At 39.3% G+C, this 72,089-nt stretch overlaps 1 protein-coding gene across 1 annotated transcript; it reads right to left on the bottom strand.

The window, feature by feature from the left end:
- Nucleotides 1-26,059: 26,059 nt before the first annotated feature.
- Eda2r (ectodysplasin A2 receptor) lies at nucleotides 26,060-59,562 on the bottom strand. The gene is made up of 7 exons (XM_048336251.1): nucleotides 59,339-59,562; nucleotides 44,157-44,253; nucleotides 36,685-36,863; nucleotides 36,050-36,135; nucleotides 33,009-33,173; nucleotides 28,516-28,900; nucleotides 26,060-26,477 (listed from the first exon to the last, which is right to left on the bottom strand). Exons 2-6 carry the CDS (start codon nucleotides 44,241-44,243, stop codon nucleotides 28,524-28,526), a joined length of 894 nt encoding a protein of 297 aa, XP_048192208.1. The 5' UTR covers nucleotides 44,244-44,253; nucleotides 59,339-59,562; the 3' UTR covers nucleotides 26,060-26,477; nucleotides 28,516-28,523.
- Between the last annotated feature and the right edge of the window lie 12,527 nt (nucleotides 59,563-72,089).

Below are 72,089 nucleotides of genomic sequence, written 5' to 3'. Positions count from 1 at the left end.
AAAATCCTACAATTCATGGAGACTAAACAACACACTGCTGAACCATCAGTGGGTCATTGAAGAAATTAAAACAGAAATTGGAATGTTTGTGGAATTCAACCAAGATGAGGACACCAAGTACCAGCTCCTTTGGGACACAGCAAAGGCAGTACTCAGAGGAAAATTTATACCTCTGAGTGCATACATCAACAAACTGGAGAAATAGCAACTAAATAATTTAAGGAAGCACATTAATTTCCTTGAAAGAGAACAAAAAGCCAAACACCAAGTCAATAGACGGAAGCAAATAATTAAAATCAAATCAGAATTAAATCAATTAGAGTTGAAAAAAAAACATCAAAAGAATCAACAAAACAAAGAGTTGGTTCTTTGAAAAAATCAACAAGATAGACAGACCCCTGGCAAACCTGACCAAAGAACGAAGGCAGCACACTCAAATAAAAAAGATAAGAGATAAAACAGGTAACATCACCACAGAAATAACCCAAATTCAGAAAATAATAACAAACTATTTTGCAAACCTTTATGCCAACAAATTCCAGAACTTGGAAGAAATGGATGATTTCCTAGGAAAAATGGATATCCCCAAACTCAACCATGAAGATTTAAACTTTATAAACAGACCCATATCCAGTATTGAAATAGAAACAGCAATAAATGATCTCCCATCCAAGCAAAGCCCAGGTCCAGACGGATTCACTGCAGAATTCTACAAGGCCTTCAAAACAGAACTCACACCAATATTTCTCAAACTCTTCAATGAAATTGAAAGAGAACATTCACTACCAGACACATTCTATGAAGCCAGTATAACCCTCATCCCAAAACTAGGCATGGGCTCATCACGGAAAGAGAACTATAGACTGATTTCTCTGATGAACATAGATGCAAAAATTCTCAATAAAATTCTGGCCAATCAACGTCAACAGGTCATCAAAAAAATCATACACCACGATTAAACTGGAGTCATCCCAGGGAAGCAAAGTTGGTTTAATACACACAAGTCAATAAATGTAATCCACCACATCAACGGGAGTTGAACGAAGGAGTAGGAGAAACAGTTGGGCTCCTCGGTACAGGACGGAACTTCCATAACAATGACCCAGAAAGACTACAAATCAAAGAAAGTTTGGACAAATGGGACTGCATCAAAATGCAGAGCTTCTGCACGGCAAAGGACTTAGCTCGCAAGATAAAAAAAAAAAAGCCCACAGAATGGGAGAAGATCTTTACCTGCCATTCAACAGACAAAGGCCTCATATCTAAAATATATGCAGAACTAAAACAATTACTTTCCTCCAAAACAAAACCGCAAAGAACCAATACCCCGCCACATCAAGTGGGCTAAAGAATTACAAAGAGACTTCTCTGACGAGGAAATGATAATGGCCAAGAAACATATGAAAAGGTGCTCTACATCACTGGCCATAAAAGAAATGCAAATCAAAACAACATTGAGATTCCATCTCACCCCAGTAAGAATGTCATATATCAAGAAAACTAACAATAACAAATGTTGGAGGGGATGTGGCCAAAAGGGAACCCTACTTCATTGTTCGTGGGAATGTAAACTGGTTCAGCCACTCTGGCTAGCAGTATGGAGATTCCTCAGAAGGCTAAATATAGAGCTCCCCTATGACCCAGCAGCCCCACTTTTGGGTATCTATCCATAAAAACACAAACAAAATCACAGTAAAGCCACCAGCACAACAATGTTCATCGCAGCACAATTTGTCATAGGGAGAATCTGGAACCAACCCAGATGCCCCTCCGTAGATGAATGGATCAGGAAAATGTGGTACATATACACAATGGAATTTTATGCCTCTATCAGTAAGAATGACATTGTCCCATCCGTAAGGAAATGGAAGGACTTGGAAAAAATTATACTAAGTGAAGTGAGCCAGACCCAAAGAAATATGGACTCTATGGTCTCCCTTATTGGGAATAATTAGCACGGGTTTAGGCAAGTCACAGCAGAGGATCACAAGAGCCCAATAGCTATACCCTTATGATCACATAAAATGATACTAAGTGAAATGAACTCCATGTTATGGAAACGATTGTTATATCACAGTTGTAACTTCTTTCAACGTCCCATGTGTATCTGCAGCTTCTACTATTGATGATGTTCTTGTATCACCTTCCTGTGGTTGTATCTACACTATCTCTGTAATCTTATGTGAGTATATTGGAAACCATCTATACTGGTATTAGAACTAGGAAATTGAATGGGAATACCAAAATCGAGAGACACAGGGTAAAAAAAGACAAACAACTGCCAAAGCAATACATGCAAAACTGTTTGGTTTAAGTGAACTGAACACCTCATGGGGGGAAAGGGAATGGGGGAGGAGGGAGCATGGAATGAGGGACAAGGTAACAAACAGCACAAGAAATATATCCACTGCCTAACGTATGAAACTATAACCTCTCTGTACATCAGTTTGGTAATATAAATTTGAAAAATAAAATAAAATTTCTATGTTTTTCTCAGTTCTGCGGCATGATCTATGAAATTCATAATATACCATTAATCTCATTTCAATTTTGAAAATCAGCCTTGATGTCCAAGTCTTCCTCAAAACATGTCTCAATAATTACCTTGTTTTGAAGTTACCTCTGTATCAAATGCTGATCTATATTTTAGGAGATAGGAGTTCTATGCTGGACCCATTAACTGCACACGGGGAGCCCTGAGGCAAGCCATATTTCTATTATTTCCTACATTTAACTTATCCCTTCAATGGATGTAATGAAAACTTTCCCTGGGTACCATCTGAACTGCTTGGAGGCTAATGTGGTCATCATTAGATGAGATGTCACTGATTCAGTAATTCAACACATGTCTACTGGGGAGCTATTCTGAGCCAGGTATTGATCTAAGTAATGGGGATGTGACAGTGGAAAAAGATCAAATTAGACCACTGACCTCAGCGGGGTACTAGTGGCTCATGCCTGTAATCCCAGGTACTCACAAGGCTAAGGATAATAGTTCAAAGCCAGCCTCTGCAGGAAAGTCTGTGGGACAATTATCTCCTGTAAACTACTAAAATATCTGGAAGTTATGCTGTGGTTCAACTGGTATAGCACTAGCCCTGAGCAAACAATATTCAGGGACTGTGAGTAGGCCAAGTTCAAGCCCTAGAACTATGTGTGTGTGTGCGCACACACACACAGACACAAAGACAAACAAATAAACAGCGACTCTGACCTCATAATGCTTATAGTTACTGATGGGGGACAGGAGTGTAGGAGGTAGAAAACAGACATATCACATGTAAGCTATCGATAAGTATTTTGAAGAAAATGCAGAATGGGATAGAATAGTATTTTAGGTAAGATGATCAACAATGCCCTCTCTATGAAGGTGACATTTAAGCAGAAACCAGAAAGAATTCAGTCTTATAATGATCTCTGGTGGAAAACAATTATGTTATGCAGAGATAATGGTAATTATAAGACCCTGAAATGGTAGCATTACAGAGATGTTCAATAAACAGATGAAGGAAACCAGAGTGGTTATTGCCCAGTGGTGCATGGTAGGACAAAATTGGAAGGAGATGTTGGCAAGAGTTCAAGGAACCAAACATTGCAAGATGTAAAGGGTTAACATTTGATTCTAATAGAGTTAGGAGCTACTTGGGTTTTCTAAAAAGAGGAGTGATATGATCTTGTTTTTAAGTGACAACTGTAACAGCCATATCAGGAACAGATTAAAGACATCACGGAAGGAAGAAAAGAGCCTAGTTATCATGCTATTTCTGTAGTCGAGGTGAGAAATAATAATGATTTTGTCCAGGGACACAATGATATAATTGTAGCAGAGTACTTTGGTTCAGGATATATTTTGGTGAAATAGCTGACAGGATATGGCCAAATTCAATACGACTGGATTAAATTTGCGGATGGAATAGATGTATTGTATAAGAGAGACATTAGATCTTTTGGTCTATAGCTGGATCAATGATGGAGCTATGGGAAGAAATTCCTTGCCTCATTAGAAGCCAAATACAAATTAGAATCAGGAAGTCAAACACAAATTAAAATAAGGGAGCATTTGGGACTTGGGAATTAACCAAGAGAAAATTGACCAATATGAGCTAGGAGATGAGTGTTCTCTTCATCACAATTCTGTTTTTCAGACCTCTGTTATGGGGGAGAGATGCTACTGCCTTCTGATCCCTGACTGCCTGCTCCCTAGCTAGTGTGGGCTGAGAAGTTACCAAGCCTGGAGTCTCACCTAGGCATTGTTGGAAAGTCAATGTGATCTTGAGAATAGCTCAATTACATATAGATAAAATGTATAAGATCCAAGACCTTTGAGTTAGGTAGTGTGCCGGGCCTCACTCTACCCCCCCATCTGCGTGTGGGTGGGGTTCCTGGGCTTTTCTGTCTCTTCCGTGTGGGATCCATACTCGCTCTCTCACACCTCCTGGCCAGTAGAAGTTAATCGCGGAAGCGGGGTCCCGATGCAGCCTCGGTTCGTGTGTGGTTGCGAGACCCCATGCCCGCTAGCCCAAGGAAAGATACGGGAGCGTGGTGGTCTCAGAGACAGCCTCTGGGGCATTCTGATTTATTCAAATGAGGAGACAACAGATATGCCCCCAAAGGCGGGCACAGGAGAGGGAATACAGGTTGGCCACAAGGGCTGTCCATCAAGTGATGTCAGGGGACTTCCTTTGTGGGTGGAGACCCAGCACGCCAAGGGCTGGGTTCTGGGGTCCCGGCCATCAGACATGTGCTCAACCCCCAGGGGTGGGGGCTTCTCTTCCTGTTGAAGGCGGAAGGGGAGGGGACAGGCTACAGTCAGCTGTGGCCTCTTAAAGGCACACCTGTCCCCAACATCTGCTCTTTTTTTTTGTAAATTAGCAGGGGATGTTGTAAACATATGGCATATGTAGGCATAAGGCAAATGCTGACATAAGACATATATATATATATATATATATATATATATATATATATATATATATATATATATATGGCCTCTTATACAAAGGGAAGGGGTAGGTAAAGTGGCCATCAGTTTGGCTCTGTCCAGAGAATATGGAGTCCTTAGCTGGTTTCTGCACCAAGTGCAGGATAAGTACAGACATCATCCCTCTTTTGGCAGTGAGGTAGAAGCAAGGTTAAGTTCTGGCATCTCTGGTAGTCCACCACTAGTAACTTAAACACATGTGATTAGTAAAACATTCTTTTTATATAAACATTGAAGCGAAGGTGCTAAACATTTACGCTTACTTTTTTTAAACATTTTTATCATGAAACATTGACGTTGGGTGTCAAACCCTCAGCTCCTATTTCCCTCTAACGGGACCCCCCTAAACCCAACAGCAGGGGAGAGGAGTGTAAGAAACACGGTGCAAAATTTCTTTAGTTTTTGTACAAAACTTCAAGCGACATTGCGACAGCGAAATATTGTGCCTCGAGAAATGCTCAAAGAAGAGTTTAGAAAGCAAACAAACAGGGAAGGGAAGCTGGCTGCCTTTTTACCGCTATCACTGTTGTTTGCAAGCAGGCTTTCTGTATTCTCTTGGAAGAGCAGAAGAAACCCAGTATGTTCCTTGTTTTCCTGAAGAGAACAAGAAGAGACATTTCTCCAGAACAAATGCTCTGGGTTTAGTTTGCCAATCTGTAAAAGCATATACATGGCTCTTTCCCACTGTTTTGGGAAGATTTAAAATTTATTAAGATATTTTCTTAAGATATTTAATATAAGCATAGCTATCCTTACTAATCATGGGGGCTACTCCCCCCCTCACTCTCCTTCTTTTTTATTTTTTCATTTTTATTTTTTCTTATGACATGGCAGGGCACCAGGCTGGGCTGGGAATATGGGCGAAGGTCTTTCTTCTGGAGCTACTTCTGCTGAAAGGGGACGAGGTGGTCAAGGGCCCCTGGTCAGCCTGGCACCGTCCAATGTTGCTGGCAAAAGTTCTTATCATTACCACGAGAATGGAATGGCCATCCGGGCCAATGGGTGTCCTGGTCTCCTCTGGCCACCCTGTAGCTTGGCACAGCAGTATGGAAGAACGATGGCCTTGAACCGCAAGTTTCCAGGTGGTGACTTTAGGGAGATGTTTCTCTGTTAAAAGAGACTTTTGAAAAGATCAAGCAAAGTATTGACAAGTTCTCACAGCTGGTTGGCATGAATGACAAAATATATCCTGGGCATAAGCCAGAAAGGTAGACTGGTTAACGACATTTAAATCCCCCATCATATTCTGGTTGGTTTCTGAGTATTCCCTGGCCTTGTAGGCAGATGCCCTTTTGGCTTAAGCAGGGTGATAATTTTAAGAGATTTTCCTAGTTATAAAATCCCAAGATAACTGCATGGCTTTTAACAGCTATGGTGCTTTTGATCTGGCAAAATGTTGGCACTTTGATTGTTTAAATTTCCATTTAGGAATGTACTTTCAGGCCTTTGTCTTAGCCTTGTTCGCATCCGAAAGACTCTGAACTCAAATGACAATTTTTTTTCTTAATGTAGGAATCACAATTACAAATTCAGAGGCACTTATTCATTTAGCTTTTTATTAAATTAGTGAGAACCATTAGCTTATTTGCCATATTCGTATACATACAGGGTTAACGAGAGTTTACTTTTTTCCCCACAGGTAATTAAACATACTTTAAATGCTTGCCTGATTATATGCATCTTAAGATAGGAGTCTCACATGGAAATTCAGTATCTGAGTCATTAGGCTAATATCCAAGATAACTTAATTGTGTTTACCATGATTTAAACACAAGGGATTTTGGCGTCAGCATTTTGCTTTTTTGTAATATCTCCAAATTACAAGAATATCACAGGATCAAATCACTTCAGGCAAGCAAACTTTTTAACCATCCAGAAAAACTCTTTTGATTTTTAGTATCTCTGAGCTGATAATTATAGGAAATCCAACCAAATTACTTACTGCTGTATCAGATCTATTTGTTCACCTTTTTAAATATCTCCACTTACTCCATTTTTGTCAGAAATCTGAGGCTTTTTCCTGTTCTCTCACTCAGCCTGTAGCTGCAAGTTTAACAGAGAGAAACCATGCAGGGAAGCACAGCTGGGGGGTTTCTCACAGATGCAGGCGCTAACCCCGCCCAGCTGCAGTCGCTGGAGGTCTGCCAGTCTCTTGAGTCCCCACCCATCCGCGGCGGGGGGAAAATTTGGAATCTCTTTCATCTGTTAACCAAGTTTAGGATTTAGCCAGCAAAATCAGAATTAACGAATCTCCGACTAGTGAACATTGACAAAAACTGAGAACCCCTTTTGTCTCCTTTAAAGCAGATTATCCAGCCTTCCCAGGTCTCAGAGGTGGGGGGAGGGAGCCAGCATAAAGCAGTTTCCGCCCCAAAGCGCCATACGCCCACCAGCAAGGGTGTGGGCGGGAAGAAGATCATCCCAACTTAGCAAACACTGATAACAGAAATCGAAGATCCTGTCTCTTTTCAGCAGCCACATAATCCAATCCAGTGGGTTTGGGGCTGGCTTTGGGGGTGGAGAGAGCGTGCACAGCTCTGCGCTAAGCGCCACCTACAGCTGCTGGGGGCACCAGCCACTCCGGCGCTTGTGAACCTCCGCTGTGCCACGTTACTGCTGCTCTCACTACCCGGGTGCGGGCGCCAAGCCTCCAGCTCTGTGCTCCGGTGGCACTCACGCGCTTCTGTCATGCCGTGCTCGGCAGCCCAAAGATTTGACGCTCTTGGCGGCCCCCAGAAGCGGGAAGAAAAGTGGGGCCGGTATAAGGGCAAGCCACTCCAGGCGCCGCGCGAGCCTCTATGCTCTCCATGTCTCAACATTGCTGGGGCCGCGATCTCTTGCGGCGGACGCGAATTTGCACCATTTGTCCCGGGCCCCAAGCATGCAGCTGCCACTGCCGCTTGGAACACAGATCGATTTTGCCCCACCTTCTTTCTATCAGTGAGGACCACACGCCCAGAGAATTCATTTTCTCCAATTTTCCCCAGGGCTACCAACAGCCACGGACTTACTTCCATGGGCTTTTTGCCCCCATGTTCGGGTCGCCATTTGTCAGGCCTCGCTCTACGCCCCCATCTGCGTGGGGGGGGGGTCCTGGGCTTTTCTTAGTCTCTTCCGTGTGGGATCCATACTCGCTCTCTCACACCTCCTGGCCAGTAGGGGTTAATCGCAGAAGCAGGGTCCCGATGCAGCCTCGGTTCGTGTGTGGTTGCGAGACCCCATGCCCGCCAGCCCAAGGAAAGATACGGGCACGTGGTGGTCTCAGAGACAGCCTCTGGGGCATTCTGATTTATTCAAATGAGGAGACAACAGATTTACCCCCAAAGGCAGGCACAGGAGAGGGAATACAGGTTGGCCACAGGGGCTGTCCATCAAGTGATGTCAGGGGACTTCCTTTGTGGGTGGGGACCCAGCCCCCCAAGGGTTGGGTTCTGGGGTCCCAACCATCAGACATGTGCTTGACCCCCAGGGGTGGGGGCTTCTCTTCCTGTTGAAGGCGGAAGGGGAGGGGACAGGCTAAAGCCAGCTGTGGCCTTTTAAAGGCACAGCTGTCCCCAACAATAGTGAGAAGTTTTTGCATAGTAGAAATATAAAAGGAGACCTGTTGGGGCACTTAACAGAAACCTGAAAGCAGATCTAGCTGCCTAAAGAACAGCATGAACCTTGTGCCATGTGTTTCTCTTGACAAATGGTAAAGTGCTAGTGGAAAGTATAATGACCTTAAAATTGCAAGGGGCTGAAATCCAATCTGCCTCTCCAATGTTACTTCTCTTCTCAGTCTCTTCATCTGTAAAATTGCAGTGATACTAATCTCAGCATTGTAAGTCTCCGAGGAATGTAAAACACAGCACAGTGCCTGTCTCATGACAGATCCTCCTTAAATGGCAGTCTGTTCCCTTTTTTCTTGCTCTTTAACTTCCAACACAATGTTTCCTACCTAGTAGAGACAGCAAAGAAAGTGAGCTATTCAAAATAGATATATACATACCCAGGTATGTGCATAGCTTACTACATTATAGGTGAACATTTCTAGAGATTTTTTTGTAAAACTGTTAAATCTTTCTCACTGACAAAAACCACACAACTCTAGACATTAGGTAATACAAAGGCATAATGTTGCAGTAAATAAGCAATTTAGGCCTAGGACAATCTCAGGACTCATACATTCAGGTCTTTATATCTATGTGATGATTTTACCACGTTAACGAGAAGATCTTTTAATTCAAGAAGCAACTAATTTAGTTTAATCGTATTTGAGTAGCCCTGGGAAACAGTGCAATCTTGCTGGGTTTCATTGCCAGTTTGTCTGTCTGGCTAAAGAGGGAAAAGGGACGTGTGAGGTCACTTTGGGGAAAAGTTGCCAGCTAGAATTGATTTTTTATGAGATTTTTATCATTATATTTTTTGGTTAGAATGAGTAGGGGATAGACTTGTAGATTATCAGACCTAGAAATTATAATAGAATGTTTCAGGCTCAAATGCTACATTTCCCACCTACTATCTGAATGAAACAAGGAACCTGGCAAAGTTACTCCATGGAAATGGAGATCACCTCTCAGATTCCCAGTCTAGGGTAGGTCTATTTGACTTCTGAGGTGATGTAAGCTCCCCTTCTGCCTTCAGTGAGAAAGAAATGTATGAAGACTTTTAGACATTAATGTTATTTTAAGCCATTCTTGATAGTATAGTCATTTTGAACTAGGTGCCTGTGATTCTTATCACCAATTAACCAGCAAAAGGCTGGAGATGGAGGTGTGGCTCAAATGGTAGAGCATCAGCCTTGGTTGATAAGCTAAGGGAGAGTGTGAGGGCCTGAGTTCAAGTCTCAGTACTGGCACACAAACAAAGTTCTTTTGGCCATCAATTCAGTACATTTTTCAGTCAGCAATGATTCAGCAGCAGCCCTTAAATTATTCTGCAAAGGAACTCATGAAGCTCTAAGTTCAGCTTCTCCTACAACAACAAAAACTCCTCCTTTAAGTATAAGACAATTATGACCCCCACAGTGCGTTGCTCAAGTTCATGCTACTATGGGGAAAAGTTAAAAGTAGAACCAAAGGCATCTGTCTTCACATTCAGTGTTCTTGCCTATTCTATTTGAAAAAGATCTGTCCAACATAAAGTATATATGAATAAATGTTTCTATGGGTGAGTGATTACTCATGTGCCTGTAAATTGCTCTCTGAATACAGAAAAGAAGCAAAATATCTTGGAACTGGGACCACTGTAGGGATGTATCTCCTTTTGGAGTTCAACTAAAATGATTGTCAGAATGGCTCTTAATCAACTCCAATTCTTTGGTGTTCATTTTGTGCCAGTCACCATGCTAGGAATTTTCACATATACTGGCATTTCATTCAATAAGTCTAACAAGTTTGGATGGAACAAAGGCCATTATTTTTGTTTTACACTTAAAGAAATAGAGGCCATAGACTGCAAAAGAGGTGACTAGGTTTCTATAGTCAATTTATGTTCCACTGCTCTGTGAAATACTTAATGAGAAAGCCTAGCAGGAACACCACAAGAAAAAATACCCCTATGCTTCTTTAAAGCAGACTCCCTAGGATTGCTGCCTAGCTGAGATTAATATTCACCTGACCAGCAGCATAGCAGAGACTACTCTGAATTCACAGTAGGAAAAAACAGAAGGAGCAGTATGTTTTTGTGTCTAATATTTGCTCTAGCTGGCACTCGTGGCTTATGTCTGAAATTTTAGGTACTCAGGAGGCTGAGATCTGAGAATTACAGTTCAAAGCTAGCCTAGGCAGGAAAGTCCATGAAATTCTTATCTCCAAGTAACTACCAATAAAAGCTAGAAGGGAAGCTGTGGCTCAGGTGGTAGATTGTTATCCTTGAGCAAAAAGGTAAATAAGAGTGAGAGGTTCTGAGTTCAAGTCCTACTGCATACGCACGTGCACACATGCACACACACACACACACACACACACACACACACACACACACACACACACACACACACCACTCATTTGCTCTACAAAGATACTATGAATGGGCCAAGCTCAAGACATGGTTGTAACCTTAGACAGACAGAAGAACTTTTACCCCAAGGAAGCTAGTGGGTGTAAAAGTCATGAGGATCTCATACTATGCCACAAACAGTGTTTCTGGTGTATAGAGGTGCCCCAGAAAAATAGAGGTTGTGGTGGAATGTAGGGTGGGAGAGGAAGCCCTAGAATAAAATAGGTAGGGCTCAGAAAAAAATAAGACAAAGTTGAGTCTACTTAGGAGATATGAGGTAGTTGCCTAAGATACAAAGCAGTCCTTAAATCTCCTTTGGAGATGATATCAGTAGAAGCAAAGAAAAATACAGGGCAGCAATACAAATCTGCCACTTTCCTCATCTGAACAGTATGGCTACCCATACCTCTCTCACCATGTTTCTGGGAGGCTTCCATGCAATTGTGTAGAGTAGTTCATGGTAACAAGCAAAGTGCTATCTGAGTGTGAAAGATGGTTTACTTGTAAGCCAGATAAATTAGAGGGAGTGTGTTTCCATTTCAATAAGCTTAGAAGGGAGCTGCTTTAAATGGTTTCTCTTCTAATGCATTTGAAATGATGCAAATTACAGTAATTTTGTTGATTTCCAGAAGAAATCTATTGTGTAAGCAAGGGCTTTTTCTAAAGAAATGTCCTTTGGAAGATCAGGAGCAGACTGAGCAAGGAAGAAGAGTGGAAGGCTCATTCACAGTGGGGTTCAATAGGAAAACATGGTAATTCTGGCTGGAGCTTCTGACTGCACTTGGGGAATATAAGGTAGGTGGCATGAACAGTGATCAAGGCACTAAGCCAGGCATTTGGACACCATTACTTCAGTGTCAACTTCTGCCATGTTTGCAACAAACCTCTTCGAAAATGAGCCTCAGAGAAGTGGTATTATTTCCTCTAAGCAACACTAAATGGCAAATTAGATACCCAGGGACCAAACTCAGGTCTTTCTAAAAGAAATGCTTTGGCTGTGACTCATGCTGACCTAGTAGGGTGTCTGCTGGGTGGGGACGGAGAGAAGCTATGAAAGCCCCATTCACACCAGAGAATGTGGAGTATTGCCAGGGAAGCTACCAAATCCTAGATGTGCAGCAGCTATATCAAACATTCAGAGAGAAGTCAAAGGGAAATACGTGGAAGGGATTTTCTCTCTTCCTCCAAGTAGTAAAATGTTGATAGCAGTAGGCTGTAATAACTTATAGGGAATAGTTTATTATATACAAAAACTACTAGCAAAATTATATAAAGTGTTACTTTCAAAAGCACTATATAAATCAAAATGGAATCTTATGTTCATTTATACAATAGGAAGTTATGAAAAAAGAAGCAGATGATAACAAGAGAAGCAAATACCAAATAAAATCACACACTTACACCTTAACATTTCAATAAAATTATTTACTTTTAAATGAAAATCGTCTTAAAATGCCAATTAAAAAACAGATTAGAGACTAAGAATGTAGTTGAATGGGAAAGTACTTACCTGGCATGCATAAGGCCTTGTGATCAAGCCTCAGCACTACAGACAAATTAGATTCGTAGAGTAAATTTAGAACCCCGATCTAATAATATGATGTCTATGAGAAACTCACTTTATGTTAATACAGGGGCTTGAATTCAAGGAGAAACTTCAAATAATGTGAACTCTGTTGGTTAAACCCACACATAATCCGACTATGGTATTTTGAGTTAATAGTAATTATAATATGGCGCTAGAGGCATGGCTCCTCATAGTACCTGCCTAGGAAACCCTCAGTTCAAATGCGAGAGAGAGAGAGAGAGAGAGAGAGAGAGAGAGAGAGAGAGAGAGAGAGAGAGAGAGAGAGAGAGAGAGAGAGAGAGAGAGAGAGAGAGAGAGGAGACAGAGACAGAGACAGACAGACAGACAGACAGACACAGACACAGACACACAGAGACACAGAGACGCAGAGGCACAGAGACAGACACAGAGAGAGAGACAGACACAGAGAGAGACAGAGACAGAGGAGTGGAAGGGGAGAGAGTGAAGGGAGTGTGGATGAGGGGAGAGAATTGAGGGAACGCTCGAATTAATTTTAAACATTTTAAAAATACCCGGATGCTCATGGCTCACACCTGTAACTCTAGCTATGTAGGAGGCTGAGATCTGAGAATTATGGTTCAAATATAACTGCACAGGAAAGTCCGTGAGAATCTTATCTCCAATAAACTACCCAGAAAAATCCACAAGTGATGCTGTGGTTGAAGTGGTACAGTGCTAGCCTTGATAAGACCCTCAGGGACAGAGCACAGGCCCTGAGTTCAAGACTCAGGACAAGATTAAAGAAAAAAGTTTAACATTATGTCAGTTTAGCAATATCACAGTATATAAGATTAAATGTACAAAATAAATTGCTTTTCTATATATTGTAAATGAACATTTGCAAAAAAATTAATAATCTCATGACATGAATAGTATCTTCAAATGAAATAAAATGCTTAAATATGAATATAATTATATATATGTGATTTAAATGATGAAAACTATAAAATTCTGATGAAAGGTATTTTAAAAACTAATAAACAATGAAGTATTATTTAGCCATAAAGAAGAGTAAAATTGGGCTGGGGATATGGCCTAGTAGCAAGAGTGTCTGCCTCATATACATGAGGCCCTGGGTTCGATTCCCCAGCACCACATATACAGAAAATGGCTAGAAGTGACGCTGTGGCTCAAGTGGCAGAGTGCTAGCCTTGAGTAAAAAGAAGCCAGGGACAGTGCTCAGGCCCTGAGTCCAAGCCCAAGACTGGCCAAAAAAAAAAAAAAAAAGAAGAGTAAAATTATATCATTTGCAGAGAAAATGAATGCCTTGAGCAGCAAATTTTAGGAACAACAACCTGGCCATGGGTTGAAGCCCCACACCTGACCAAAAAAAAGGAAGAAGAGAGAAAGACAGAAGGAAAGAAAGAGAGAGAGAGAGAGAGAGAGAAAAGTGAGAAAAATGTAATGGAAAATAAAGAACATAATGGGATGAAACATGTAATGAAGTGAAACATGATTAAAGTAAATTATAAATTGAAAATAAGAGATGTAATTTTTTTTGCCAGTCCTGGGGCTTGAACGCAGGGCCTGAGCACTGTCCCTGGCTACTTTTTGCTCAAGGCTACCACTCTAACACTTGAGCCACAGCACGACTTCCGGCTTTTTTTTTTTATGTGGTGCTGAGGAATCAAACCCAGGGCTTCACGTATGTGAGGCAAGCACTCTACCATTAGGCCGTGTTCCCAGCCCAAGATATTATTTTTGAAAATTGCTGTGAGGCACATATGGCTGAGGAATGGAATAAAATATGAAACATCATGATACTAATTATGAAGTGGGGTATAAAATAAAATGGAAAATTTTTGGAAATAAAATGTAGATTAAATAATAAGTAGATTAAAATGTATAGGATGAAATGGAAAAGGGATACAGCATGTAGAACCAAGAACAATACCATGCAAATGAAAAAGAGTGGGGAATGGAATTAAATTCAATGGAAATACAAGAGAATATGAACCATAATGAAATTAAAAATAAAACTAAATTTATTATGAATTCAAATTTAGATTCTTATATTTGATTGAAAAATAGAATATGTTCTGGCATAGAAGACAGAATAGATAAGACTAGGAGGTGATAGAACACATTTAGATTATGGAAAACAATATATTGATGTAGTTTGAAACATCAATTGAGGATTGGAATAGAATGGAATATGACATGGAAATAGAATAGAACAGGACAGTAAAGTGCATGAAATATGGACAATAACTTATAATAGAACATCTGAGGAATGAAATATAATACACAATGAAGCTATGAGATAAAATCCATTTCATGGAACTGACAGATTATGCATGCAAATTGAATGTGAATAAAATACAAAAAGTAAATTGTTAAAAACTAAATTGTAGGGCTGGGGATATAGCCTAGTGGCAAGAGTGCCTGCCTCGGATACACGAGGCCCTAGGTTCGATTCCCCAGCACCACATATACAGAAAACGGCAAGAAGTGGCGCTGTGGCTCAAGTGGCGGAGTGCTAGCCTTGAGCGGGAAGAAGCCAGGGACAGTGCTCAGGCCCTGAGTCCAAGGCCCAGGACTGGCCAAAAAAAAAAAAAAAAAAAACTAAATTGTCATGAAACAAAATTTCATTAGAAAGGAAAATGGAAGAACTATTCAATTGAGTATGAAGTGTGGAAGTGAGTAAACAATGGCATAGGAAATAAAGTGCAATGAAAGGAAATGAAGTGAAAAAACAGAATAGAAAATGCAATAAGCTAAAGATAAAATAAGATAAACTTTGAAATGAGAAATGATCTACTAATTGGAATGAAAGGTTAAATGAAAAGGAATATGTAATAGAAAAATTGTATTAGATATTAAATGTAACTGAGTGTGAATTGAATGTATTAAGCTCTGAATGGAAATAAAGTGGAACTTGGAAGGCAATATGATATGGAAATGCAATAACATATGACACTAGATGAATACAGGGAGATTGACACTCTGAAATGATGGTGTGAGGAGCAATGTAGACCTTCTTCTCAGTGAAACATAATCCTTTTTTTTTTGCCAGTTTTAGGGCTTGAACTCAGACCTGAGCACTGTCCCTGGCTTCTTTTTGCTCAAGGCTAGCACTCTACCACTTGAGCCACAGCACCACTTCTGGCATTTTCTGTATATATGGTGCTGAGGAATTGAACCCAGGGCTTTATGCATGCTAGGCAAGCACTCTACTACTAGGACACATTCCCAGCCCTGAAACATAGTCTTGAGTATTTCCTTTATCTTTTATTATAATAGCTTAATTACACGTAAATTGTATCTTGCATTTATGTACTTGCTTTATATCTTTTTCTAATAGTTTATTGGAGAGAAGAGTATCACGGACTTTCCTCTCCTAGCTGGTTTCAAACTGGGCTTTCCTCTCCCGGTTGGTGTCAAACTGCGATCCTCAAAGTAGCTAGGATTACAGGCGTGAGCCACCAGTGTCCAGCTTACTTCCAGGTTTCTGCTGGTTAATTGGAGGTAAGTCTCATTGACTTCTTGGCTTGGGCTGGCTTTGAACGATGATCTTCAGATCTCAGTCTCCTGAGTACCTAGAATTACAGGCATGAGCCACTGGCACCCAACAAAATTTTTATGACGGCTGCTTTAAGCTTCTTTCATATACAAAGATCTGTGCTTTCTCATTGATATCAGTTAGTTATTTCTTCTAACTTAGATTGAAAATTTCCTGGACACATAGTTTTTCATTCTTTCCTGGACATTTTGTGTATCATATAGTAAGACCTTACATTTGTAAAATATTGTTCATCAAGCATCCTTTGATACCATACCAATGGGAGAAATGGAGTCACCCTGTCATTACTTTTGGTCAAAGTCTCTCAGCCTCTTTCATTGACAGGACAGGGAGTAAGAGGAGTTCACTGTATCATTTGGTGCATTTGGAATCCCAGCTTCCCACTAGACTTCCACTTATATCCTAAGGGGGAATGCTTTTAGAACAAGGCAGTGATAAAAATCCACAACTTGCATTTAGTCTTCTCAGATAGCAACCTAGCAGGAAGGAAAGGGAGGTTTCATTACAACCAGGCAAGTATGGAAGACTTGGCTCCCCACACTAATTTACTGATAAAGATGGTGTGAAATTATGCTCTTTTCTGTGTTTGGCTAGACTAATGCAGTTATTCTTTACAAGTTTCCTGTGTTGTTAGTTTGTACCTTTTTGTCTTTTAGTCAGAGAGAACAGGCTTTTCTTGGGGATTTTTCAGTCTGTGCTCATTGGCATTTCTGTTTCTCATTGGTTTCCTACCAAATCTGAGATATATGAGGGGAAATCGAAATCCCAGGGAGCTCATATTCTTTATCAGATTCCACAGTGCCTACCTATTTGTCTTCTGTCCACTTTCCAAGAGGTTCTCATATGTGCACACACATACACACATACTCATGTAGATATTATTTCTTATATATTAGAAGGGGAAATAGGGAAGTGTGTCTGCTCCTTTTTGATCTGGAACCTGAAGACATTTTTAGTGACATAAGTATGGATGTCAATGATTTGATAGCATATAGACTCTTCCTATGAAGCTAACATATTCAAACTCATTTGAGTTTGAGCATAAGTTCAAAGTTAATCATGTAATTGAGATGGTTTGTAAACAAGAACTAAATACATTTTCTGAAGTATAGAGGTTTAAATATTAAAAGGCAAAGAGTTAAGTTTAAAAGAAGGGAAAACATCCCTCATAGGGAATAATTAGTACAGGTTTAGGCTAGTCACAGCAGATGATCACAAGATCCCAATAGCTATTCCCATATGAACACATAAGATGATGCTAAGTGAAATGAACTCCATGTTATGGAAACGAGTGTTATATCACTGCTGTATTACTTTCAACATGCCACGTAAAACTGTAGCTTCTTTTCTTGATGATCCTCTTGTATCCCCTTTCTTTGGTTGTCCCCGTAATATCACTGTATCCGTAAAACTGTAGCTTCTTTTCTTGATGATCCTCTTGTATCCCCTTTCTGTGGTTGTCCCCGTACTATCACTGTATCTCATCTGAGTACCCTGGATACTGTATATACTGGTATTAGAACTAGGGAAGTGAAAGGGAATATCAAAATTGAAAGACAAAGGATAAAAAGACAAACGACTCCAAAAGCAATCCTTGCAAAACCATTTGGTGTAAACCAACTGAACAACTCATGGGAGGAAAGGGGGAGGGGGAGGGGGAGGGGGAATGCGGGAGGACGTAACAAATACTATAAGAAATGTACCCATGGCCTAACCTATGAAACTGTAACCCCTCTGTACATTACTTTGACAATAAATAATTATCATTAAAAATAAAACAATAAAAGGGAAACCATTTGATAATGGTAATGAGTAATATGAAATGAATCTGTGGGAACAGATAGCATGAGGGAGAATGATGGAAGGAGTGCTCTTGTCAAGAGGCACTAGACACTTAAGACACGCCATATTATAACCCACTTGTACAATGTTTTGAGGTTCAGAAAATATTTTTAAAAACAGGAATCCAGAACTCTGATGGAGGTTTCTTATCTAGCTTTTGTCTACAGAGGAGTACCAAGAAACAGGAAGTTCTCATGACAAGGAAACTCATTTAAAGATGAGTCCTTGCTTTTCTTCATAATAATTTGCTTTTTAATCTCATATGTCCAGGTTGCTTCCCACAATATTAAAGTCAAAACTCTGGTGTTGAGCTATAGGCTTCAATAATTTTAAAACTCTTTAGGATTTTCCAGTATAAGACCTGAATCATTGCTGCAGGATTGGTTTTTGTTTTTGTTTTTGTTTTGTGAGAGTAGGAAGGTGAACTTATTGTAACATATGCCATCCAAAATGGTGTGAAGATGCAATCAGTGAGTGATGAATCAATAAGAGGAACCTAAGACCTAAGCATAACACAAACCAGCTATTCTAGTCTTTAGAAAATATTGACTAAATATATAGTTTCCTCCCTTTATCTGTACTTTCATTTCCCATGATTTCAGTAACTTGCAGTCAAATGTGGTCTGAAAATAGTAAATGGAAAATTCCAGAAATAAATAATTTATAACTTTTGAATTGCATGCTATTTTGAATACTTTGACAAAATCTCAAGTCATTTCACTGGCGATGTGAACTATCCCTTTGTCCAGCATATACATGCTACATACACTACCCATTCATTAGTCACTTAGTAACCTTATCCATTATCAGATTGACTCCTGGGATAACATACACTTGTGTTCAATAACTGTTATTTTACTCAACAATGGCCCCAAAGCACAACCATGCTAAAGCTGGCAATTTGGATATGCCAAAGATAAACTATGAAGTATTTCCTTTAAGTGAAAATCTTTGACTTAACAAAGAAAAAAAATTATATGTTGAAGTCACTAAGAGGAATGCTATAAAGATTGATGCTTGAAATTGTGCAGAAGGCAAAAGAAATGCATGCTAGTTTTGCTATCACAGTGAAAACTACAAATTTTTCCCATAATTGGTAAGTATATTATATATTTGTACATATAAACATATATATGCACACATATATTCACATACACCCATCCATATATAATCATATATATATATATATATATATGTGGTTCTGTATGTATATAGGTTTAGTGTTATCTATAGGTTCAGGCATCTACCAAGGAGCTCATAAAGTATCCTCTGTTAATAAGTGGAGGTACTGAAAAATCATCATGAGATCTAGTTTTAAGATAGCATACAGCAGAGCAAAAAGAGTACTGTGGTACTGTGATATTTCTTCTTGGCCCTCCTTACAAGAAAATCATCTTCTTAGCTGTGGCTTGAGAATGTGAAAATCATTCCAAGGAAAATTATATAAGATTTCATTAAAATGTCAATGTTAAAAAGATTTGCTTTCAGAAGGGAATGGAAACTATCAACAGAGTTCAGATATTAAAAAAGAATCAGGTGAGTTTGAGGTCTGCCTGGGCTACATAGTAAGACAGATAGATAGATAGATAGATAGATAGATAGATAGATAGATAGATAGATAGACAGACAGATAGATGGATAGATGTGCCATATGGAGTGTGTGTGTGTGTGTGTGTGTGTGTGTGTATTCCTGCCTTCACCTTTAGTATCTTCTCTGCCACACAATTGGGTTGATGGCAGTTCAATGTTAGGATGTGGTGCTTGGAAACTCCTACAGAGACAATTTAGCCTTCCCTACTTGGTACTATGGAGGTCTCAATGGCTAAACCTTATCTTTCCTGAGGTTTGTCTTAGCTAGGCAGCTATGGCTATGTGGAGACATCTTTGCTGGAGTTCTAACATAACATAGGGATAGCATTAAGTTTCTTTGAGCTTCGATATATTCCCTCACAAAATGACAATCACATAAAGCACTTCCTACCTGAGGACATCATGAGACTTGAATAAGATAACATATAGCAGTGGAAAAGAATATGAGAGGTAATCACTAAATGTTAATTTTTCACTCTCTTTCATATCACTGTGCTATTCCTTAGAAAGGAACTATTAAGGAAGAGAACTTGCTAACACTATAAATCACAAGTTAAGAAAGGCTCTGTTTGTCCTGACAGTTATGCATCTGGACAACTGCACTCAGTAGCAGACAGCCAGTCTGAACCTCCAAGTCTCCTGTGCACATGGTATCTGAGGCCTTAAAAAGTTAACTGCTAGGTACACAGAAACTTGTTAATTAGGCAATGCACATAGTGTCCCACAAATATCAACATATTCCTAGTTCCCAGGATTAATAATCACCTAAAAATCCACTAATATTCCAGTGACTTGTCTGTTGCTGTCATCCATGTATTCATAGACACCAGGTTTTTCCTTGTTAGGTTAAGGTTTAGGGTTAGAGGATTCACTGCCCTATGACTAACACAGGAACACACAGATATGAATTGCAAAGCAACAAAGGAGCTGTTTATGTACCAACCCTTTCTCTGCCCCCGTACCATCCATAAGAGGATTCAGTTGCCTTCATCACACCAGTATGTCTAATTTTAACAAGTGAGAATGCAATGCCTGATTGGACTTTTACAAAGGCCTTTTCTTACTGGGACCTGGTGGTTCACACGAATACTGCTAGTTATTCAGGAGGCTGATATCTGAGGATATAGATTCAAAGCCAACTCAAGGCAGGAAAAGTTTCTGATTCTTATCTCCAGTTAATCAGCAAAAAGATCAAAGTGAAGCTGTGGCTCAAGTGGTAATGTGCCAGCACTGAGCAAAAAGGCTAAAGGAGTGCCCAGAGTTCAAGCTCCAGTACTGACTCTCAGACTTAATAACATCTAATCTCTTTGCTCACACTTAATCCCAGGTAACTACCAATTTACTTTCTGTGTCTATTAGCTCACTATTTACAAACATCTAACACAAACTGAATTTTTAATACATGATCTCTTGTACCTTCTTTCCCTTATCACACTTTGAGGTCTATTTTGGCAAATCTTGTGTCAGTCTTTTAATAGCTGAGTAACATTATATTACAATCTGTTTATCCATTCATGCATTGATGGACACTTGGCTTATTTAATATTTTTTAGAGATCACAATGACTCTATGAATCTTTGTGTGCAGGTATTCTGTGTATATGTCTTCATGTTTTTAATTATCTGGATATATACCTATGACTGGAATTAATGAATCTTATGGTAAGTCTAGATTTAACTTTTAGAACTGCTAGAATAATTTCAAGATTGTTTGTGCCAGTTAATCATTCCACCAGCAGCATATGAATGTTCATTTCCTCCACCCCATCATTTCCAATGTTTTGCTGTCAAGACAAAAAATATTAAAGATTAGAGGAAACTTTATTTTTCTAGTTCTCAACACGCACAGCATTCAAAATAAAATGGTGTTCCTTTAATGGTCCCTTGGAATCAGTAAGATTCTAAACACAAACATAGTCTGAAATTGGTAAAACAATGCTCTTAACAGGTAATTCTCCAGATAGCTTAGCTAAAGCATGCTTATCTTTTTAAAAGTAGCATGATCAAAATGAAAACATGCATACACGCATACTTACTTACATACACACATACATACTCAGATTTTCCAGACCTCATATGTACACTGTCCTCTTACGGCTGTAGAAGCCTCATTAAGTAGTATTAGTCTAGAACACAAGAATTGTTACTGGATCTGTAGATCAGACAAATGTTTAAATGTCAAAGCAATTAAAGAAAAAAAAAAGGTGATCTAGTCTGTATCTCAGACCTCCTGGGGGACAAGTCAGTGTATCCCACCACCCCTGTGCTGCATCAGTGATCAGAAATACATTTTCTTGTTGCATTCAATGAGACAGACACACTAGCCAAGTGAGTCTCTCAGATTCCCTGAAAGCAGAGGAATAAACACGGCATTTGGATGTATTTCTGTTTATTGGCTAATATGAAATTTTTGCAGAGTATATCATAAACCAAATATAACCCACATGCACATGGCTCAAGAATGAACAAAAATCTCTATAAATAACTCATTTACAAGAAGGGTAATTAAAATGTACCTATATTCAATATGAAAAACTACAAAGAACTTAGCACTGGGATGGGGGAGTAGGAAAGGGACAGGAGGGATGGCTGAGTGTGGCAGGACTGTTAAGGAAATGTTAACACCCACACCTTGTCCAGATTTGAGACTCTTGGAGGAGAAAGCTGCTCTCCCATTCAACCCCTTGACCAAATTCAAGTAAATGTGTATGAAAAGGAAAACAGTGAGACAAAAAAACCAACTCATCTCCAGGAATATGTCTCCTTTCGTTAGGTTTTTAAAAAATCTTTCTTTTGATAGTTCAAATACACCTCAATTATTGTCTAAACTCAAGACCATGTTGAAATGGTTCTATGAAGTACTTTCTACTGATCAAGAATCTTGAAGTGTAAATTGAGTGCAGGTAGTTCACCGCTATAATCCTAGCTACCCAGGAGGCTGATATCTGAGTATCATGGCTTTAAGCCACATTGGGCAGCAAAGTCCATGAGACTCTTCTCTCCAATTAACCACCAAAAAGCCATAAGTGGAGGTGTGATTGAAGTTCTAGAGTTCCAGCATTCCACTTTCCAGTGGAAAATCCAGAGGCAAGAGGCTTTCAGTTCAAGCCTCAGTACCACTACCTATGTGCTTGTACCTACTGCCCCACAAGGAATCCCCAAGTGGAAAAGACACACAAAGCCTAAAGATTTTTCCTCATTAAAAGCAATGAAATAGAACACTAGTCATGATGAAAGAGCAATTATAGAGAAAAGCATCCTTCACTTTACCTCTACACATATCTTAGAAAGCAAAGCCAAACAAACTTTTCTACTCTATTCAAGTTCCCAGCTCCAGTTGCTGAACTTAAACCAAGGTGATTCTGGTTATGGTTCACACAGTGTTTGTGCTGTGTGTGGGCACATAAAGTAGGGAGCCTGTGCCAATTCTTTTGTGTGTGTGTGTGCTTGTCCTGGGACTTGAACTCAGGGCCTGGGTGCTGTCCCTGACCTTTTTTGCTCAAAATTTGCACTCTACCACTTGAATCACAGCTTGCCTCTCAGCTTTTCCATGATTAATTGGAGCTAAAGACTCACAGACTTCCTGTCTGGGCTAGCTTTGAACTGCGATCCTCAGAGCTCAGCCCCTTAAGTAGCTGGGATTGCAGGCATGAGCCACCTGGGCCTGGCATCAATTCATATTTTAAAATAATTATTGTATTATAATTACCATCTTTCTCATCAAGCATTAATGTTAGACTTGAGTTTGAAACTCTGCTGGGCACATGGTATCCTTTGAAGATCTGAGGCCTGCTTCATTCTGGATCATGTTTGGTTCTAGGTTTTTTTTTTCTTCCCAGTCAGTGTAGACACATGATTAGGTAAAGTGAGTGACATAAGAATAAACTGTCCTGGAAATAAATAGAACAGAACCTAACGGCCAAGGCCTAAACCTTGGTTCACACATATTTGCTAATACCTGCATGAGGCCAAGCTTCTTGGTGCAGGCTTGCAGTTCAATTGCTTCTAAACCTTTGTCCAGTACAATGGGACTATTTTGCTTTTACTCAGGTTGCTTCAGCACCCTGATATCTGGGTTGCCCCAAGGGCTCTTAATCACCATTTGTAGATGAATTGTTCTCAAAGATGCATTTAATACAAATCAAAAAGTATAAATCTTGCTGTGGACAACACTCATTGTCAGGGCTAGGATCTAGTGATGAAGTGCACATTCTGCCTGATACTTAATTACCAGCACTTGTACAATAGGAACTAGCTATACAAACCTCAGAAAGCTTCTTGGATAATAAAGAATAGGACCCCCAAGGAGCTTGTTTTTCTCTGGTCATGAGATTTATAGGTGAGAGCTAAAGGCAAAAAAGGTGTTTCAAAAATAATTGAAGGGGAAAAGGTAGGACAGCAAAGATCTAATCGACACATCCATGGAAAGGCAATAAGCAGGGTCCCATTTTGCTCCTTGCTCAGCTCCACCTAAACTCGATTGAGCAGTGTCTTTGGGGGTGAGGAGGCTACTGGGAGTATTTTGGGAAGTGTAAGAACCAGAGTAAAGGCTGCTTTGGTTCAGTTAATTTTTTCTTTCTCACAACACTGGGCCTCATGGTTATTAAATAAGTGCTCTACCAATTGAGTCATACCCTCAGGCCTTTTTATTTTGGGTATTTTAAAAATAGGGTCTCACTTTTTCCCCAGGAATGCCAGGACCATAATCTTACTTTTCCTGTGTAGGTGGGACAATAGACATCATCATTTTTGATTGGTTGAGATGGATGTCTTATGAACATTTTTGTACTAGATTGACCATTTGCTCTTCCTTCTACTATATTTTAAGTCATGGGATCCACACTTGGATCTGGAGGAAGCTTTCTCAAATATGAATTACTCTGAATAAGATGCTGCTGTGTAGGTCTTACCCAGTTTCCTCATCTTTATAATATACATAACATATGAATGAATATTTTTAAACTGTAAAATGTAGAAGTATTAATTATTATTGAAAGTTTTGGTCAAATATTTATAATCTCCTTGAAGAAGGGTTTTTCAAGATAAAAATATTTGTCTGCTTCCACCTTTAAACAAAATTAAACATCAAATCAAGCAAACCAAAATTGAATAGCTTTAAATTACACAAAGGATGAATGGGGTAAGACAAGTAGAATGGATGTTTCTACTTATCTTTTTCCTCTTTCATACCTTGGGGGGAAAAGGAGATAAAATAAACAGGAAGATTCTTGCATGGCCTGTAATCCTTCTCACTTTACTACCTTTTGTATGACAGTGCTAAATGATAAGTCTCTTAGCTTTTCATTGGAATCAGATCTGGCATAAAATGCAATAGGCTAGCGATTGGGGTAAGAAGAGTCTGTGGCAAATAGAAGATTAATCTGAGGAAGGTGGGCAAGGGATTTTTCTCATTTATACACTAGCATAGGGTGTTATTTTTTTCTCTACTCCTACTCCTTCCTTTTCAGAAACAGATTTGTCAAGCACACAAAAATGCTTCTATCCCCAATGCCATCTAGAAAACAGTCATTTCAAGATATTAAAGAGACCTTTAGTAGCTGTCCTCATCACTCCTCTATATCTGAGCAATTTAAGGCTAGTTACATTGCATATCTGGACTTCAATTTTCTCATCTGTAAATCTGATGCTAATTCATGCCTTACCCAATTAAAAGTCCATGCAAAGGCCAGAGTAGGATGATGACTGTGATGTGCAAAATATAAAGTACAGCACCCATATTTATGTAGTTGATTTTAACATTCAAAATTCAGGGTAAGTGTCCTACCATTGGTCTTGGATTTTACAAATTCAGTTACATCCAACCTCCTAGACTGCATAAACTGCTCCCAAACAGAGAACAATGGCTTCACTCATTTGACCACATTTTTTTCTTCCAAAATTGAACCACTGACAGGGATTGACATCAGAGAAAGACTTTAAAACAATTCATGTTGCTCACACCTGAGCACTGAGGGTCTCATCTACTCTGTTCTTCCAGGACGTCATGGAGAGAGAAGTTATAATTAATGCTGAGAGGCATGTAAAACTTGTGGTGAAAGCTAAGGAGAAACTGACTTTTCTGCAAAACAAGAAAGCATCAAATGGCCCCTGAGCTTCCCCTAGGACCAGGCTCCAGTGAGAGCCTTAGTGCCTAAGTGGCCAATCCCCTTAGGCCTCAGGAACTTCATTGTCACCTCAAAGACCAAATCTGTGACCTTTGATTTGGCTGTGAGGATCTCGAAACTGAATTTTGGGATTTTGAAAACTGGGTATCAGGATAGGACCAAAGAGTCAAGAATAAAAGAGGAGTAAAATGAAAGGAATTTTAGGAAAAATATTTTTCAAAATCAGAAAACCACTGATTCCCACTCAAGAGGGGTAGAGGTCTATTTGTGAGGAAGAAGGCCTAATAAATGTGCTAGCTTCAGTGTTGTCACAGCTACTTGAGTCTAGGACATGAGTTGGAGAAGCAAAGTAGTAGGCCTCCCGTGTGTGTGTGTGTGTGTGTGTGTGTGTGTGTGTGTGTGTGTGTGTGTGCTAAGAAGGCAAAGAAGAGAACCACAAAGGAAAAGGGCTTCATTTTGTCCCTAACATGCTCTATATGAGCCAAGAGTTTTCAAAGGCCTCCCTTCAGGCATACCTGACCAAAATACAGGCAGAAAGCTCATAACCCACTCGTCCTTCCATCTCCTCTTCTCTATTATCAGTTTGAACTAAGAACAGGTCCAGTAGTTTCATGGTTACAGAATCTGGCTTTCCAGGCTAGAACAGGGATGCAAGAAATTACTGTAGGTCAGCCTTGGGGAATTGGTGCAGAATAATCCTCTGGTAGGAAGCGGTAGAATAAGACCCACTGGTAAAATACTTTAGGTTGTGGGCACCATATCCCAGGTCTCTGCTGCTGTTATGGTATAAGAACCAGGAAGGAAAGTCCAGAGAGAATGACTGGACAAGGCTATCAGGATCACAACAGACCTAAAGAAGGAAAAGAGCAAGTTAGAGACATGTAAAGCAATCTTAGTACTTTTCTAATATTTTTACCCTCCAAAATTATGGGATAAACAAATGGTTTGGAATATAATAAAAGAAATCTGCCACTTAGCTAGGGAGATAAAAATTCTACCCTTCTCTACACTGGAGACTTTTTTTAAATGAAACTGGGTTCTAAGCACACATATTTTAGAGAAACCTAAAGTGGTCCTTCTAGAGGAAAGCTGTGTCTTCAGGCTTTTAAAGGATAGCAGACAGAGCAGAAGAGGTCTATGTGGCCCAAAGAACAGAGCCAGGATCCCCAAATGGGTACTACAGGGAGATGGATTTTTTTTATATATGAAACTCACGTCTCCAGGCATGGCTGAACTACACAAAACTGTGTTGGGAAAATAGCTTGAGTATTACTAATCCAACAAAACCCAATATAGAAATTCTACAAAATTCAAACCTTTTTGAGAAACAGCAAGATACAGGTGAAAAATTCCACAACTGATCTCATGTGTCCAAACAAACCCAAATGTAGACACACTAAAAATATCATATAACATTACCTGCATGCTATGTGTGTAATGTGTACATGAAACAGATGAATTTGGAGTTAGCCTTCAGTCCCATCTCCAAAACGTCATTATGAATATGCAAATATTCCAAAATTTAAAAAATTCTGAAATTCTTGTGGTCCCATTTTTGTGTAAGAAATACTCAAAGCATAGATTAAAGAATTTAGGAAGAAGAGTGTACTAAATGAACATGAAGACCTACATGTTGACTGATTTGAAAATAGTGTGGCCTCAAAATATACATTGCTCCAATTTCTAGGTAACATATAGGAAGGAAAAACTCATGGGAGACCTTGCAATGTCAGCTGAAGTATGGAACTGAGTGGTGAAAAGAGATTAGCAGAATATTAACAGTCTTACCACTATCCGGCTTCTTATTTCAGAATTTCAGAAAATATCATTGGTTACAGCTGTAATGGTGGAGTTGTATGACTTCTGTTAAGGAACCACTAACCCTGGGCTTTTATCAAGTTCTGTTACTGAATCATTCTATGACTACGAACAAATCACTTATCCTCTCTGGGCCTCAGTTCCTGCCTCTGTGAAAGAAGCTAACATACCCTGGCCTACTTACTGCTAAGTCATGAGGTTCTTCTAATGGTGAGATGAATGAATATGATGATGTGTAAATGGTGACCGGGGAAGGGGAGGAATCAAAAAATGGACAGGACTTAAGAACTTCAAAAGCATCACACACTGTAAAAAAGGCATTACCATATTATGTTTTCTAATGCAATACTAAACGCAAGAAGTGGGTAGTACTTTGTGCATTTTTATTTTTGTGCTGGTACTGGGTTGTGTGCTGGCCTGGATGCTGTCCCTGAGCTTTTTTTGTTTAAGCTTTTTTTGTTCTACCACTTGAGCTTCTGGCTTATTTTTTATAGTTTACTGGAGATAAAAAGTCTCACAGAATTTCCTGACTGGGCTGGCTTTAAACTTTGATCCTCAGATCTCAGCCTACTGAATAGCTAGGCATACAGGCATGAGTCATCGGCACCTGGAAGTATTTTCTTCCTTTTACAGAGAATGGAGCTTGATATTAAATATATATCTGCCCAATGACAAGGCTTGTATATTTGTTTTCTACTATGCTATGTTGCTTGTATACTAGGAAAGGAAATAGTTAATATGGCTATTAGACAGTGGAGCCCTGAGAAAGCTTGCAGAAGGCAAAGAGGAAGAGAATGGTGTCATAGCAAGCTTGCCCATTCCCTGGTAATTGTAAGACTGGTGTCATAGCAAGCTTGTCCATTCCCTGATAATTGTAGGTGCAGAAATCTGATGTCTGCTTGGCTGAAAGGATTAGTATCATCACTGTCACCCCTCTACCCATCAAGGGTCTTAGCTTGTTACTGTTCTTCCACTGCTTCATTTATAAACAATAGAATTAGGGAAGGGAAATTGTTTAAGAGTGAATGGGCCCTGATTTCTCATCTTTGTATCCCACATTTCCAGCTTACCTCAGTAGTTAAGGGCTGGGAACTTCAAGGGGCACATTCAGCCCCACCTGGTCTCCATAGCTTTCAGTAGAATTTCCCCCTAAGGTATCAGTTCCAGTATAGGAGGCAGAACCAGAAAACTTCTGTAGGTCCAGCTCTGTGCATTCAATGGGGATGTGGACCCAGTGAGAGTGGCTCGCAGAAGCACAGGAAGACATGGTATAGGACTCTTGTGTAGGGAAGCCATGAGTAGAGCTCGAGTCATCATCCAAGATGGGCTTAAATGGTTGGGTTCCAAAGATGCTTCCATTCATTGGGGACTCAGGGTTGGTCTCCTGGCCAGGTGGCATGGGAAAGTGAGATTCCTCTTCCACTATTTTGTCAGCCTCAAAGTGCAATGAACATTCTGAATTCAAAGAAGAACACAATGGTTTTACCGAGAGGTGGAGTTTCTTTTCATCAAAGCATTGGTTCTCACACAAAATCGGGAAGAAGTATGGAAGCCAGTGTCCACTCTCCTCCTCTGGGAGCACTGGCTCCCAGACTGTCTAGAAGCAAAACACATTTTTGTTTGGTACCAGATTGAAGCTATTTGGTTCTAAATTAGGAAAAGCAATTTCTTCTGAGAAAAGGAAATGCTTAAGCCAGGTGTCAGTGATTCATACCTATAATCCTAGCTACTCAGGAGGCTGAGATCTGAGGATCAGACTTCAAAGCCCAAGAAGTCAAACTCATAAGAATCTTATCTTTAATCACCCAAAAGTTGAAGGAGAAGTGTGGCTCAAGTAGTAGAGCTTTGTCAAGTGAAAAAGCTAAATGAAAGTTCAAGCCCCAGTACACACACACACACACACACACACACACACACACACACACACACACACACACACACTTTGTAAAAGGCAGATTTTGACATGTCCCTCTTACGAGAGAGCAACATTCTGAGCTCAAGCCCCAGTATTGGTACACATACAAAGAAAGAGAGTAAGTGGGATGGAGAAGAGAGGGAGAAGGAGGGGTAGGGAAAGGAGGAAGGGGAGGGGGAGGGAGGGGAAGGGGAAGGGAGGGGAGGGAAAAGGAGAGGGAGAGGGAGAGGGAGAGGGAGAGGGAGAGGGGAAGGGGGAGAGAGAGGGAAAGGGAGAGGGAGAGGGAAAAGGTGGGAGGAAGGGAGGGAGGGAGGAAGGAAAAGAAAGGAGAAAGAAAAAGAGGGACATCAGTTTTACAACTGAAAAACTGGATTCAGCCATTTGCCTGGATGATCAAGGAAATGGATTCTCCCCTTGAGTCTCCAGAAAAGAACCCAACCCCACCAATGTCTAGACATAAGCCTTGTGAGACCCAGCCAAGCCTGCTGAACTTTTGAGCCACGGAAATTCTGAGCTAATGAAGCATTAAATGTGTGGTAATTTGTTATGGCAATGATAGAAAAGTAATAAACCCTTCATTCATGAGTCTGATTCAACATCACGTTACTAATGTGTATTTGTTTATGACTCTTCAGTTGGAGTGTTTTTGTTCTTCACTCAAGTTACTTGTCAGTATTTTGTAAAAAATCCCAATTTGTGTATTCTCTTGAAAATATGGAAGTTTTTTTTTCAACACTGAATATTAGTTGTATGCATATGTGTGTGTGCACATGCACACGAACACACGTGGGCACCTGCTGATACTTGGAATTGAACCCAGGGCCTGTGAACTGTCCTTCAGCAATGTCACTCAAAGCAGGCACCGTTACCAATTGAGCTAGAGCTCCAGCTGCAGGTTTTTGATGGTTAATTGGAGGTCTCACAGACTTTCCTGCCTGCGCTGGCTGTGAACCTCTATCTTCAGATCTCAGCTTACTGAGTAGTTATACTTACAAATGTAAACCACTGATACCCAGGTAAATATTCTTCTATAAAGAGCTGGAGCTGAGTAGCAGATTCCCCTCTAGAAAGGAGATGCTCTTTCCTGTTTCTCTACTTTTCTATCTCTCCCTTACATTTTCACTCTTACTTCATTTCCTCCCTCCTCCCTCTCTTTTTAGTTGTGTCAGTCTCTATTAGTACCCTAGGCTGGTCTTGAACTTGTTATGTATCCCAGGCTGACATTGAACCCTGGGCCTCAGCTTCCAATATGATGTGATTATAGGTGAGCATCACTATACCTAGTGCCTATTCCTTTTTCTGGAAGCTTACTTTGGATTTAATTCTCATACTACTCTCACCTACATAGTCCAAGTATACATGTAAATCAGTGACTATTTTTGTGTGTGCTGGTCCTGGGTCTTGAACTCAGGGCCTCAGTGCTGTCCCTGGGCTTTATTATGCTCAAAGCTAGCACTCTACCACTTATGCCACAGATATCGATCAGGATTTTTAGGTAGTTAACTGGAGATAAGAGTCTCACTGGCTTTCCTGTCAGGGTTGGTTTCAAACTATGATTCTCAGAGTTCAGCTTTATGAATAGCTAGAATTACAGGCATGAGCCACTGGTGCCTGGCTTGTAACTAAGTGATACTTGATAATCAACATCACCAAGTCAAGTAAAGGTCTAGTTCTCCCTTCCCTTACAGAGAAGTGAGGAAGCTTCCTGCCCTCATTTTCCTACAAAGTTACCCCAGAGAATTGAGTAGAAGGAAGTAGAATCATACTCATCTCTTCTCTCCTGAGGGTGGGGGAGGATGGGCAGTAATTAAATGTTCTCTCATATTAGCTTTGCTGACCCCTGAAGCACAAATACTTCATTGCTCATATTTCATACTCATGCTCAGGGACTAAGCAACAACTTTGATTTCAGACACCATCTTCCAAAGTTAGACATAGGTTGGCTACCCCCCGAGCCACAGTATACCAGGAGTTGCCAAAGTGTAGAGGAGACTAAGTAGAGTTTGAGAAGGGTCATAAAGAGGCAATAGGAAAAATGTAATGCATGAAATGTGCTATATTCATCTCTAAGCCCAGGGCACAATCAAATATAACTATCAGGCTTTTTCAAGATCATTTGTCAGATCACAGAGCTAAACAAAGACAGCTCTACATAAGTGTGATTTTCCCATTCAGAAAGAGTGAAGCTTAAAAAAAAAAACCATTACTTGGGCACAGTATCCAGTGGGCTGAAATCCTGAGCATCCTTGTATCTTGCATAATTTATTCATCCCACAAGCACCTGTTACTAACTCAACTTTGTCACTAATCGGTTCTGGCCTTGGTGTCACCTATTTAGCAATCAGATCCCTTAAATGCAGTGAAGCTTTGGTACTCTTGGATTTCTAACATCTTGCTTGGTCTTAATCGACCATCCTCCCCTCCCTATTTACCCTCAGTAATCTGTACTTTCTGTCTCACATTACTGGTTAGTGGATAAACTTGTTCTGAAAATAGATTACAGCCAGGTGACAGTAGCTCACATCTGTAATCCTTGCTACTCAGAAGGCTAAGATCTGGGCTAGGAATATGGCCTAGTGGCAAGATTGCTTGCCTCGTATACATGAAGCCCTGGGTTCGATTTCCCAGCACCACATATATATAAGACAGCCAGAAGTGGCACTGTGGCTCAAGTGGCAGAGTGATAGCCTTGAGCAAAAAGAAGCCAGGGACAGTGCTCAGGCCCTGAGTCCAAGGCCCAGGACTGGCAAAAAAAAAAAAAAAAGAAGGCTGAGATCTGGGGAATCACAACTCATTGCCAGCCTGAGCAGGAAAGTCCATAAGACTCTTACCTCCAATTACCAGCAAAGAAAGAGCAAGAAGTAGAGCTGTGGCTCAAGTGGTAGAATGCTAGCCTTGCGTACAAAGGCTCAGGGATAGTACAAGGTCCCAGGACCAGCACACACAGCACCACCACCACCACCAACAACAACCAAAGAAATAAGTTACAGTGTTACTGAGACTTTAAACATGGCCTTCTATCTGGAATTTCACATGTCCATCTCCTATGGGATAGAAAATGTCACTGGACAATAATATTATTTGGGAGGAAAATGTCTGTTTACACTGAATTTTCAGTTACTTGATTTTGGGAAATTATTACTGTAGTATCAATATTAGTTGCCCTAGACCTCAGCCATTTTTATGACAATGATGTTTCAGATATAACCAAGCCTTCCTCCAGAATCTATGGATATTAGTATAGATATATGTGATTGCAAAATAACTTTAGAAACAACTAATCTTGTCTTTCAATTTAAAGATTAGGGAGAAAGAATCTCACAGAAGCCACATAAGTTGTCTAGCATTACTCAGTGATTGAGAGGCAGATTTATACCCTGTGTTACCAGATTTATTTCCCAAGAGATTTCTCATCCTGCCATGCTCCTTTATGATGTGCGAGAACCTAATGAACAAGGTTTCCCAAACGCTCAGTCATTTTTGAAGTCCCATAATTTCTATTGCCATCCCAGATAATTCCCCAGGCTCATTAAAAGATAATCCCTGGGGTTTTTCACTGTTGGAATTCTCAACCATAGGAAACTCCTCTCTTCTGCTGAGAAAAGCCTTCATTCTGATTCATGTGAAATGTGAAGCAGCCACCCTTACCACGCTGGCAATGCCTGTTGAAGAACTGCTTGCAGTAGAGGTAGAAGAGCCCCAGGAATGCCAGGGTAAACACCACTAGCAGACTGCTCACCAATGCAACAAGTGTGGCCTCCTGAGGAGGCACTGTAGGTGCATCTGCCTTCACTAAACTCAACTGGAAGGCACCTGTGAGGCAAAAAAGTTGAGATCAGTTAGTGTGGGAAGTCAGTAGTCATCATGCACTTCCTTAGACCATCCACATTTTGCTTAGGCCTTCCTCAATTAGTGATCCTATGCTGGTTATTTGTATCATAGGCAAAATTATATATTGGGGATGAATGGGGGAGAATGATTAAACAGGCAACAGTGATCAAGACAACTCACAAAATGACATGGAAAATTGAACTGAAACCACTTTGTACAACTAGCTACAGGTAATAGAATAATAGTAATAATAATGAAAATAACCAAAGAAAAAAGGTGTTTTGTACACATAAATGGGCAAATTAAACTGAGATGTCATTGTACAACTACTTAATGATAATTAAGAGAAAAATTCAGCTGTGTGCCAGTGGCTCACACCTGTAATCCTAGCTACTCAGGAGGCTGACATCTGAGGATGGTAGTTCAAAGCCAGCCAGAGCAGGAAAGTCCATGAGACTCCTAACTCCAGTTAACCATCAAAAAGCCATAAGTGGGCATGTGGCCTTGAACAAAAATGTTCAGTGATAGAACCTAGGCCCTGTGTTTAAAACCTAGGACCAGCACACATAAAAAAATTCACATATGCTCCAGGCACACGTAAAAAAATTCACATATGCTCCAGGCATGGCATAAAATAGTATAATTAACTGAAAATGACCATACCCTATGTTGTTTCTATACCTTACCTAGTTATTATATAACTTAGATAAATGGAACTAAATTAAAATGCTCCTCTGTCAGCAAAGGATAAATAAAACATGAAGTAACTATAAGATAAAAGTGAAATACCTTATATAAACAATTCAGAGGGAAAATGGACAGAGTATATAATTTAATGTCATTGATACAGAATATTATAAAGTAGTAGCATATAATGCTATTGTATATATGGATATATATGGCAAAAAATACAAATACTACACAGAGTTCCAGTGACACACACATTCAATCTAACTCAAGGGCTGAGATCTGAGGATCACAGTTTATAGCCAGCCCAGGCAGAAAAGTCAGTGAGAATCTTGACATTTCTATCTCCAATTAACTAGAAAAAAGAAGTGGAATTGTGGCTCGAGTGGTAGAGTGTCAGTCCTGAGTTAAAAAACCAAATGACAAAGTAAGACTGAGTTCAAGCCTCAGTGTAAGTGTGCAAATATATACACACACAGACATGTATGCACATATTCACTCACACACACATATACACACAACCAATGCAAATATTAAAACACTAGTGGACAAATGGCAGAAACGTAAACTCATTAATGATTCCTATTTTCCCCTGCATCCTCTTTGCATCCTTGAAGTAAGACTACAAGAGTACTTCTGGCCAATGGACTGTGAGTAGGAGAAATGTATATTCTAAATTGAGACACTTTAAAGCTACTATATCTCCTCTATCTCTTCTCCTGTGTCAATGACCCAGAATCTGAATTGTTGAGAAGGCAAAGTTATACAGTAAAGAAGTCCTTTGTACAGTGAAAACAAACCTTTATTGCATTAAGAAACAGTTGGTAGCCAGGTACTGTTGGTAATCCTTACATCTCAGGAGGCTGAGATCTAAATATCATGGTTTGAAGGCAGACATATCTGATGTTTGTTTTTTAATCTTCAATTACTCAGCCTTGAGTGAGGTGGGGTGGGGAATTAATATTCGGTAGTTTCTTTGTGAATACAACATAGTTTACAAACAACATGCACATATTTCAGGATAAGACTTGTATCTGGGGAGGTATGGAGAGAATGAGATTAAGAATCTAAAGGGAAACTTTATCATACCTGTGGAATCTTTGCACCTTATTTAAAAAATATGAAGGAAATATGCAAAATGCTAATTAATTATCTGGGGATCTTAGGAAACTGAGCATTTTAATTTCCCACTTTTCTGCATTTTAATTACACCAATGTTTTAAATACTTCATGATTTTTAAGAAATACGTCAATAATTCAAGAAGAATAAATGAACAGATATATGGTAGACAAAAATGATAGGAAGACAAGAAAACACAAATAAATGGGTAGTTATATAAGCAGAGACTTATAGACATAGATCTCAATTCTTTATTCAACTTTTTATGAGTCCTAAGATCTAAGGACTCCTACATACCTTGCATAATACTAATAATGGTAATAATAGTTCATTAGTGTACAAATATTACAAAGTACTTTTTAACATCCATTATTTCATTAGCCCTAGACAAAAATCCCATGAGGTATGAATCACAGCTTTTCAAATGAGGGAAATTAGGTTCAGTGAGTTTGAATCATTTCTAAGAGATTATACAGATACTATATGGTAAAATCAGGATTCAAACTTAGCTGTTTCACTTGCCACAATACTCCACCCAAAGGTGTACTAGTGGCTAGGTCTTTCCTGTAGGAAAAAAGACCTTTTCTTGTGACGATCCTAGAGCTTGAACTCAAGGCCTGGACAATCTCTCTGAGCTGTTTTGGCTCAAGGATAGCCCTCTACTACTTGACCCATACCACCAATTCCAGCTTTTTCTGAGTAGTTTAGTGGAGATAATTGTCTCATGCACATTCCTGCCTGGGCTAGTGTCTACCTGTGATCTTCAAATCTTAGCATCCTCAGTAGCTAGGATTACAGGCATGAGCCACCAGTACCCAGTGAAAAAGACATTTATATTACTGGATTTTCCTGGCACCCAATAGGTTGGGGAGAAAAGGAGAGAGAAGTAGAAAAACTGATGGAATGGGTCAAGTTGGGAGAGATGGGAATGAATGATGAAAGGGGTAACATTGATAAAAATGCATTGTAGTCAAACTAACATGTTGAATTGAAACCACTTTGTACAACTACAGAAAGGTAAAATAAAAGTTTAAAAACTGTGGATACACACACTGAACCTCAGAAGTGGGGGTCTGCTTCGTGCATGGGATGCACTCTTGGTCCTGCAGGCCTCCAATGCGTGTCTTTCGATAGAACCTATGGTTAGAGTAGTAAGCGATGTCAGAGTGATGGAACAAGCAATGCACTTAGGGCAAAGTGGTGCTTTCTGGAACCACAGGTAGTTTTGTAGAGTTTTGCCCTTGGGGAAGCCAGTGCCTACCCCTAATAAGCTCTCTGTCTCCATGTGTGATTCTGATTTAGGGGGCCAGTCACTCCACCTCTTCCCCCATTCACCACACATGGTAGCCACAATGGAAGCTAATGCCATAGACAGGAGCATCACTATGATACCAACTGCTTCATAATTTCTTAAGTTTCCAGTGAGATTTACCTTAAATCTTGGGCCTGGGCTAAGAGTGCCAGCATGATGAAAAAGCTGTTAAGTGCTCATCTGTGGATGACAATGTGCTGGACACTTTATAGAGGGATCTTGGGAAGACATTGTTTCTACCTTCTGGGAGCTTAAATGGAATATGACATGGATAGTTAGAATACTTTGACTAGATTCTGTGAGGTAAGGATTATAGACATCAAAGAGCTAAAACAAAAGGCACAGTGGAGTTTAGCCCAATTTAGTAGACTCACCTTGGCAGACAGTCTCCACAGATAGCATTAGAGGTGGGTGTGCAGTTGGTCTTCTGGACCCGATTGATGACAGCACAGTTGATACAAGTCTGGCATCTGTGATGGCCCGAGCTGCTTTTGAACTTTTGAGGAGGGCAGTCTACACAGTATGCATCTCCACCTTCTCCATAACCACAATCCTGTGAAGACAAAGAGGGTTAACTTTTCTCTGTGGGAGATTGGAGAAGGCTTAGCTATGGGACAAACCAGAGTAGTAATTTTCAAACTTGAAGTTGCCCCTTCACCAGCAGGCTCTCAAATCAATTAACTAATTTGCTGCTAACAATGTAAATTGAAATGGAACAAAACAGAATATATCAATCCGGTTTAATGAACTCGAATGTCAGTGATTTAAAAGAGCAAAAACTTGTTTCTCACTCACACTACTTTGCCACCAGCGATTTTCTGAGGGCTACATTACCCTCAATGGGACACCTAGGGTAATGGACTTCATTCTTCCTCTACTATGATTGAGGCATTCGCAATAAATAAATAAGTAAATAAATAGAACATTGTCAACTATATACTTACTCTTCAAAATTTCTCAAAAAAAATCCAATTCACTTAAATTATATATCCCAAGACACAAATATCTACTGATTGTTAGTAACTACAAAGGATCGGAGAGAGTATAATTTTACAGTGTACCAGAAGGTGAGGAGCTGCAAATACCTGTCAAATAGCTATAAGTATTATCCACCTTTGCTTTAGAAAACGTTTATAAATATAATATATGCAAATATGGTTTGGATTGTGAAGAAAAATTATTTCTTACTCCAGGCCATGGTCAAAATATTTGAAATATGGTATAGAGGAGAGAGAAATGATTTGTAATATCTAGGGAAACAGAATCAAAAATCTGTGTGTGACTCTTTTCCTCTTCACAGAGTCACTTAAAAAGAAGAGAATTGTGGAAGGTAGCTGGCATTTATGGAAAATTAATTAATAAATGGATTGATTAGATTACAACTACCTTTTTATTTTATTAATTCATAAAAAACCTGTTAAAGCCAAATAAGTTTTATGCTAGGATGCTTTCCTAGTGATTGTAACTAAATAATTGCAAAAATAAGAGAAAAAACCCTGCCCTCAAGGACTTAAAATGATTTTATATTCCCCATAAAATTATCTCAGGTCACACAAGCATCCCTAATTCAAAAATAAGCAAATTTGACATCCAAATTGTGTATCATTGCTTTCCCATGGGTCTGAGATTCCAGAACCACAAGCAGAGATATAAGTCTTCAGTGGGTACCAGCAAAAGGGACTTTCCATTCATATCTTAAAGTTATGTTAATTTCAACCATTACAAATATGGTGACATGGCTCAGGAAAATTTCCAAGTATCAGGCATCACACACAGCAGAGGGAGCCTCAACAGCACCAGAGAAAGCCTACTGATTAAAAATTGTACCACAAAGACTCTGAAAATTGCCAGGCAATGGTGGATGGCTCAAGACCGTAATCCTAGCTACTCATGAGGCTCAGATCTAAGGATGCTGGTTCAAAGTGAGTCCAGGAAAGAAATTCCATGAGACTCTTATCTCCAATTAACTTTCAAAAAGTCAGATGGTAAAGTGCTAGCCTTGAGTGAAAAAGGTAAATGACAGAACCCAGGCTCGAGTTCAAGCCCCAGGACTGGCACACACACACATACAACTGGCACACAAATACATACAACCATAAACAACAACACAAAAATGCCCTAAAAATTGAATTGTCTTTCAAATTGCCACCCACAAAAGTAGGTGAATGCCTGCATTTAGTAAAATAAAAGATTACTAAAATAAAAGATTTAAATAAACTTCCTAATATAATTGACAAAATATCCAGGATAAAATAAGATATCACCCATCACAACAAGTACCAAGAGAATCACCCCTTTTTACAACCATTTAAAGATTATTAAAAAATAAATTAAGTTTTGAAAAAGAACCAAGAAATTCCACATAAATAAGGAAAAATAAACAATTGATACCAACAGTGAAACAAATGTGATAATGGGATTATCTGACAAAGACTCTGAAAGCATCCATAATTAAAATGCTTCTACAAGAAATTACAAATTCCTTAAAAGAATAGAAAATAGAATACCTCAATAAAGAAACAGAAAATATTTTTAAAAGGAACCAGATAGTAATTATAAAAATTAAAAATGGCAAAAATTCACTAGGTATGCTCGATATTAAATAAGAAATGGAAGAATCAATAAACATGATGATAAAATAATAGAATATATGCAATTTGAATAGGGACCAAATAAATTACCAAAAACTAAGTGAACAAAAGCCTTGGTGAACTATGGAACTATGAAAAAACATCAATCTTATTAGTCCCATGAAAGGAAAAACAATTCAAAAATTAAAAGCTGAAAACATACAGTGCTATAAGAAATTATTTATTCTAAAGAAAGGATTAACTTACATAACATATAAGGGTATTTAAAGCCAGGTAACAGTGACAGTGACAGTGACAGTGACAGTGACGGTGGTGTATGTCTATAATCCTACTCAGGAGACTGAGATCTAACGATTGTAGTTTGAAGCCAGCCTGGGCATGAAAGTTTGTGAGACTCTTATCTCCAATTAGGCAGAAAAATGCTGAAAGTGAATCTGTAGCTCAACCACCAGCCTTGAGTACAAAGAGCCAAGGGACAGTGCCAAGGCCCCGAGTTCAAGTCCAATACTGACACAAGAAGAGGGGGATGGTAGTAGTTAACCCAAAATAGTAAAGTATGGTTCGTCTAGGGAATGGACACTACTTTAATTTTAGATTTTACTGATCTGTCAAAAAATAATGATAAAGAGAAAATATATGAAATGATCAAACAAATTTCAAAACTATTTCTGATTATAAATATATTTATTTGCACATTAAAAAATCCTCTCCAGTCTTCAATATGTCTGCCAATTTAGATGCCTTATAAGAGTAGATAATGAACAACAAACAATGAATATTCAGAACAGTAAAAAACATTAGAAATAGTTGGGAAAATTGGAAATGCAAATGGACAAAGAGAAAAGGTTAGTATATTTCCCTATCAAGTGTAAAAAAGTAAAAACAAAATTCTCATAAAGTCCTCATAAATTAGGAATTTAATATTACAGAAGGGAGAATAAAATTAACAGACAATGGAAATGCATTATTCATTTCTGGTTATGCTTTGGGACATGGGAATTCTATGTGCCGTTGAAAATAAATGCAATTGTAATGGAAATTAGTGAAAAAATTCAAAAGTGTTATCTGTTAAATTATTTCAAGAATCTCAAAATTGTATTTAGCTTTGCAATTATATGTCTAGAAAAATGTCCTCAGGAAATAGTGTTAATTTTCTGCAATGATTTATTTACAGTGGTATTTATTATTCATGAGTGAAATTTTCAAAATAAATAGAGATAACTGGAAAAAAGTGATCTCATATGTTGTTAGCTGCTTATCCAAACATCACTGGGCCTCTGCTTCCTTGCTAACAGAACATTGATTTCATTCTAGGTGGCATGATCAGTTTCAAGAGCAAATTCTTAATTTGTTTTAGTCAATCAGGCAATTCCACTTTTGTCTGCCAAATACTCATTTCCTACTCTCCCACCGGAGATAGAAGCTGTGTCACTCAGATCTGGTCCACAAGAAACAAGGTGATATATATAGGGGGGAAGATAATTCTTTCCTAATAAAAGGTAAGCTATTTTATTCCTGCCTCTGGTTTTTGTCTTTCTTTATGTTTTGAAGTATGAGGTTTGAGTTGAAGCAATCATAAAGCCACAGGTACTCAAGATGGATAAAAAAATGAGCCTGGGTCCTCAATGGCCATAATGATACCTTCAACAAACGACAGACAGGTTCCCAATCTCCAGACTTCAATATGTACATCGATGTGCTTATGGTTCAAGTCACTGTTAAATTTTGGGTTACTATTTTTCATTTGGATCATTGATAGTTTATTGATGAAGAACTTGAATGAGGAAGAACTTGATGAAGATTTTGAACTAAATTTTTTACTGGAACACAAAGCATATACACATTGCACCTATTAATTGAATAGTTGATACCTTGTATATTTCAATTATGCTGTTTGTGTCTGCTCAAATAATTACTATTTATGATGACATTTTTCTTCTCACTTTTTGAAAAGTACAGTGCATTATTGTTATCCATAATCATACTACTATGTAATAGCACACCACAACTTGTCCCAGTCTAAATATAACTTAGTACCAATCTATCAACCTTCCTCCATGCCTACTTTCTCACTCCTGCTCCCCAACCTCTGTTAGATACCATTCCATCCTCAACTTCTCGAATGACTTTTTAGATTTCTCCATATTAGTGGAAGCCTGTGGTAGTCTTTTTTCTGTTCCTAGCTTATCTTATAAAACTTGATATCCTGTGGTACTGTGGTGGTTCAAGCCTGTTATCCTAGCTACTCAGGAGGCTGAGATCTGAGGACAGTGGTTCAAAGCCAGTCTGGGCAGGAAAGTCTGTGAGACTCCATTTAACCACCAAAATAAAACCGAAAACCAAAAAAGAAAACCAAAAGTGGCATTGTGGCTCAACATGGTAAAACATTAGCCTTGAACAAAAAGAGCTCAGGAGCAGTGCCCAGGCTCTGACAATTTGATATCCTACAGTGTAACCCATTTTTGTTGCAAATGACAAGATTACATTTTGCTTTAAAGTTAAATAGTATTCTGTGGTTTGGGTGTACCACATTTTCCTTATGCATCTATATATGTACTTTGTTTCCTGACTACTATAAATAGTACTGCCATAAACATGGTGCAGATGTTTCTGGGACATACCAGTTTTTAAGATATGTACCCAGTAATGGTACTGATAGACCATAACATGATTCTATTGTTAATTGTTTGAGGATACTGGTCTTCATATACGAATTTACATTCCCATCAACAATGTACAAAGGTTCTTTGCTCTACATCCTTGCTAGCATTACTATCTTTTTTTTATATTAGCCACTTACTGGACTATTGTGGCTTTGATTTGTATTTCCGGGATCATTAGTAATATTAAAGTATTTTTCATTTTTATCTATAGACTATTAAAATAAGCTTTTGAGAAACATGTTAATTTCAATTTTATGCATCTTATTTGATTCATAGTCAAACTAATTTTCCATACCAAAGATGGACTTTAAATTTAGTGATATCTGGGTCCTAAAATCTTGTATTTATTTTTACTGTGCTATAGTTACTGAGCAAATCATATGTCCTTCTTGAGCCTTTGTCTCATCTATGAAGTGAACTCATAATGCCTTCTTGGTGGCCTATTGTTAAACCTAATGTGATTATGCAAATGAGAGCTTTTTTATGAAGGACGAATATATGTAAAATTTTCACAGAAGCACAGTATTACAGTTTATTAATTTTCTCCAAGTTGCTATTGGTACTGAAACAAATGGCAGTTACAGAAGTGATGAGTCAAATGTACATTTCATCATGGAATTCATTTGTAAGTTTGGTAATAGCAATTTGACAGATAAACAAATGTTGATTTGTCTGTTTTTTCCTTGAAGAAATGCAGTTTTGCAAACATGGAAGGCGTTAAAGAAAGTAGCTATTGTTTTTCCATGATAGGAACATTTGTAGAGCTTTTTATCATAAAGCTTGATGTGGTATTTAAAACAGATTTTGGGGGCTGGGGATATAGCCTAGTGGCAAGAGTGCCTGCCTCGGATACACGAGGCCCTAGGTTCGATTCCCCAGCACCACATATACAGAAAACGGCCAGAAGCGACGCTGTGGCTCAAGTGGCAGAGTGCTAGCCTTGAGCGGGAAGAAGCCAGGGACAGTGCTCAGGCCCTGAGTCCAAGGCCCAGGACTGGCCAAAAAAATAAATAAATAAATAAATAAATAAAATAAAATAAAATAAAAAATAAAACAGATTTTAGCCGAACTAAGCAGCTTATTTGATTTGGTCTTTCTATGCCAGACTTCCCTTGGTTCTAGAATCTCTTATCAGCCCTGTGGTTATCCCATTGTGGGGCACAATGTTATATAAAGAGTTTAAATTAGCAATTATGATTATGTCTTTTAATATCCATGCGCACATATTCTTTTTATTTTTTGAGGTATAAAGGGGAGAGAGGGTGGAGATGAATAATGTTTTCTTCCTTTAGACATAGAAATATGTCATTCCTACCTCAAATTCTCCAGAAGATTTCTAGTATATTTATGAAAATTTCTCATCATGGACTTCAGGTCTCGATATTGTCTGGCCCATACAGACATAATCCTCTCACTCATAGTGGTGGCATGAAGCTTCTTTGTCTTCCTGAAACATACCTAATTCATTTCCATCTTGAGACTGTAAGGGTTTTATCTTCTCCCTGGGAAGGATATCTTTAGGATGTTCTTCCCTCATTTCCTGAATAGAAATAGCCACCAAGTTACTTTGCATCAAACCATGCTTACCTTGTTATTGGCATATCTTCAGATCTCAACTCAATTATTTCTGTCTTTCTCTGCCTCTGCCCCTCTGTGTGTGTGGGGTGTGTGTGTGTGTGTGTGTGTGTGTGTGTGTGTGTCTGTCTGTCTGTCTGTCTGTCTGTCTTCTGTTGCTTGACTTGGTACTGTCCCTGAGATTTTTTGCTTATGGATAGTACTCTACCAGTTAAACTACAGTTCCACTTCCAGCTTTCTGGTGGTTAATTGGAGATTTGAGTTTCACAGAATTTCTTACCTGGGCTGGCATTGAACTGAGATCCTCAGACCTCAGCCTCCTGAGTAGCTAGCATTATAGGTATGAGCCCTGGCGCCCAGATCATTCTCAGTGTTAATATTTAGAAGGCAAGGTTCATGAAGCCAGAGACTTCTGTCTGTTTTGCCAAATCTGTGATGCCTAGAGCCATACTTGCTACTTTGGAGGTACACAACAGGCAAATGCTGATTAAATGAAATTGTGGGCTGTCTACTTCTGGCTTCTGTAGCATACATTTAGTGTGATGTTGGATTCAAGGACCACAACAGCTCCAAGGAAGGAACAACTAAACAGTTCTATTCTTGCTGTCAACTCTGCATTGCTGTTCATTTTGTTCTGACCCCCATATCCAAATGGGATTATAGTGCTTCATGGTGCCTTATCCTAAGTCCTGTTTTGCACAGTATTTTCTGTAGCTCGGACCCTTTGAGGATGAGGGAACATTAACCATGTTGGCTCTTCTCTTTTTCTCCTGGGCCTCTATATTCCATACCTCTTTGTATGAATATATCATGAAATATCTCATGCAATCCATCCCATCTTTCAACTTGTTCCTTCTAGGCTGATATTTTTTTCTGCAACAATCATTGCTATTGCATACTTTCTGGGCCCCTTGTTTTACCTACAAAACTGGATCACTCAGAGCTATAGGTAATTTTCCTACTTGGTCCATCCCAGTTGCTGATCTGGTTCCTAAGATGTGAAAAACTAATACTTACCTTGGAGAGCTCCTGTCCAGGAGCACACTGTTGGCAGGTGACACAGCATCCCCATTGGTCCCAGTACTCATTTTCTTGGCAATCCATGGTTAAGAAGCTGTGGACACATAGCACAACAACTAAGAAAATAATACAATGAGACTATAAAGTAAGTAGTGGCTTCCATGTCCTCTTAATGTCATCCCTGAATTGTTTTAAGAGGGGTGGAGGAAGCAATCCAAAATAGCTAATACTTTTAGAGTGTTAACTACATTTCATGTGCTTCCAAATGCTTTTCATGTAATTACTCATTCAATTCTCAAAACAATGATACCAAAACTGTCAATTTCATTTTATAAATGAGGAAACTAAAGCACAAAAGCCACAGAACTTGCCCAGATCTTTAGTTAATGGTTATTATCAGGAGCTGAGATGGTGAAAAAAAAAAGAGTAAGACAAACGGTTTACTTCCTTCTACACAGTATAGAAAATCTGCAATCCTTATTTTCAGCACTTAGATTATGAATCACTTTTACATTTATTATTACTGGATTTGTACAGTATCTCTGTGCATTAAGCAGTATAGAAATTATACTACGTAATATAATCCTTTATTATTTTGTGTACTGGTATTGGGATTTGAACTCATGGCTTCCTGTTTATATTTGCCTGTTTTGTTCAAGACTAGCACTCTTCTGTTTGAGCTATAGTTTCACTTCCAGCTTTTTGGTGGTTAATTGGAGATAAAAGTCTTACAAACTATTTCCTGGGCTACCATCAAAACGGAATCTTCAGATCTCAGTCTCCTGAGTAGCTAAGACTAGAAGCATGAGCCACTAGAGCACACCTCCTCTGCATAATCTTTATTTTGTGAGTGAAAAGGCTGAATGAAATATATAGTATCTCTGAGGACCATTAGCTGCTATTGCTTCTGTCCTAGAGAAAACGTAAGTGGGGGATGTCTCAGCATGTAGAAAACATCCTGGTGCACTTAAGTAAGGGGAAGAGAATATATTGTGCATAGAACAGTTTTTAGAAGACAGATGATATAGAACTAGTATGGTTTGGATTGTCATTTAGGATGCGTGAATTCTAGTCCTAACTACTAGTATACAAATCTTTCTTGGTTCTCTGGGTGAAGAGGTGTCCCAGGACAGGTGATTTTTATTGCAAAAACTGGGAGAGTCTGGGACAAACAGATATGATTAATCATCATACCTGACTTGCTTTTTTAACCTATTATCTCAGATAAAACTTTTCTGGCTCCAGTATATGGGGCTACAAAAAAGAACAAGAATGTTCTTCACTTCCACCAGCTAATTTTTGAGAGAAGCAAAGGAGCTAAGGTCCATCAAACCATTCTGAAGGCTTTAAAGAGCCACAGATACAGAGAGATATAGACAGTTATTCTTTTACAGAGAACTCTGAATGAGGACAGGTCAAGTAATTGATGTATCTGGCTTGTCCTTCCCCAAGACAAAAGTGTGGAAAGATTTTTTTGCTCTCAAACTGCAGAAAATTTCAGGTGGTTTCTTAAAGCACAAAAAGTCCTAAAGGTATACTTCCAGTCATAAGAGAGTTTGTGTTTGTACCTTAAGAGGTTGCCAGTCCTCCCTTCTAAAGTAATCAAAGAAGCTAGGTGTTGATGGCTCAAGCCTGTAATCCTAGCTACTCTGGAGGTTGAGATATTAGGATCATGGTTCAAAACCAGCCCAGGCAGGAAAGTCCATCAGACTCTTATCTCCAATTAACTATCAAAAAGCCAGAAATAGTGATGTGGCTCAAAGTGGTAGAGCACAATCTTTCAATAGAAAAACTCAGGGACAGAGCCCAAACCCCTGAGTTCAAGCCCTAGGACTGGCAAAAAAAGAAAAAGGAAAAGGAAAAGGAAGTAACCAAAGGAGACATGGTAAAATATCCTGGATAACATTCTTGCTTAAATGCAACTTTTCTCACCAGCAACTGGGCTAGCATTTCCCATTTCTATAAAATACATTTTGGACAAAATACATATACCCTACTCTGTGTTGCTTTAGAATATTTTGTGGTGTTACCCTCAGTAAGCATGTTCCCTTTTTCTTGCTACCCACCCTTGTTATTGAGGACAAAACTATCAGTGGTCTCATAGCCATCATGACAAGGGAATTCTGCACAAATGTAACAAAATTAATATACTCATGTGGAAAACATTCCTTTATGTTTTTCTTATCCAGATAACAGAAGAACAGTGGCAGGAGCCAAAGAGAAGCCCTGCCCTTTAAGATAAACTCTTGTCACAGGCATATGAAATCTGTGTGGCAGCTGCTGCTCGCCTTTGAATGCCTGAGACATCAGTTTTGATTGCCTCATCCACTTAATAAACGTCAGATCGCCTGAATTTCTCTTTATGCATTGTTCTGGTTTTGAGACAGATGCCTAGGCAAGGTAGGCTTTTTGTTATAGTCCCGTATCAGAACCTAGGTAATGAACATAAGCTTATTCCCCTCCCCCTTTTTTCACCATTTATGTAAATCATAAAGGGTCTTTCATTAGAAGCTTAAAAACTATCTTTAAGCTGGGTGCTGGTAGCTCACACCTGTAATCCTTGCTACTCAGGAGATCTGAATACTGGAGACCCAGACCAGGCAGAAAAGTCCATGAGATTCTCACTTCCAATTAACCAGCAAAAAGCTGGATGCACAGGTGTGGCTCATGTGGTAGAGCACCAAGCTTTAGTGGACAAAGTCAAACAAGAGCATGACGCCCTGGGTTCAAACTCCAGTATAGACGTACACACACACACACACACACACACACTTGCATTTATAAAAGTGAACACAAAATCATATGGATGCTGGAACTATTATGAAGATAAGGCATATAGAAAAAACTGTCTAATAATTGGTAAGTATCATTATCCAGAGACAATGTAATACTTTACATCATCATTCCCTATACTCTACAGTGTCCATTTTAAGATAGCAGGAAAAATATATTTGAGTTTGAGAAAACCAGTAATTTCAAGGTAACCTAAAACTATAAGATACTCCTCTAAAAGGTCACAGGGGATGAACCTAAATCTCAATCTTCAGGCTAAGGGAGTAACATCAAGAGTAGATGGGCTGGGAATATGGCCTAGTGGCAAGAGAGCTCGCCTCGTATACATGAAGCCCTGGTTGGGTTCGATTCTCCAGCACCACATATCTAGAAAACGGCCAGAAGTGGCGCTGTGGCTCAAGTGGCAGAGTGCTAGCCTTGAGCAAAAAAAAGCCAGGGACAGTGCTCAGGCCCTGAGTCCAAGCCCCAGGAATGGCCAAAAAAAGAAAGAGTAGAGATTACTGTACTTCATCTGGCACCTTGCACTGCAATTATTGATGCTAACATTACCCACAATGCCTTTAGAACCGAAACCACTTTGGCTAAAAGGAACACTATTCTCTGCATTTGTCAGATGTTCTCTCTCCATCAAGGTATTCCTTTGTAAGATGAACTCAAGCTATGAAGGTTTGCAAACCTTTCTGGGGTATGTACCTTGGAAAAAGAAGTGTAAAATCAGATTTACAGATTCGCAAGGAGGCTATTTGGGCCTGTGCTGAAAAGTAAACAATTATCCAGAAAACAATCCCATTCCATCTCCACAATCTAAGGTTGTGATTGCTCAATAAATATTTTGACCCTAACTCTGCTATAGGATTTTGTTGTCTGTATTACCTTAGTGAGAGGAGAGGAAGGAGATATGTCAGGTACCTCCCATCTCTTTCCCTGGAGTATAACATATGCTGGGGTTCTGCTTTTGCAAAAGCCTATCCCCTGTTTGCAGGCTGTATTCTGTGTCTACCTTGCCCAGCAGTAAGTCAGAGACAAAGGAAATGGATGGAGAATAAAACCCAAATCCAGCAGACAAATGTCTGTGGTTTGTAACAAAATTCCAGCTCAGTCCTGAATCAAAATTTTGCATTAAAGTAGCTTACTCAATATTTTCATCTATAAGAATGAAGACACTTCTCCCTGCCCTGCAAAATGCTTACAAGTAATTTGGGCATCAGATAAGGTAATGCAGAAGTGCTCTGGGATTGTTTTTCACTGCTGTATAATGCATATACCCAGTAAAGTATGCAAATATGAAGCAAAACTTTTACATGTACACTTGTATACTCTCGTGTAACTAGTACCCAGGTAGATACAGAAATATTCCATTGTAGGCTCTATTATGACCCATTCCCCACCAATACTACTCAGATAATTACCATTGTGATTTCTGTCACTAGTTACGTTTGCCTATTATTGAACTTTGAAAACATGTATGATGCATTTTCATAGTTTTTTCACCAGTACTGGAGCTTGAACTTAGGGCTTTCTACTTGCTCAGATTGCTTGTTTGGCCAGTGGTGTACCATTTGAGCCATATATCCTATGCAACTTTTTGCTGGTTACTTTGCAAACAAACTTTGATGGAATTTTTTACTCAGGCTGGCTTCGAACCAAGATCTTCCATGTTTCAGCCTCCTCAGTAGCTAGAATTACAGGTGTGAGCCACTGGGACTCAGCTGAATTTTCGTTGTTCTTTTTTTTTCTTCTACTTTATGAGCATTTTCATATAACAGAAATCTGTGTGTTTTAAAATTTATTCTATTATAAGAAAATAATCTTTAACATGTAAATCTTTGTGATCTTGAATTAGGAAATGTTTTCTTAGCTTTAATACCAAATGCATAAGAATGAATGAAAGAAAGGAGAAAAAAAAGAAAGTTACATTTAAATTTAGAATTTAAAATTTCAACATATTTGTGTTTCGGAAGACACTATAAGGTGAGTGAAAAGTATGGGGAAGGTAGATAAAGGAAGGCTACATTTTATTGGGTTTTATTGGGCAGGTATGTAAATATTTCAATGAATCTTATGAGTATGTACAATCAATACATGGTAATAAAAAAATAAAATAAATTATAAAAATTAAAAAAGAAAAATAGGAAGTGGTGCCTCACTCAAAATGGTAGAGCACTAGCCTTGAGCAAAAATGCTCAGGGACAGCACCCAAGCCCTGAATTCAAGCCCTATGACCAACAAGCAAAGAAAAGAAACAAGCAGATAATCTTCAAAACTAAGGACAAAGAAAATTTAATGCCTTTTCTAAGTAAGCGATTTGTACCCACAATATGCTCAGAACTCTTTTTACTCAAAAATAAAAAGAAAACATAAAAGTGCTCAGGCCTGTAATTCTAGCTATTTTGGCAGATCTGGAGGACTGTATCATAATTTGAGAGAGAACCAAGTAGAATAGTTCCCAAGATGCTGTCCAGGAAATACCCAGTAAAATGCCAGGCTAGAAGTGTGCCTCTAGTGGTAAAACAATAGCAATGAGTATGAATGCTGAGAAAGAATGTGAGGCTCTAAGTTCAAATCCCAGTAAAAGTGCATACACATTAAAAACAGAGAACACAATTTAAATTGTGTAAAATATTTGACATCCTTCCACGTTGCACAAATGTCTACACAAATGTCCAATAAATACATGAATACATCCTTAGTACTATTAGCAAAAGGGAAATGTAATAAAATCACTTTATACCAACAACGGTAGCTACAATCTAAAAATGAACAAACAACCTTCATATAGGAATGTCAAATGGAGGAGCCCCTTTGTAAAATGGTTTAGTATTTCTTCAATATGTTAATTATAATTATCACATGACTGGGCAATTCTAGTTCCCAGAGAATAGGAAGTATACTTTCACACAATAATTTTATATAAATGTTCATAAGATTATCCATAATACCTAAAGGTAGAAAAATGTCTATCAACCAGTGGGTGAATAAACAAATCTTGATTTGTATAGCCAGTGAAATATTGTTCAACCAGGAAAAAGAATACATAACTTAATTCATACTATATAACATAAATGCAATTTGACAGTATGCTACATTATAGAAAGAAGACACAAGAGCAAAAATATTATGCAAATCCATCCACATGAAATATCCTGAACAGAGCTGGGAATGTGGCCCAGTGGTAGAGTGCTTGCTTTGTATACATGAAGCCCTGGGTTTGATTCCTCAGCACCACATACATAGAAAACGGCCAGAAGTGGTGCTGTAGCTCAAGTGGTAGAGTGCTAGCTTTGAGCAAAAAGAAGCTAGGGACTGTGTTCAGGCCGAGTTCAAGCCCCAGGACTGGCAAAAAAATAAAAAAGAAATATCCTGAACAGGCAATCCAAAGAGATAAGAAGTAGAGTTAGTACTGGTCAGTGGCTGGGAGAAGTGGCTGCTTAAGGAGTACAAATTTCCATATGAAATGATGAAATGGGCTGGAATTAAACAGTGATGATGGCTATATGGCTTTGTGAATATATTAAAAACAGTGAATTACTGATATATGAATCATATCACAATTTTAAATGATTCTTTGTCTTTCTCTTTAATACTGTGACATACTCTATTCCAACAGATAGTGCAGTAGCTACTGTTTGAATAAAATGTGCCTACAACAGCCTGATGTGTAGCTTAGTGGCGGAGTACTCACCAAACAAGCACATGGCCCTTAGTTTTGTCCCTAGCACTGGCGGTGAGAGAGGAGAAAGTCAGGCACAATGTCTGGTACTAATAATCCTATTTCTTCCATTGGCTAAGATTGAGATTATCACAAATCAAGTCTAGCATAGGGGAAAATTTTGTGAAAGCTCCCCCATTTCAACTAATAAGAAGCTGGGTACTGTGGCATGTACTTGTCATCCTGGCAATGCAAGAAGCATAAGTAGGTGAATCATGGTCCAGGCCAGCCTGGGAAAAAAAGTAAAACCCTATTTGGAAAAAGAAAAGTGCCTACATATGATTTGTTTTGCCCAACTTTACACTTAAACTAATTTAATTGCTAGAAATATAATTTTTTAACTGTAACGCCTCTGTACACCACCTAGACAATAAAATTTAATTTAAAAAATAAAGTTGTATATTACATATATAACTTACATATCATTTGAATATATTATAAATAAATGTTTGCCAGTCCTGGGGCTTGAACTCAGGGCCTGAGCACGGTCGCTGGCTTCTTTGTGTAACTGGCACTCTACCCCTTGAGCCTCAGCACCACTTCTGGATTTTTCTATATGTATGGTGCTGAGGAATCTAACCCAGGGCTTCATATATGTGAGACAGCACTCTACCACTAGGTCACATTCCCAGCCCTATATTATATGTATATATACATATATATGTATGTGTGCATGAATTTAACCAGATGGCTAACAGGTGGCCAAATGACTAGTGTCTATTCAGCCTGTCTCTGTCATATGGATACTCTCTCCAGCCATTCCCCTGTGCTGCCCTCTTGGCTGCCGGGGTGGGGGGGAATGAAAGCTAAAAAAATAATACAGGCAGACAAGGAAGAGGAGAAGCAATGAGGCTGACATTAATAATAATCCTCCCATTAGCTCACTGTGCCCTCAATAATCAATGTTGGCCAAGTTCCTGCTGGATATGAAGTACTCAGGCTGCAGGAGGTACAGCTGTCTGTGACTGCAGCTTGCGGCTGCTACTCTTCTCAATTTGCACACATGCCTGTGGAGTTAGACATGCTTTCTCTATCTAGGATGATTAGGCAAGACAGAAAGACAGGTCTAAATTAAGAACTCAGGACTTCAGGATATTTGCTTTGCCTGGACAGTGCAGGAGGTCTGGGATTAAAAAGGGTGAGGAAGACAGCAGCTGGTCCATGCCTGCTCATTCCTCTCCTCTGCACCCACTCACATGCACAGGATTGGCAAAAACCAAAGATTACTCATTTCTTAGAGAATAACTATCATAATCTGTATAATGGTCTCATCACTTCCAGATGTAAAGATCTGGATACTGCTTTAGTATTTGTTTGTTTTGTTTTTCGCCAGTCCTGGGGCTTGAAATCAGGGCCTGAGCACTGTCCCTGGCTTCTTTTTGCTCAAGGCTAGCACTCTACCACTTGAGCCACAGCGCCACTTCCGGCTTTTTCTATATATGTGGTGCTGAGGAATCAAACCCAGGTCTTCATGTATAAGAGGCGAGCACTTTACCACTAGGCCATATTCCCTGCCCTGCTTTAGCATTTGATGCTGTTTCTCACTTGCCCTTGGAAGTGGAACTGTAACTTGAGGGGTAGAGCAGTAGCCTTTAGCAAAAAGCTCAGGGATAATACCAAGGCCTTCAGTTCAAGCCCTAGGATTGGCACACACACACAAAAGAAAGTTAAGGCCAAGAAAACATGTGATCCACAGAAGAGTGTGGTATGAGAGATCTTTGCTGGCAAATTAGGAGTATCTAAGGCCTATAAACATGTTAATCCTGTGGTTTCATGGTAGAAAAGAGACAATACACTATTTTCCAATCATTTCCAACATGAAGAGTTGGAAAGGACAGAGGAACATTTCACTGGCCATGCCCAGCAGGCAATGGAAATACGAAGCACACAGGTTGGAACTGGAAATTAATCAAGTGCATAAAAAGACCAGAATAGCAGTTCCATTGACTGAGGTAAGTCATAGCAAAGCTTGGATGTATAAAGACACAATTTTAATGAGGAAAAGGAAGGCTAGGTATCAGTGGCGTAAGCCTACAATCCTACTATTCAGGAGGCTGAGATCTGAGGGTTATGGTTCGAAGCCAACCTTGGCAGGACAGTCCATGAGACTCTTCTACCCAATGAACTGCCAGAAGTGGAGCTGTGTTAAGAGTGCTATCCTTGAACAAAATAGCTCATGGAGAATGTCCAGTCCAGAAATTGAAGCCCCAGGGCAGGCACAAAAAAAGGAGGGGGGGAGGAGGAGGAGGAGGAGGAGGAGGAGGAGGAGGAGGAGGAGGAGGGCAATCATGTCAGCTATTGGCACAGTATGATGCAGTAGAATCAGGTCTGAGGATGTATTATTTTGATTTTGTTTCATGGGTATGTAGATAAAAGTTGTCTTTTTATATTCAAATATATTAAAATGTTTGCCTGAAAGAGAAGTAATTCAGAGGTTTAAGATGGTTACTATTTTCTTATGCAGCACTGGGATTTGAACTCAGGTTCTCATGCTTTGCTAGGCCACACTCTACCCCTTGAACCATTTCTCCAGTCCTGTTTTGTTAGCTATTTAATAGGGTATTTATTTTCTTTTCAGGCCAGCCTAGACTGCATTCCTTCCATCTAAAATTCTTGCATTACTGCAATGATAAGCTTTTTATTGGTTGAGGTGGTGTCTTGTGGACTTTTTGCTGGGGTAGCTTCGAATCACAATCATACTGATTTCAGCCCCTAAGTAGTTAAGATTATAAGCATGACTCACTATGTCCAACTGTTTTACTTAAAACAGCTTCTTTCTCCATTTTTTCAAAACTGGCTGGCGACTTTTACCAGTTAGTGATAACAATAGATGGTCTAGCAATCCCAGGATTAGCACATCAACAAAGCAGAATGAAGGAAGTTGCACAAAATTAAAGAATGCTTACGTTTTAACTTTATACTTTATTCCACTGCACAAAACAAGAGCAGGGGTAGAAGAGAAGAAAAATGCAGTTGTCACTGTGCTTATAGAATTAGTAACAAGTCATCTGGGGTACTTCCATACAGCCAAAGGCAATTGCTAACCATGAGTCAAATTCTTTTTCTTTCAAAACGTGTACAGGGCTGGGAATATGGCCTAGTGGCAAGAGTGCTTGCCTCGTATACATGAGGCCCTGGGTTTGATTCCTCAGCACCACATATACAGAAAATGGCCAGAAGGGGTGCTGTGGCTCAAGTGGCAGAGTGCTAGCCTTGAGCAAAAAAGAAGCCAGGGACAGTGCTCAGGCCCTGAGTTCATGGCCTAGGACTGGCCAAAAAAAAAAAAATAAGAACCACTCAAAACATGTGTACACACATATACCCACTGAGGGAAAACAAACACCACAGAAACTAAAAAAAAAAAAAAAAAAAAAAAAAAAAAAAAAAAAAAAAACACACACACAAAAAAAAGCCAAAACAAACAAACAAAAAGCACCTCTCAAAAGGACAAATACAGCTCAGAAGATAGCAAATTGAGCAAAGAAAAGTCTAAAAAACATAAATATTTGCTTTAGGTTGGACAATTAATAAAAAAAATTGTTAAAGGGAGGAGAAAAAATGAATTGTGCAGCCAAAAATAGAAAAATACTATTAATAAAAGGAAGGGGACGAAATGAAGACCAGTAAATTCTGGGTTGACTAGAGAGGGGAAAAATATACTCTTAATTATTGCTGAAACAATCTTCCCAAGTGGGAGCAAAGGCACAGAAATTATCCTGGATATTGTTCAAGGGAAAAATGAGATAATGTATGTGAGAGTGCTTTGGAAAGTCCAGGTTATACAACACATGTGAAGAATTGTTATGAATGTTATTACTATCCCACCCAGAATGGAGGAGCAAAGGGCACTGGAGAAAACCAGGGGCTAAATTAGCACATAGCTAATACCTGAAGCCTCTGATTTGCTCTGCTGTCACCTTAGCCATAGTAAATCCCTTACCCATGTATTGGCAACCATATGACACATTAACATTATGGAATAACAAAAAATTAGCTTCCACATGTGCAACACTGGGTGTGGAGGTTCACTGACTTCCCAAGAAGGCAGTTGGCTGGGTTGTCTCATTAGAAAATTGGAATCATGGTATGACTACTTTACAAGGTTTGGAATGGGATAAAACTCAGTCAACTGTTTTAATTTCTGGATTTTATAATTTTTTGGTCTTGCCCCATATTGTCTCTAACCTATCCCATTTTACCAAGCAATCTAGAATAACTGTCTCTCTGAATATACCAACAGGAACAAGTCCTTTTCCCACAGCAGTTCAAATTCTTTCAAGTATTCCATCCCTTCCTTATTGGTATAGGGAGACAAATCAGGGCCACATCCTTATAATAGGACTGGGATAATCAGCCCATCAAACGAGGTCTGTCTGTAGAGAATAGGATGCTCTTGCCAAAATAAGTTTTGTCCTTTGTTTAAAAAAATTAAATGCCCTCCAGAAGGAATTAAGTTATAGTCTTGGAAGATTCCTGGGGGTAAGCCTGTGGTGCCATATGTAAATGTATACTTTATGAACTGTTTTCCAACCTCCAAATATCTCAAAAGGGAGTTTAAAACTCATCTTAGTCCCAGCTTCTGGCCAAGGATAGAAATACCATTCAGATCTACTTGAACTCTTTCAGTATCCGAGTACCTCGGGATTCATAAAGCAGCACATTCTGTTGCGGTTCATTTCTTTCTTCTCTTGGGCAGCTGGTTAAAACTCTCAAAGCAATTGGATACATACAGTCATGGAATTCTAAAGGAATTATTCAAGATAAACTAAAGCCATTCCTTTATGATACACATGGGGAAACTGAGTCTAAGGAAAGGAAAAGCATTTCCCCAAAGTCACCTAGTAGCAGAGCCAGAGCTAGAATCTAAGTCTACTTCATGACCCAGTGGTTTGTCTATTTTTCCAGATATAAAGGAGTTGGAGCAGGTTTATGACTGATTACCTAGAAAAGGTATTACCAAGACTATAACTTCTTTTCCTCCCTTATACTCACAATCTAGTATTGGTTCATTTTACCCTCAACAGGAAGAATAACAAAAGGTAAACTGGCCCAGTAGAGGTGGCTCACAGAAAGGAAATAGTGCAGCCCACTTGTTTTAGCTCCTCCATGATTGTGACTAACAACCTCCTGGCATTAATGACATTTTACTGTTTAATTCCATCATACACTACATGGCAATTTCTTTATCTTTCCAAATGAGATGATGTCTTTAAGGGGCACAAGGGGAATAGAACTATAATCATATCAAGATGGACTTCAAGGCACACAAATATCACTTGATAAATGCCTTCTATGTGGTTAGGACTTAGAATTGCACAAGGGGAAAACAGAGGTGAATAAAGAGTGCTATAGGAGAGTATATCTGCTGGGGAATGGATGAGAAAATATTCAGCTAACCCTAACTTGTTACAGATTATAGCCATCCTCATATCTCCCATGAGCACTGAAAAATATGGTCCTTCCACTTTGTAAACTAATGATGGAAACGATCTATAACTTTCTATTAAGTCTCCAGGAGTGGGGGGGAACACGTGAATAGAGCTAGTATTCAGAAAGAAAGCAGTTTAAAAATGGTTTAAAATTGTTTAAGTTCTGAGTAATGACTCCATAAGGTATCTCACTCTCTACAGATGATATTCAAGTGAAGCATAAGAACAAATCAAGAAGAAATCCAAAGCAGTGCTGACATAGGTTCCTGGGCAGTTGTTGTTTACTTTTCCCTATGGACTAGAGACTTAGTCCCCCTAAATCCCCCCCTCTGCCTCCCCCCAAATCTCTCTTTCTTCCCCTCCCTTCCCCCCATCAGAACTGGGTATTTGTTTTGTGCCAGAGTTGAAAGTGTAACTATACCAATTTATAAACTTCAAAACTTCGGACTCACATTTCATTGGACCCCATGCCATATCAGAAATTGAAGTAACCAAGATGTTTAACCTGGGAACAGAAAATGGAGCTAGAATCTGGTCTCTGGTTTTCAGATCTCTAAATAACTACCATGTAAACTGGGTGCTGGTGGCTCATGCCCATAATCCTAGCTACTCAGAAGGCTGAAATCTGAGGATCATGGTTCAAAGCCAACCCAGGCAGAAAAACCTGCTATTCTCATCTCCATTTTACCACCAGAAAACCAGAAGTGGTGCTGTGGCTCAAAGTAGTAGAGCACTAGTGGAAAAAGCTCAGAGACAGTGCCCAAGCCCTGAGTTCAAACCCCAGACCAAAAACAAAAGAAAAAAGACTTAAAAAAACCCCAACAGATTTCTCTCAAGGAGAACTGCTAGGATACAAGTCCACAGACTCTTTCTGAGAGGATAAAAATAATAAAGAAGTATTCAGTCAAAAACTAGAAAGGATATTTTAAAATGGACCCAATTGGAGTAAATAAATACTATGACTCATGACAACCTTATGTATCAAGCACTGTGGTATAGTGGTACAAGTATTATCTGTTTTCATTGTTTTCATCTTCTCATCCCTAGGAAGTGGGTAGCATTCTTCCTTTTCTTAAAAAAAAAAAAAAGAAAAAGAGAAGCTCGAGAAATTCAATATGTCTTTTCTCACTGGGCTTACTATTGTTTTAATTAATTAATTAATTGCCAATACTGGAGATTGAAGTCAGAGCCTGGGAGCCACCCTGGAGCTTTGGCCTTGTTCACTCTGTATGTGGTATGCTCTCTACTTGTTTTTGTTTTCCAATACAGCTGATTCACATTTACCTGATTTTTCCCCTAAAGTACAGGTCTGCCTTTTTCTTTAGTTCACAAATTCACCGTGGCTACCCACACTAGGCCAAATCAAACTGAAACTTCAGTATCCAATGTGTTCTAGAGCTTTACAATCTCCCCCTGATTGTGCTGCAAAAACCAGCTCAGCTTGTGTCTTTTCACATGCTCTGAGCTTCCTTTGTTTTCCAGTAGTTGTTCCCCTAGCTTCTCAGCTTAAACTGCCTTCTTTCCCACTTACACTTGTTGAAATCAGTGTTCCAGAGTCCATCTTAAATAATAATAGTTAATATTTATTGAGTGCTTATTTTAAGCCTGCCACTGTGTTAAGCGTGTGCAAGTATTTTGCATGGATTCTCATTTAATCCTCACAACAACTCTCAATGATGTTGATGTTATTATTATCCCCATTTTAGCTGGAGATTCTGAAGCTCAGAGGGAGATGTCTATTCATCCAAGGTCATACAAGTTACTAGAAGGTGGGGATGGATCTGATACCAAATAGTTTCTGCTCTGGAGCTCTGAAAGTGTTAAAATTTCAAAATACAATTTACCTTTTTTTTGTTTACTTTCTCCTGGCTCAAGTTGGTATGATTTTTACTTGAAAAACAGAAAATTTTTATTTCACTTTGTATGTGTGTGTGTGTTTGCGCATGCACACAAATATCAAGGCTTGAACTCAGGGTCTGAGTGTTGTCCTTTGCTTTCTCACTCAAGGCCAAGGTTGTACCACTTGAGCCACAGCAATACTTTTGTGGTTTTCTTATGGTTAATTGGAGATAAACGTTTTATGCACTTTCCTGCTCTGGATGGCTTTGAACTGTAATTCTCAGATCTCAGTCTTCTGAGCAGCTAGGTTAACAGGTGTGACTCACTGGTACTTGGCTTCATTTCACCTTTAAAACCCATCTTACAGGATGATGAGGATGTGGAGAAAGTGAATCCTTCCACACTCTGGAATTTCCTAACAAAAACTAACAGTAGACAATTATGTGCCCCAGGAATTTCCTAACTGCCTGTTTATCCAGAGAAAAGTAAATTGTTATATTGAAAAAAGCCTTAATTTAGGTTTGTCTGTGTTCTCATACTCATGATGAATCTAGCTGTCAGTGGTTACAGCCTACATCTTAAACATTTTCACACTGTGACACACAGTAGGTGTTCAGTAGCTACAGTTAGTTGAATTGAAAGTATGTTGGAGCAAAGAAGGAGGTAGCAGAGTTGTCTCTGTGTTATTTGTCACAACTTCTTACCCAAGCTCCACTTTGTGACGTTGGCCTGTGTTACCAACACCTGTCCAAATCAGAGCCTGCAGTCCTGTTTTCCCAGCTTGGCCTCTGGCGGGTCTCTTCTTGTCCCCCCAGTTCTCCCAGCTGCCTGGGCCTTGGCCAGTGTTTGGGGTGAGTCAGGATCAAAATATCACTCTCCTGGGCTGGGCTTCCAGGAGGGAGGGAGAGATCAAGTGAAACTCAGTTGGGCAGGGTGAGGGGGTGGACTTAAAGCCCTCACACAGAGCCAGCACACTTTTTACACAAGCCCTGACTTGCCCAGGGACCACGTGGGTAGGCCAGCAGCTCAGCTTCCTTAGGGATGCTCCATTTGCCCAATCCACTCCCATCCCTGCCCCCCTACTCTTTTCCTTATCTCCTTACCCCAGATGCTCAAGGTAGCTAGCTGTACAAGTCTGGGCATGTTCCCAGTGGCCCTGTGACTCCAGTAAGAAGCTATACAGGAGGGAACAGGCTCCCCAAGGCTCTAAGGATAACAGTGTAGGTTCCTAACACTTCAAACAGCGCTTTCCTTTCAATAGTAGATGAACTGACAGATGGCCACGGGACCTCTTCCCAGCCATTCAGACTTCACAGCATCCTAGAAAGGACTTGTGATCTTGTACTTTCATTCCTAGGTGCCACAAACCCTAAGCCTATTTGCCACGCCAAGGAGGTTTCCAAACTTACCTTGTAAGGATGGACGGATGAGTTTTGCAACAGGATTCCAGAACAAATGAACCTTGGAACTGATCAGTCACCTCGCCCAGCCGCAGCACCTCAGCCCTCAGCCTGCATTCAGCTGTCACAGTAGAAGAAATGAACCTAGCAGCCAGAGCTGACTTGTAAATTCACATTCATGTGTAGTAACAACAGATCAAATCCACCCCCTATTTCTTTCATCCTAAACCTACTTTCCCCATGCCTTCTTGAGGCTTCTATGACAGCTATTGGACTACTTGATATAGCTAGGAGTGGCTATGCAAATAAACTCCGCCCCCCAGAGTGACCCAGTGAGTCTAGGGGATAAACAATGATGAGTCACTGGTATGGTACATCAGGATTTGCTGAAAGCTCCTGGGACAGAAGCGGGGGCGAAAGGGCCTAGAGCCAGGGAATTGAGTTCAGTCCAGTCTGTGGGAAGCAAGAGGAGGAGAAAGGGTCAAGTGGTTGGAGGCAGCTAAGTGCTGCTCGGCTCTTCAGCTTTGTGTATGAGTTAGCAGGCCAGGAGTTTAACAGGGAAATCCACTAGTGTTGGAAAAGTAAGAATTTTCATACACATGGAAAAGCCACTTCTCAGGCCTGTCCTATATTTTTCATTTTTTTCCTTTCTGCCTTCACAGGAAAAGAGACTTGAAGCTGGAGAAAGACTACTAAAAATGAAGGAAAACTGGGTCCTCAGGTTTCTGTGCTAGGAAGAGGTTAGATTACATAGTCCCCAAGAGTTCTTTCAGCTATGACACTTTGGGAGTTAAGGAGTCTATGATCTCACAGGCAGAAGTGAGGAAATCCTGGAATGTTACCCTTGACCTTGAAGAACTTACAGAGGAGTTGGGAAGATAAGACAGACTGGGCTCAGTATAAAATGAAGGGAAGTTTCTATATAAATTAGTATTAATGTGTGTAGCGAAATTAGAATAATGACTGGGATTTTATTAAGTAACATACAACTCTATATTATATATAAATAAATAAGCAAATAAAGAAATGTATGAACATCCAGGTCCTTTGATATTATCTATTGTCATGGGTTGGAGGTGAAGTTTAGTGGAGTTTCCCTTTAAATGTAGGTAGGAACTCTTCACTTAAGGTCCTTCACTGCAGAGTAAGAATTTCTGAACAAGTCACAATGGTAAGAAAACTTGGTGGAGCTTTATGGAGTAAGTAAATTAGCAGCAAAGCAGAAAAACAGAAGGGCAGGAGTGCACTATAACAGAGTATGGGTGCTCTCACAGGGAGACAAACACATAGTTCCCTGGCTGTTGGCATATTTATGGTAAAGGCAGGGGGTCTGGCTTCAAAGTATATAAAGATAGGTGCTTTGCTTTGCTCTAACCACACCTGGTGTTACTGTCTGAATTTTCGGGTAAGAACATATCCTTCCATAAAACAGATCCTTAACCTTGAGGTGCAGTGCTCTGTTATCTGCATTTCAGGCAGGAGGTGGCTTAAATTTGGGAAAGCATTTTTCCTCAAGAAGGTATACATCCTGTCCTAGACAAGGGTTAATTCTTGGGATGGGGAATGCATCCCTCAGAAAGGAATATATTTTGTTGTTGCACTTCTTGGTTTCTAAATATCATATTTCCTTCCTGCTTTATTTCCCCTAAAATGACTTTGGTCCCTTAATCTTAAGGGAAGTATATGAAGGAATTGTAAAATCAGAGAAAAGACAGAAGTCTTGAATATTAGGAATAGGGCCCAACATTGAAGGCACAATTTCCTTGTAGGCCAGGCCAGTCATTAAAGGGAAATTTCTGAGGTAGAGTAAATTAGGAGCTAAACACCAGAGCACTGGAATTCAGTAAATAGCAGTGAAACTCAAGAAGCATTGGAAATCCTGGAATGTGGACCAGTAGGCCTTATAGGCCCAGAAACTTGGGGTGTTGGGAAAAGGCTTGCAATGTGTTCTCATCAGTTTTAGAAATCGAACAAAGGGAGAGTTTGGAATGTGAGCTTTGCTTGGACAGAAATCAGAATTACTTTCTCTAATTATTAACTTCTAGCTCTGCTTCTGTAAACATGCCTGTTTTCACATGTGGTCACATACACCACCTGTGTGTATGTTTTTCCCTTTAAAAACCCTGCTGTAGGAAAGCTCTATGCTGCACTCTGCTACCTGACTAGTGGAGTATGGGGGTGTGGTAATAAAGACTTCTTGCCCTATTCATCTGAGTCGGTGGTTGTATTTACAGAAATTGGGGATACATCAGGATTATCTCCCATATTTGCTGTAAGCTGACTGTACCTCATTTTCTCTTTGTCCATCCTGCTTCACTTTGAGATTAACATTAAATAGTACCCTGTAATTCTGTTCTGAGAAGGACCAGAGAAGAAACCTTTGTCTTGTCAGGCACTAGTGGTATAGTAGGGAGGTCAGATTTGGCCACATGGTGAGTAGTACTATCTGGCACCTTGTCTTGACAGGTGAGTCTGAACTCTTAGAAGAAGGGAAGTTCGGCCCCCAGGTTGTGAGTGTTCCTAAATCCCTAGAGACAGGGATGGGCCCTTGGCCTATAGGTTACTAAACCTGTCAACTGAGTGCCTGGAACTGGGAGCTTTCTGTAAAGCTGCCCCTTGACCTGACCTATTTAGCTTCAGATTGGTCCAGGTGCCAGGATGCCATGCCACACATCTCCCTCTTCATGTCCTGTCTCTTGGTTCATCTCCTGTCACCTTGGCATCCCACTTCAGCTCTCCATTGGAGCAGAATTGGTTTGTTGGTATTGTTTTTGTTCTATCTTTCCTCTCTAGCCTGTTTCCTAACAGTGTTGAGGGTATTTGTGGGCTGCAGGCCTTTATAACAACTGACTGCCTGCAGAATGCTAATGCTCTAAAAAAGGCTCCAAGATTGAATCCTTCAAAATGTGGCTTCTTGGATAATTTACTATACAGTGGCTCATGCCAGTAATCCTAGCTACTCAGGAGGCTGAGATCTGAAGATTGCAGTTCAAAGCTAATTTGGGCAGGAAAGAATGTGAGAATCTTATTGCCAGTAAACTACCCCAAAGCCAGTAATGGGCCTGTAGCTCAAATGGTAGGCCACTAGAATTGAGCAAAAGAAGCTCAAGGAAAAGTACCTAAGCCCTGAGTTCAAGCCCCAGGACCAACACATACAAATTAAAAACAAAAAACCCCTCATCCCTGCTCCTAGGCGAGGGACTCATTTTCAACGGGTTTTCAAACTTTTCATCTTCTTTTACCTATAGTAGCTGTGTGTTGCTTTGTGACTATCCAGACGGCTACTGTAGTAGAAAGAATATTGACTTCTTTCTCATGGATGGACTCTAGTCTGGGTTTAGGAGTTAGGATTCTAGGCAAAATCAAGTAAGTTTCTTTGTCTCTCAGCCTTCTTTTCTTTCTACTGTTGTAACTTGAAGAAGTTGTTGGGCTAAATACCCTTGAAACTCTAGAGCAGTGCTTCTCAGTTATTAATGTCTCCATGGAATCGCCAACAGACTTTAAACACATGCTGTGATTGAATATTGCTGATATGGGACAGAAACTATGATTTTCTAATAAAGTTGTCAGAAGATACAGATGCTGCTGGACCACAGACTATACTTCCAATAGCAAAGTTCTAGAAGGTGAACTGGAGAAGCATTTACTGAGCTTAACAGTAAAGAGCAAAGGTTGGTTTTGTCTCACAGTTTTGGAGATTTTAAAGTGAGGAGGCTGAGTGTAAGTAACTTCTCACAGCCATGGTGGTGCCTCCTGATGAGTGTGCTGAAAAGCCTAGAGGTGAGAGAGGCTGTTCATTGAATGCAGGTGCCTAGCTCAAAGTGTGTGTGTGTGTGTGTGTGTGTGTGTGTGTGTGTGTGTGTGTGTAAAGCCCTGTTTCAGAGATGCAGATGCCATAGCCTAACAGTACAAGAAATGTATCCAATGCCTAATGTATGAAACAGTAACCTCTCTGTAATTCAGTTTGATAATAAAAATATATAATAAATAAATAAAAGAAAAGCTTTGCATAGAGAATGCTCTAATTCTGCCTTGATTACCTCCCTAAATGATTTGTATTACCCACCTCTGAGTAGTCTGTAAGATTTCCCCTATATAGGATGGTTGAGGTGTATCTTCCCTGGACAGAAAAGTTCTGCTGGTACTTGAGCTTGTACCTGAATATGTCCTAATAAGGCCTGTTTTTGGTTAACCCTCATCCAAACATGTGTTTGTCTTTAAAAGTTTTGTGTAAGCTATGTTGGGGGCTGCAGATCTTGGAGATGAGAATCCATCGGCAGATGCCAGCATCCAATGAAGATTCCCAATTCAACCTCTCAAAATGTAGCTTCTGTTTTCTCATGACTGGATATATGTCTGATTCACCTTACAGCATTTCCAGTCCATGATTATCTGACTCTGGTTCTTTTCTGCCTAGGCAAGGCAGCCTAGCATTGTTAGAAGTGTGTGTCAAAGCAAAGCCTTTCACCTTATGGCCCCAATGCAAAAGAGAGCAAAGAGAAAGAGATTTGGGTCTCATTGTCCTCCCTCCTAAAGATCACACCCTACAAGAGCGGAAAGGACTCTGACTAGGCTCCACCTCTTAAAAACGCTGGCCACTTCCCACTAGCACCATCAGATAGAGACTAAGCCTTTAAGAGATGGGCCTCTGGGGGAATTTTTATACGCTTAGATCCATTTTAGATCCAAACTAGAGCAATCTATGAATCATGCAAATGTGCTTTTTTATAGCTAACAATAGTCTTTTGAGGTAGGGATTAAAAAAGGGATGACATTGATCAAGATGCATGTTATTCATATATTGCTTTGTTAAATGGTAGCTCTTTTTTTACAATTACTTGAGATAATTTTTAAAAAAGAAATAAGTATTATAAAAAAAAAACTCCCTATACTGCATGATTCTGCCTGGCAGGAAAGAGGAAACCCTGACATGAGATACCAAGGAAACTTTAGAATCTACAAGTTGGTGCCTGATCACTTTAAAAATGATTCTGATTAGCAATTGCAAAGCAAACACCATGTTCCACTATAACTTATCAACTATCGTATAATAGTAGTTGACCTAGTAGTTTACCCTCAGTAAGCTGTTAGACACCTTTCCACACGAGTTACATGAATTAATTTATTCATTTGCACAACACACTGTGAGGACAAAAACACTGGACTTTATCCTTGCCTCCTCCTTCTATCTTTTTACCTCATGTCCAATTCATCACTATATCTATCACTATGTCCAAATAGACCCTGCATTCCATAACTTCTCAGTAACTTCACTGTAACTTCTGATAAGGGACTGCTATTCTGGATCTCCTTATTCTTGTAATTGCCCCACTCTAGTGAATTCTCAGCCTAAGAGCCAGAGTGGTCCTTTAAAAATATAAATCTTCCTGGATGCTTCTAATACTAGCTACTCTGGAGGCTGAGATCTGAAAATGAGGGTTTGAATACAACCCAGAGAAGGAAAGTCCATGAGACCCTTATCTCCAATTAGCCAGCAAAAAGCAAAAAGTAGAGCTGTGACTCAAATGGTAGAGTGCCAGCCTTAACTGAAAAAGATAAGGGACAGCACCCAGACCCTGAGTTTAAGCCCCAGTACCAACATGAAGAGAAAGGAAGGAAGGAAGGAAGGAAGGAAGGAAGGAAGGAAGGAAGGAAGGAAGGAAGGAAGGAAGGAAGGAAGGAAAGAAGGAAGGAAGGAAAGAAGGAAGGAATTGTGTCCAAAATATCCTACTAGCTGTCTTCTTGTACATAGAAAAATACAAAATCCTTAACCCTACTCTATCCCATCCCCACCAACCCATCCACATACCTCTGATTTTATCTACTACTACCTCCATACATAACTATCATAGCCTCCGCTGTTTCTCCTAACACTCCAAGCATTATCTAGGTTGTATCTTTGTGGCTGCTTGTCCTTCAACTTGGGACAATTCTCCTTCAGCTACCTGCTGCATCTGTCTTCACACGTGTCCCTTACTTCTCTATATATCCATTCGAATGTTTCCTTATCAGAAATGACTTTCCTGAATACGCTTATATAAGCTAATGGAATCACCAGGGTTTTGTGGATTCCACTGGGTGTGTGGGTTTTCCATGGAAGTAGCCTCAAGTACTTGAGGTTAAATATAGCAATGAGTAATGTTATGGCTCTCAGCTCTGCTATGCATAATGGAGCTACTGGTAGTTCTGTAGGCAGTCAGAACTGAGGTTGAGTTAGCTCATTTCTCAAATACTTCTCTCAAGCACCTCTCTTCAGGATGAGCAAAAATTTCTTCATAAATCCAAACACTACAATCCCAGGTAAACAGTTTCTTGGACTATATTTTATTGATGAAACAAACCTCACTTACCTGAGAACAGGAGACATGAGTTCAGCCTGCCCTCTATCTATCTCTGTGGCAAAAGTGATTATTGTAGGACCTGGTGAGAAATTAGGAGATGCCTAGGCAAGTGCTAAGATCTCCTCAGAAGTTTGCTAGGTCTTTCAAGGGATCACCAGTCTTAGTGAGGTCATAAGAAGCCAGAATAGCCTCCAATTATAATGTAAAATGCACATAGGCTGACCTCTTATGAGAGGACCTCTTGGTTTATTCAGTCAGATTAGGCCTCTGTCTGGGAAGTGGAAAGAGGGAACAGAAGCAACAGCCAAAAAAATCAAGATAATAAATAAGTAATTATTTTAAAAAGTCAAGATATGCTGGGGCCTGCTAAACAGTCCCTTTGGGCTCTTGTTATTTCTAGTGTTATCCCTGAGTACAGGATCAGCTTTCTGGCATCCTTTTGTTACCCTGTTTCAGTCTTGTAGATCAGAAAGCTGGGTTACATGAAAGTTGCTTCAAACCATGGGGTTTTCCCAGCTTCCTTGGAGCTCTAGTATGGTTCATTACTTTTGTCTCTTGTCCTTAGTCATATTCCCTTCCACTTGACCAAAATGCCTGTTTCAAACTCCTTCCACTTAGTCTAGCTCCAATGCAACTCTCAAAACTCCTAGCAGATGATTTCCCTTCCATTTTCCTGAGGACATAAAACAGCAGTGACCTCTCTACCTTCAAGCTTATCCTTGTCTCTTCAGATCCCAGACTAATCTCTCCATCTGTGTTCATGCCTCCTGTCTGTTCTACTTTCCTTTTAATTGTATCTTTATAGTGACTTCTGCTCAGGGTCCTTCCTCTGAAGTCTGAATTTTATTTCTGAGCCAAGATTCTGGAGAAATTTTTCCAGAGAGTCCGGTTTCGTTGCTTTCATACCCTCATCTCTTTCTATTCATTTCTAATCTCACCACATTCTGCTCTTCTGAAGGTTACTCATATATATCTTTCTTTCCAAACTATTTGAATTCTTTAAAATACAAAAAAAAAAGTCTCCTTTCCTTATTGACTCTTTTCCACAGACATTGATGACTATTGTCTTTTGTTCTCATGTTTTTCTTTTTTTTTTGGGGGGGGGGGGAAGTCCTGGGGCTTGGACTCAGGGCCTGAGCACTGTCCCTGGCTTCTTCTTGCTCAAGGCTAGCACTCTGCCACTTGAACCACAGCGCCACTTCTGGCCATTTTCTGTATATGTGGTGCTGGGGAATTGAACCTAGGGCCTCATGTATACGAGGCAAGCACTCTTGCCACTAGGCCATATCCCCAGCCCCTGTTTTTCTTTTTTTTATCATCAGGATTATTCTAGCATTTATTCATGTGTATATGTTGGGACACATAATTCACTTAGAATCTGATTAGTATCCTGGTAAAATATATTAAAAATCTAATGGTAAAAAATATGAACAGAAGTGAGAAAAACAAATCAGAAAGCAAATCTTACATTTGATTTAGTGAAAGCAATATTATTTGTTAAAACTGAGGCAGTATTCATCTTTATTACATAGTCAGGTAACTGAGGACTAATGTTAAGATATCTTATATTTTGCTACATTTCTTGCACATATATGAGCCATTTCTCTCCTTCGCTATGAATCAAATGCATCATCATGTTTTTCTTTATACCTTTCTCTGAATACTCTTTCTCCATTTGTCCCTTCGGCCCCTTGCTTGTTTCTAATGTTTCTCATTGGCATGTGAAGCTATGTGACAAGCACTTTCTATGTATGTTCACTGATTAAGTCTCACATCCAAAATATCTCCTGGAGCAGATTAATTGGTCAATATATTTTACAATTTTATAATGTACATCAATATACCTGTGGAATGAACAGATTAATAAATGATTGTATGAGTGGGCTTAAGAAAATGAATGCTGACATTTAATTCATTCTTCTACAATGAGCTCTTACTTCTCAAATGGATGACTATATGAAAAGATTGCCAAAAGTAATTTTTAAAAAAACAAAGGAAAAACAAATCCTATCTACTCAGGAGGCTGAATTCTGAGGATTACAGCTCAAAACCAGCATACAAGGCAGGAAAGTCCATGAGACTCATCTGCAATTAACCAGGAAAAGACAGAAGTAGAGCTGTGGCTCAAGTGGTAGAGTGCCAGTCATGAGTGAAAAAGTTCAAGGATCCCAGGCCCTGAATACAAGCCCTAATACAGGCATGCACACACACACACACACACACACACACACACACACACACACACACACACACACACGTTCTCTCTACAAGACATAAAAAAAGACATAAAAAGAAAAGGAAATGAACTTGGAGCACATATTCAAAATAGAAACAACTAGAATTCGACCAACCCTCTGCATCAGGCTGTGTCTTAAATGTTCTCTATGCAACATCCCATGTAATCATCACAATAACCTTAGTTACAGTTTTGCCACCCCTATTCAATAAGTAAGGGAATTGAGGCATATAAATGACAAATTATCCATGATACCATAACAAATAAGTGCCAATTGACTTATGACTCTCAAGAATAATGGATGTCCCACTCAAAATAGTACAATCCTTTCCCTCTGAATCAGATAATCTTCCCATTCTCCTTGAGGAGCTCTTCTAAATAACTCTTTTTCTTAAAAAGTTCCTACTCTGTGCTGATTTTTCAGTCAACAAAATGGATTTCTGTTTCTTTTGTAGAAAAAAGAGATGGTGTTAGGCATTTAAGCCCTTTTCCTCTGTCCATTATACATGTGAGGAACTCTCTCTCTCTCTCTCTCTCTCTCTCTCTCTCTCTCTCTCTCTCTCTCTCTCTCTCTCTCTCTCTCTCTCTGTCTTTCTCTCTCTTCACCCATACTGGCCATTCCTCTTCAAGAAGTACATGGGAGAATAGGGCTCTTCTGCTCTCTTTTCTTTTCCCCATGAACCATGCTCCATAAATTATCTTCATCACTTCTAGTATCAGTGTAATTTACGTTCTGTCATACTCCCCACCCCTCAACACACAAACATATTTGCACTTCTCCCATTGAGACATTAAACCAAACCTACCTCCACACTGGTTCTTTCTTAAATAACAGCTTCATCTCTTCTTTCTCAGCTACTTCTAGCCAGAGAAATATGCACTCTTTCCATCTTTTTCCTTGCCAGTAGGTCCCCAAACTATTGTAATCTGGCTTCTGGCCCCACAGGAAACCACTTTACTGCCAAATTTCAGGGAATGTTTACACTAGTTTTCTTTATCTACAGTGTTTTCCAATGTTGGTCACTCTTTCTTGGGGAAACAGTCTTTCTTGTATTGGAAAAAGTAACCTGGTCTCCTGGTTTCCCCTATTATCCTAACCCCTCCTTCTCAGATTGAGTCACTGGATCTTCTCTCATGTCACTCCATGAATGTCCGTTGAAGCTAGGTCCCTTGCAACATTTTATACATTTATCTCATAGAACAACACTTTTCAATATGTATCTTGTTTCCGTGTTTTACACAGGAAGTAATTCAAGATAAGAGAAGTAGTAGACTGAAATGTCCAAGGACACAACAAGCATAAACTGAATCCAGAATGTAAGCCTCAATTTTATTCCTATGCATAGCACATTATATCGTCTTTCTCCAATAAGTAATTTGTAGAATGGCTTGAGAATCTGAATTGAGATTCTAGATATGAAAACTTAATCTCTCTGAACCTTAGGATCTACAGCTATAAACAGAAATCTTTCATACTTAATCTCTTAGAAACCAGAAGACTTTGTAGACTTCTTAACTGGACTCCAGACTCATACATCACTAATCATATATTCAGATGATGATGATAACAGTGCTATAGTGATTAGACTTTTGCCACTTTGCTATGATCTGAATATTTGTGTCTTCCCAGACTGCCTATGTTGAAAACTTATCTTCAATAGCAAGGTATTTGTAGGTTGGCCATTGGGTGGAAATTAGATCATAAAGGAAGAGATTCATATAAACTACAAAGAAACTTTGCCCTTTCCATGATGTAAGGACACAACAAGAAAGATATTTGAGTGAGTGGATGTTCATATGGCACTTAATGTGTTAGAATTTTGATTAAATACTTTTTCTGCTCCATACAACCATGAACAGTAAATTTATGCTGTTAAAAGCCACTTAGTTTATAGCAGTCAGAATAAAGTAAGGCATCTCCCAAGTAATTTTCCTACAATTTAATTTATCAATCTACTTCTTGTTACCACTTTCTATTTTTATTTGTTTTACCTGATTCCACTTTCTTTGAGAGAATGTAATTTTGCCCAGGCACAGAGGGCTCACATTTGTGATCCCAGCTACTTGAAATGATGAGAAATGGGGGCTCAAAACTTCAAGCCAGTCCACACAGAAACGCTTTCCAAATGCCTTTTCAGTCTCACATCATGGCATAGGGCACACTCTTGTCATCCCTGGATAAGTGGAAGACTGAGAATGGCAGGATCATAGTTTTAGGAAAGCCTGGAAGAAAACCCCATGGATGAGATTCTCTCTCACCAGAAGGAGGCTGGATCGGGTAGTGTTTGGCTGTTACCCTAACAATGACAAGAAGCTTTAAAAAGTCAGATTGCAGTATGGGCATGTGCTTGGGCAGGAACGACAAACATATATATGCTTAGAGCCATAGCACAGCACTAAAGAGCTTGCCTACCAAGCAAAAGGCCCTGAGTTCAAACCTTAGTACCTCAAAAAAAAAAAATAAACTAACTTTGCCTGAGTCATAGAGCCAAACCAGTATTTTCTCTACATATTCCTTCAACAGTCATACGTCCTTAAGCTGAGCACACAGTGACAAGAAAGCTTTGTAACTCTGACTCCTCTTTTTATATGTAATCATTAATAATTATGTTAGCTAGATAGTAGTGACTCCAGCCTGTAATCTGAGCTACATAGGAGACGGAGATATCAGTATCACAGTTCAAAGCAGGCAAATCTGGGTGAATCATATCTCTAATTAACCACCAAAAAGAAGTGGAGTGTGGCTTAAGTGGTAGAGAACCAGCTTTGAGCAAAAAATCTAAAGGACAGCATCCAGGCTCAGAGTTCAAGTCCCAGTAGCAGCACAATGATAATAATAACAATAATTATAATTGTTGTTATTATTATAATTACATATAATAGAATATTTTATGTGTTATTATATATACTATGTAAGACATAATATATACAATAAATATTATATACTATACAAAACATCTATTATATAATATACATCATAATGCATAATTTATAAATAATATATAAAGATATTAAATGTATATTAGTATATTACATACATATATACTTATAGTATATATCAATATAATATAGAATATATTATACACTATAATATAATACTATAATGTTATATATAAATGTATCATAATTTATGATTATTATTATAGTAATGTGAGGGCTGGGTGCTATGGCCTTATTCTAACGTCCTAGTAACTACAAAGCAGAGATTAGGAGGCTGAAGGTCAGCTGAGGCAAAAAGTTACAGATACCCCATTTTAACAATAAACTAGCGACAGTGGTGCCTACATATAGTCCAGCTATGCCAGAAACTGTGAGCAGGGAATTGCAAAAAGCTAGTCTTGTGGGAAAAAGTGAGACTTTATGCAAAAGAACTAAAGCAAGGCTTGCGGAATGAGTCAAGTGGTAGAGTATCTACCTAAAAAGTACAAAGCCCTGACTTCAAGCCCCAGTACAACAAAATGTGAGAAAATAATATAGAGACATATCCATTGTATCTTACTTGATGTTAATATGGAAAGGTAATGTTGCTATTAATATATCAATTTATTAATTAGAAAAGGCAGAATTTCTATGTGTTCAATGATTACTATATGCTGGCACTATGCTGGGCAATGTATGTAAATTAGCTTTTGCCAGTCCTGGGGCTTGAACTCAGGGCCTGAGCACTGTCCCTGGCTTCTTTTTGCTCAAGGGTAGCACTCTGCCACTTGGGCCACAGCACCACTTCTGGCCTTTTCTATATATGTGGTGCTGAGGAATCTAACACAAGGCTTCATGTATACAAGGCAAACACTCTTGTCACTAGGCCATATTCCCAGCCATGATTAGCTTCATTTTAAAAGCATCTAAGGGAAATTATATTGGCAAGATGATAAAATAGGATTTGTGAATTTGAAAATCTATTCATATAAAAAATAACCTTTAAGAGCTGAAAGATACAGGTGAGAGATGACTGAATTTGGTATGGATAGAAATAAGAAAATATACATTGAGAATAGCAGCTACAATGGACAAGTGGATACAGAAAATGTGATATATGTGTATACACACACACAGACATATATACATATATAAGGTCCATGGAGTGGGGCGCGGCTTGGTGGCTCCACGCAGATGCCAACTGCATGTTTAATTCTTTGCCTGGTACGTGTATTACTTAGATAACTGGTACTGGGAGGCAGGG

This window comes from Perognathus longimembris, chromosome 28 (assembly GCF_023159225.1).
Source record: "Perognathus longimembris pacificus isolate PPM17 chromosome 28, ASM2315922v1, whole genome shotgun sequence".
NCBI lineage: Eukaryota > Metazoa > Chordata > Mammalia > Rodentia > Heteromyidae > Perognathus > Perognathus longimembris.
The sequence above is the reverse complement of the archived record's forward strand: the minus strand, read 5'-3'. Positions and strand labels throughout refer to the sequence as shown.

Bases quoted from the DNA above. Each gene is read 5' to 3' on its own strand.
- Eda2r (XM_048336251.1), bottom strand. From the start codon at position 44,243: ATGGATTGCCAAGAAAATGAGTACTGGGACCAATGGGGATGCTGTGTC. The intron at 33,174-36,049 runs GTGTGTATCCAC...TTTGCCTCACAG, and splicing joins CCCCACTTCTGAGGTTCAGT to GTGCCTTCCAGTTGAGTTTA. The intron at 28,901-33,008 runs GTAAGGGTGGCT...CTTTGAATTCAG, and splicing joins CAACAGGCATTGCCAGCGTG to AATGTTCATTGCACTTTGAG.